General features: G+C 29.1%; 2 protein-coding genes across 2 annotated transcripts; both read right to left on the bottom strand.

The window, feature by feature from the left end:
• Nucleotides 1–8,945: 8,945 nt before the first annotated feature.
• On the bottom strand, nt 8,946–40,719 carry LOC123295844 (fork head domain-containing protein FD2-like). The gene is made up of 4 exons (XM_044877306.1): nt 40,704–40,719; nt 38,423–38,980; nt 37,945–38,106; nt 8,946–8,969 (listed from the first exon to the last, which is right to left on the bottom strand). The coding sequence occupies exons 2-4, from the start codon at nt 38,966–38,968 to the stop codon at nt 8,946–8,948; spliced, it is 732 nt and encodes a 243-aa protein (XP_044733241.1). The 5' UTR covers nt 38,969–38,980; nt 40,704–40,719.
• A 16,083-nt stretch (nt 40,720–56,802) lies between these two features.
• On the bottom strand, nt 56,803–60,609 carry LOC123294677 (GDP-mannose 4,6 dehydratase). Its single transcript, XM_044875782.1, has 5 exons — nt 60,305–60,609; nt 59,797–60,232; nt 59,072–59,304; nt 58,799–59,014; nt 56,803–58,236 (listed from the first exon to the last, which is right to left on the bottom strand). The coding sequence occupies exons 1-5, from the start codon at nt 60,353–60,355 to the stop codon at nt 58,105–58,107; spliced, it is 1,068 nt and encodes a 355-aa protein (XP_044731717.1). The 5' UTR covers nt 60,356–60,609; the 3' UTR covers nt 56,803–58,104.
• Nucleotides 60,610–61,798: the final 1,189 nt, after the last annotated feature.

The following is a 61,798-nucleotide window of genomic DNA, read 5'->3' on the forward strand; positions in this document are numbered from 1 at the left end:
TGAAAGTTTACTTTTTTTTTGTTTAATTTTTAATGGAGTTTATTACTATACACTTGGAGAAGGGAAGCAAATACCATGCAGATGGTATATATTCCAATATTAAATATAATTGAACCGTTCTAATAGAATTTGTGATAAGTCGCCCTTATTTATCTTATATATTATTTCGCTAACCTGTTTTTCACTAGCCACGTGATATCATTCTTATTTCTTTATCAAATTCCATGCTTTATTCTTCATTTGATAGGTTATCGGGCTGGCTAATGAGGACTAATAGACTCAAGGTTAAAAATGTACCGCTGAGGAAAAATAAGGATAGAGAAATAATATTAAGATTTAATTTTGTTCATTATGTAATTTGTATATCACATCTGTAATAAAATGGCCTATGGATAGGTTAGGTAAGGTAATAGTGGCTGTCCTGGGGTGGGACATACTTAGACCATAGGGTTCGTTGTGAAACCGAAAAAGGGTTGACTCATTCCCGGTCACTACTCTATGAACCATTTGGAGAGTTTAAGAACAGCAGGAGAGCTTTGACGACGACGGACTCCAGGTCGGAGAGGTCGAAAAAGAGAGACTGGTCAAGTAAGTCCATTTCCTGCAGCTGGGCAGTGGCAGAAAAGGTGAGACATTGTCTCCTTCCCCTCACCACTGTCACAGTTCCTGCAGTAGTCGTGATACACTGCCAGGCCCAGGCGTTCAGCATGCCTGCCACCCAACCAGTGTCCTGTAATAGCCGGAACAACTTTGCGAAGAGAGGTACTTGGAAGTGATATAAAGTCTTCGGAACGCCTGCGATTGTACTCAGACCATATCGGTCTTGTAGTACCACAAGTACGTTCCTTCCTCTATCTAAGATTGGGCCCTTTTTAAGATATCCTCTTTGAGGAGCAACTTGCAATTGGTAAATGGAACTCCCGGATATTTATTGATACTTGTGTCCGGCAGCATTGTGCCATTTCTGGCAAGCTCGTTGGCTTCGCAATTTTCTGGAATGTCCCTGTGTCCCGGTACCCATACTAGATTTCAATTTTTTGTTCCACCAGCTCATTTAAGAACGTACGGCAGTCCTGTGCTACCTTTGACGTTAGATAGACTGTGCTGAAGAATTTAAGAGCCGCTTGGCTGTCGGTGAAGATTGTAATGTCCCTGCACCTAAGGGTGTTCAGTCTTATAAAAAAATTGCCTATAAATAAATAGAAAATAAATTATCACGTATATATTATGTCTATAGCCTATTTTTGGTCAAGGGTACCGCACAGCGGAATTCTCTCTGTAGTGTAGAATCTTACTAAAAGGTGGGTAGGTTTCATTTGTTAAGACGTATCGAACTTTTATGAAGGAGTGCGTACATGTTGTGCCTGTTGGAATGTTTTGAAAATATTATGATTGCAGAACGACGCTCTTAAGTTTTACATAAAAATTACGAAAAGCACATGTGTATATGAGCACCGCAGCAACAATTTCTTTTAAATACGTTCATATTCTTGTACTAGTTTTTCTTTTTTTTTGGTTTTATATACTTTTTTTATGTGGTAATTTATTTACTTTACAATAATTATCAACAAACCTCATATTTTATTCTCAACTTTTTAATTTGTTGTAGATATTTTTCCTTTATTTTTTTTTTTAATTCATACTTATTTTTTTAATTTAAAGCATCTTATAGTCTAGTTCACAATTTGAAAAGCGTGTTCATTAGAAAAGTTTTTTTCAAAAAAAATAAAAGATTGTCCAGCAAAGCAGGCAATTTTTTTATGGTTACAAATTATTTCAGATGATATATCTGCCCTAAAAGAGACGGATTAACAAATTTTACACCCGTAGGCAGTTTTAAAAATTAGCGCCGCCCATAATGAAAATCTATCCATAAGGATTTTTTTAGTTCGTTACATTCAAGTTGTTTTTTCTTAGAATCTGTAAAATCTCGTTGTGTGTTCGGGGCAATTCTCCGTTGTTAAATAAGAACTTTTCCGCATCATCGAAATACATCGTTACTAACATATTTGCACTTTTTTGGATTTCTTCAGTGTTAAAAATTAATAAAATTACTTAAGAATAAAAAGCCTTTTATATTATAAACTAGCTGTGAACTACCCGCTTTGCTGGGCAACATCCCCACTTGCACAACTCCCTCCACATTTCCTTGCGTGGGATAACAGTTTTGTAATGTACACGTCATGCTCTTTTATTTGATACCCCACTTAGGTATATTTGTAAATATTCGATAATTCCTTCCCACTTTCTCGCTACACCTTTCTACCCTCCAAAGGTTAAAAGTAGATAAAAACAATAGATCTTTGAAGCTGGTTGTATATCGTGTCAATATTTTAGCTTAATCGATGCACAACTTTTTTAGTTTTTTAAGCATATCCCTTTCAACCCCTATTTCAACCCTTTACTCTACTATAATATGGATGTATTATACATAAAAACCTTCCTCTTGAATCACTCTATCTATTAAAAAGAAACCGCATCAATATCCGTTGCGTAGTTTCAAATATTTAAGCGTACATAGGGACATAGGGACAGAAAAAGCGACTTTGTTTTATAATATGTAGTGATGATGTGAAAGTAAGGTTTTTTTAGTTTCTACGCTTTCACGCAAAAACTTCTGATTGGATCTGAATGAAACTCTTCAAGAATATAGGTCATACATCAAAACAACTTACTTAGTTTTAACTTACTTTGTTTTACAAAAGTTTTTAGGACCTCATCCACATTTGGTCATTCTGCCAATCTGCAAACAATTTTTAGCCTCCTTCGAGGCAGAAACAATGTACTCAAAGAAGTCACCACTATCTTATAATTTATGATAAATAATGGATTGTAAAAATATAAAAAAGCTTACTTTATACTTTAGAAACGTATAGGTTTTTTGAACAGATTATTTTCGTTTCTTGACCAAGTTTCTAATAAAATGTAAATTTATAATATATTATATTATATTCACTATCAAAATATATACAAAACACATTCCCTATGCAAACGTCGTACACGTTTTGTAAATGACGTATATATTATAATTAAATAATTAAAATTCAAAAATGACAACCAAATGTATGAATAACTACTTGCTACTAGTGGTTGCTTATGTTATATCCTACGAAAATGATAGATAATATCAAATTTATTTTATACGTTTATATATATTTCCATCCAATTTTCAATCTTGGATATTCAAATAAAGTCTAAACTTTATACAATTACATTCCTCAAATTTACCTACTTAAGATTAGTATTAAACAAGTGAAATTTACAAAATTTAAAAAACCTCCGACAAATGCGATTTATTCCTTGTAAACCGATTTTTAGAAACTTAGCTATAAAATGTTCTCAATCAACTCGGTTCGACCGGTTTAGTGGCTACCATGCCACTGAGAAACACCAGGAGGCACAGATAAACACTTTAAACTTATAACATCTCTTCTTAAATCAATATCAAAGTGATGGTCAATGACACCAAATGAGATAAAAAGGATACTTAGAGAGCTATCATTTTTTGGGACCAATTTTTGGAAATATTTTAATTGAAGTTGAAATATTTGAGTTGACTTTGTTCTTTTGAATTATTGTTTTAAATTACCTAATAATTTTACCATATCACTTTTCGAAATGAATTGAACTAGGTTTATTTGACCATTCATTTCAATAGTAATTATTTATATGTCATGCCTTTTCCAAACTGAATCGATTTTGAAGCTGATCGCCAATTTTTTATTTTTTTCGGATACGGATACCTAAGCTCAAGCTAAGAACACTCCCCGTCAAACACATAGAAACACACACATAGCGGTCTAAACTTATAACACTCCTTTTTTAGTTCGGGGGTTAAAATGAACAAAAATTATGAGCGAATTAGCGACCGTAGGGCAGCACCCTTTTTGTTAAATGATTAATACAAAAAGGCTTTTTTATCGATAAAAGTTATTTTTCGAGTTTTAAGAGTACAAAACCGAAATAGGGCAGACATTTTATAATAAGCCTGATTTTATACTGGTATTCGACACATATATGGATGGATTTATGTATTTCATAAGACGTATTTTATATAAAGTTCAGCTCCTCCACTCACGACAAGGATGAATGAATGAATCATTTAAATATGATATTCAAGAAAATCAAATAATCCTCACTAGACACCATTCACTTACTTTAATATATTATACAGAACAGAACAGAATAGTATCTAATGTACTTACTTAATGTACAAAACTTTAATTTCAATGCTCTCTTAAAATAAATTTTTTATTACGTAAATATTATCAAAGATACTAAATGAAAAATCTAGGATATTTCGTAATGTATTTCGATTTTTGCTCCAATTTCCATGATTAATTTTTGTATCATATAAATACGTATTTTGAATATCATATAGTCATCATCAGTATGAATTAGCTAATCGTAATTACTCATTTTATTATGTGTAACTCGTTGCTAAGTTGGTGACTGTCTGCACCGAGTAAACACAAATTAGCAACAAGTAACACTCAATATAAGAGTAATTACGATTAGCGAATTCATACTGGAGATGAATATATGTTAGTCGAAATACGTATTTATAAAAAATGTATGCAACACCATTGCTATTTTACAGAAAACGCAGCAGAGCATATTTTCGGAAATCTGTGTTATTCAAATAGGGAGACTGTACGATGAGAACCTTAAGCATAAATTTCTGTTTCCGCGACCTGCTTTAACTCTATTGAGGACATATAAAGGATTTTGCTCTGGGTGCCCAAAACAATTAGGCAATATGGATTCCGTGTCTTCGTAAGAAGTCGTTTATCATTACAATTGGGCTAGTTTGAAAGGTTTCAATAAATTAAACTTACATATGTTTGTGAACTTGTTATGCTTTGTATTTTATTTAGTCAGTCTGCAAATCTATTTTTTAGACTAGTATCAGCAATACAAAAATTTATTTTTATTACTCGACTGCATGATGGAAAAGAGTGGTAATGTGTTTATCAATCTCTATATGTATGTATATTAGTTTGTTCCTTTCTGCTAAATTACTGCAAGAAAAAATTCACAATTATCTCTTGCTGTAATGCAACATTAGACGCATTATAACGTCACAAATATTAATTTTAGAAAAAAATGTTTAAAGTAAATGTTTTAGGAAATTTGTATATTTAAAAGTTCAGTTATTTTCATTTTCTTGTTTTAGTGGAGTCAATGAATACATAAAACAGGCTTTCTTAGGAAGTCCTCAGGAACAGCTCCGATTTTGATGATTTTTTTTTCGGAACGATTCTTTTTGTATATTATTTAAAATCAGAAACATTTCAGATGGGGGAAATAATCTGGAGGGAGTAATAGCCAATGTCGTGACTGATATATCGACTCCCAGCCTAAATCGCTTATGATAGAAGTTTGAAATTTCGAGAAGTTATTGATTTTATACTGTAAATGTCACATAAAAAGGATTTTTCGAAATTAATCCCCTAAAAGGGTGAAATAGGGGATGAAAGTTTGTATGAAAATATATAAAAACCGTCATTTTTGAGTTCATTTCTTAACCGATTTTAAAAATTCTTTCACCTATATAATGCTACATTATCAGCAAGTAAAATGTAGCAATTCTATAGGTATAATAGGTTGGCTGATAAGTCCCCGGTCTGACACATAGATGGCGTCGCTAGTATTAAATGCATATTATTTTTATATAGTACCAACCTTCAAATGATTCGTGTCAAAATTTGACGTCTGTAAGTCAATTAGTTTGTGAGATAGAGCGTCTTTTGTGAAGCAACTTTTGTTATTGTGAAAAAAATGGAAAAAATGGAATTTCGTGTTTTGATAAAATACTGTTTTCTGAAGGGAAAAAATACAGTGGAAGCAAAAACTTGGCTTGATAATGAGTTTCCGGACTCTGTATTTTTTCCCTTCAGAAAACAGTATTTTATCAAAACACGAAATTCCTTTTTTTCCATTTTTTTCACAATAACAAAAGTTGCTTCACAAAAGACGCTCTATCTCACAAACTAATTGACTTACAGACGTCAAATTTTGACACGAATCATTTGAAGGTTGGTACTATATAAAAATAATATGCATTTAATACTAGCGACGCCATCTATGTGTCAGACCGGGGACTTATCAGCCAACCTGTTAGAATATAGCTATAGGTATGAATATTTCTATAGGTATAGAAATATAGCATTCTATAGGTGAAAAAATTTTTTAAATCGGTAACGTAGTGAACTCAAAAATGTCGGTTTCAGTACTTAATTGATTTTAACTTTTGCTACGGAACCTTAATTTTTTTGAAAATAAAATATAGCCCATTTTACTTGCTGATAATGTAGCATTATATAGGTGAAAGAATTTTTAAAATCGGTTAAGAAATGAACTCAAAAATGACGGTTTTTATATATTTTCATACAAACTTTCATCCCCTATTTCACACTTTTAGGGTATGAATTTCGAAAAATCCTTTTTTATGTAACATTTACAGATTAAAATCAATAACTTCTCGAAATTTCAAACTTCTATCATTAGCGATTTAGGCTGGGAGTCGATATATCAGTCACGACATTGGCTATTCCCCCTCCAGATTATTTCCCCCATCTGAAATGTTTCTGATTTTAAATAATATACAAAAAGAATCGTTCTGAAAAAAAAATCATCAAAATCGGAGCTGTTCCTGAGGACTTCCAAGTAAAAACACTCATTGACTCCACTATTTAAACAAAAATAAGAAGACATATCGGTCAAATAGTCAATAAGTAAATCATAGTTGTATAAGTCATAAACGTTTAGTGATATAAAAAAAATTAGTTATATAATTATCTACAATAAAGGTTATTACCATTTTTTGTCTTCAAAGTACACGGCTTTGGAGATATAATCTAAAACGGTTTTTCTTAAAATGGTGACACTTCCCCCCCCCCCCGGTTTTTGTAAGGATTTTGTGCATTTCAGTACGTGATACTGAACCTATTTAAATAATAAAATAGCTCGTATACTATAATACCTCTCGCTTAGATGCATTACTAAACGGATGTATTCTGTCATACTACAGATATGTATATGCCTAGATGGTACAAACACACATGGTATAAAACCTGTATTAAATTAATACACTTAGAATAGCCAAAGCCTATTATTTTTATGTATTTTTAATAAATGATAAAAATTTGGCAACATAGCACTTTAGAATCATTTGTAATATATATGTGATGTTTTACATAGAATACGTATGTAATATGGGCCTATATATAATCTATATTTCAACTATTATAGAATTTGCATATTCAAATTTTCTAGTTCCGTATTTCGTAGTAGTCGACTATATATACTATTACTGTATTATATCTGCTGTTTAACTACTACAATAATATAACAACACTATATAGTATAATCTATCATAGAATCTTTGAATTATTATAATGTGTTCTCTAGAGTTTGGTTTGTTTGCGTTTGTTTTCAGTATCTAAGTTTCTAAGTATGTATTTATGCATGGTTCTCATAATAAAAGAGAGTGTAGTACCAAAGATCAAAATTTACATTAATGTATTTTTTTAAATCATTATTTTTAATATTACACCGAAAATAGTCTACGTTTTTTAGTAACTTGTATTTTTTTCGAGAATATAAATATTGAATAACTATCACATCCACTTGCAGAATAAACTGCTGTCTTCAACATGTAATCTTTTCAGTTCAGAGACATTGAAAACCTTATGTTTTTCTTAAAGATATCTTCTGCTTTGAATACGTAGTAATACCTTCAACTTTTGGTTTTATTAGCTCGCAGTGAATGATACCTTTGTCTATGAGACCTATTTTCCGCGCTGTACCAACATTAGTGATGGGGACAATGTTGTATTTTGTACATCCACGTAAATATTCAACAAAATATCCACGTTGGGCCAGCGGGAGTTGAACCACCCCGGGATCAAGGGATCATATCCACATTTTAACTACGGAATAGTGATCAGTGGTCCCAAAAAAACCCTGAGTATACTTTTTTGGTTCATTTTGTTGAATATTTACAGAATATTGGTATTTTGTAGCAGCGGGGCGAATTTCTAAAGGAGGCAGGGAGTATATCGTAATTCTGACTTCATAATAGTGATCAAAGACCTCGAAAATCTTCATGTATACGTTTCTGGCCCATTTTGTTGAATATTTTCATAATATTTTTAAAAATCAATTCAGAAATGGATTCTAATATTTGACCTATTTGGTCCATAGCATTAGATTTTGCTATGGGACCTTCCTGAGTAGATTTAGATGTATGAACCTTCCCGAATATTAAAAAAAAATTGACCCGATAGGTCAAGGTACACAAAAATTCTTCATTTTATACTTTTTTCATCTAAAATGATTCGTCTTTAAAATAATTAATAAATAATAAAAACCACAAAGTTCTATATTTTCATTGTTCGTAAAAATAATTTCCAAAAACTGTTCCTAAAAATACTCACAAGAGTGCCAAATGTATTTTTGTTTCAAAATGACAATTCAACTGGAGTAGGTGCATGGATAGATTTTATTTTATAATAATAAATAGTAAAATACTTTACTAGGTCACCACCCAAACTATCAAACTAACATTTCATTATAGCAATATTCATTCCATTTGCAAAACATATAATAATAAATGTAATATTATTGTTTGTTAGGCAAGTAGTGAGGTAGTAGTGTTATTTTGTCTGTTAAATTTTTTTTTTTTAAATATTAATTATTTTTAACTGTTTATATCATAAATGTTTGCGTGATATCTCACCATCGCATCGTTTTCCAACTTCCATCGTAATATATAAATAAATTTTTTAGTGGTGAGAAAACACTTGTATATAAATGGTGCTATACAAATCATGTTATTTTACGAATATGATTATTTGACCGAAATTTTAAACTGTTAAAAACTTTGTCTATAGATTCTTTAGATTAGGATTCTTAAATTTTTTACTCCAATTTTCACATGGTTAATCGTTATAGCCTTTTGGATTCTGAAACAACATTAAATATAAATTTAGATTCACTCACAAACTCTTATTTTGCTGTTGGACGTTCCTTCCTTTATATATTTTTAGAAGTGTGTTTTTCTATCATTTTCGAGGTTAATTTCTTTCAATAAGCGTTCATTTTAACGTTTCGATATTTGACTTGCCACATACTTTATTTTCGAAATGGTAAAGTTTTCCCCAACCATTTTTCTAATGTCCAATAACCTACTGCTGAGTTCTATGAATAAGAGCTTTAGCCAAAATTTGTTGTAAACGGTTGAATTTTTAGTTTTTTATCGTTTTTAACGTTTACCTGTAATACCCACAGATAGCGCATAGTATCAATATTTTTAAGCATTACAAACTTGAGACTAAACTTAGTATACCTTGGTATATTTCATATAAATGGTATAATATCAGACAAGAAAAACAATGATACAACATCCTAAAAATAATAATTATTATGTCCATACATAAATATTAATTTCATACAACACAAAATGGTGCCATCAAACACAAGTGATGACAACTTAAGATATAAATTACATTTTTATCACTGTTATATATATTTTTTTTTTTTTAATAATCAGGCAAACATTATCAGTTTGTTGAACTATTAATTAAAAATATGTAACAGTTAATGTGTTTTTTTTTTATGTTCACTTTTAAATTTGAATCAGATAAGTATATATTCATCAATGTATCATTCTTCGACATGAAAGTTCTCGACAATATTATTTGCACATAAGCAATCTTACCGATTTTTTTATTTTTTATTATGTTATCGAATAAATATGCCATTGAAAAGCTCCAATGGGAACTAAGTCTATAATCAAAGAAAATAGGGTGAAATATTATAGGAATGTACATCAAAGGTAAATAAGGTTTTATGGGCATATGCAAACAAAAATAATTTTAATTCCATACTATCATATTATTACCTTACTGTGCACCCAAAAACTTTAAATCCATACGTGCGGTCATGCAGTGTGTCACGAATAGAGGTATTATGAATCTTAAGAAAAAAAAGCCTTCTTTGGCTTAATTTAATTTCGCTCATCATGATTAAGCGTGATTGTGATAGAAATATCGAGAAATTAGTAAAAATGAATTTAATTATTTTGATTATTGCTCTGCTCTAATATTTATACTCTCAAACATCATTCAATAATCACGTAATCAGACTATTTTTAATTAGTTAGTGCAGTAAAAATCTTTATCTCTATCTCTATATATTATAAATGCAAAAGTAAGCATGCTTGTTTGTTTGTTTGTTACGCTTTCACGCTTAAACTAGCGTATGGTTTTTAATGAAACTGTACAGCAATATAGCTGATATATCAGAATAACACATGAGATATATAATTTATAAAGATATTAATAAAAAAATTTAAAAATTAATTTAATTTGACATTACCATAAATTACAGGTTTCTGTAAAAGTAGTCATTTGACATTACCATAAACTACAGATTTCTGTAAAAATAGTCAGTATAAAATATTTCACGGCCATCTTTTCGTATATACTCAATGAATAATTACGACTATTATACATTTAAAAAAATGGAAAACCATACATATATTTTACCTGTGTAAAACAATCCTTACCATTATTTCGAGTGTTATAGAAAGGAGATAAGCGAGAGCAATCTTTACATTTAAACCCAGCGAAGCGGGTGAGTATCACTCTAGTTTTATATAAAATTATGTAGAGATTATGATTTACAAAGTTAAAGAATATTAAACTTTTCGAAATATTTGACGCATGAGTAAATCTCCCAACAAAACAGTAATAAAATCATGCAACTAAAGATTATCGAACGGTGGACGCGAGTGTTGACGAGTTAAGATAAAATACTAATAATAAAACAACGCGATAATAATGGAATAAAAAATGTAAATAAGTGTTTTAATTAAACACTAGGGAAAAAAAATGCATTACAACTTATTTATAATACGTAATAAAATAATTAAATTACACCTCTAACTATGCACAAACATACATACATACACGTAATCAAACTACTTTTATAAGTTTTTCGTAGGCATTTACATAATTCGCTTCGTTCTGGAAAGTCTAGTTAGTTTATTCTGCTTAGTTCATTTAATGCTTTATAGTAACATAAGGGCACAAACTGATCATTTGGAATAAATTTATATTATACTAGTAGATACCCACCCGCTTTGCTGTTCAATTTCTTCTTTTAAAAACAAAGACTATCACGCTATATAGACTATCACTTATCCTCTCTTTTGTTCACAATTTTATGGATTTTAATTTTTAGGTGGGGTCTAACTTTTTAGAAAATGAAGGTTTGCCTATGATACTCGCTGACATTGTAGCTTCTATAGTTCAAATCATTATATTAACCTAATTTTTATACTTTTTGGATCAAAATTACCCCATCCACTGTGTCTCATCAAATTCCAAAACAAAAAATTTTTTTTCTGATTTTCAAACTTTTTTCAAAGGGTTAAAAAATTCCAAAAAATCGAAAAAAAAATTTTTACCTCCAATTTCGATAAAACTGAGTATATAAGGTAATTTTGACCCAAAAAGTACAAAAGTCGGGTGTATTTGATGACTGGCCGAATAGTTTTTGAGATACGGACTAAAATCGATCAAAATATTGCGATATCTCAGAAACTCTGCATCCAATGAATAAATTAACCTGATTTTTATACATTTTGTATCAAAATTACCCAATCCACCGAGTTTTATCAAATTCCAAAACAAAATTTTTTTCCCGATTCTCTCGATTTTTTCAAAATTGCAAAAAATCGAAATAATTTTTTTATCTCCAATTTCGATAAAACTTAGTATATAAGGTAATTTTGACCCATTAATTACAAAAATCGAGTGCATTTGTTGACTGGTCGAATAGTTTTTGAGATTCGGACTAAAATCGATCCAAATATAGCGATATCTCAGAAACTCTGCATTCCATTTCCACCTATTTGTGCCATCCTTGATAGATTAGGTTGCCCAAATACAGAGATTAGATTAGATTTATTCAATTGACTAGACTTTACGATGAAAAACAAAGTATAAGAGCTTGTGGCGTACGCTTCGTTTAACTACCGATTCTTATTCGTAGTGATTTTTCCATGTTGAACTTCTATAATACAAATTATTTTATTTATTTACAAGCATATATGTTATATATTTTTTGTTGTTTATATATCATATTAAAATAACATAAATATTAATTACGTTATCTATTAATTAATCATTTTCTCTCACTTATACCTTCTTACTTTCCTACCTGCTTGCTTGTACCTTGTACAATATAATTTCTACATATATGACTTCTATATACACAGTATTATATGTGTTGGCATAATAAACAAGCATGTTTATATTATTAAACATATTATATTAACATATGAGAGTCGTAACGAGGGTATATAGCGCCTGTGGCAAGAATTTAGGTTGTGCCTTATATATATGGGGATTGGCTCTAACGATTTTGATTGGCTCTAACGAAATTTCGTATACTGATCGTATTTAACATCATTTAGGTTTCAAGAATATGGAGTCCTATAGTCCCGGAATTAAGCATATTAGTAATAGCTAGCGAAAAACTGACATAGCTTATAAAAAAATGACCCCAAATAAGTGGATTTCAAAGAAATTCCAATAAGATCGGAGCAAATTGCCTGTGTTATCAAAAAAATCGAATTTGTTAACTTTATGACGTCATCAGAATCCAAAAAATTTAATTTTGCTCTATCACATTCAAATTTTATCTAATTTTGATAAACAAAGCATGTAATCCTACTAAATTTTGGTCATAGTTTTGAAATTTGTGATCAAAATTAACTTTTCTCTGATAGATTCCAAGAATATGGAATCCTGGTCCCGAAATGAAGCACATAAGTGATAACTAGCGAAAAACTCGCACCATAGCTGAAAAGAATGACTCAAAATTAGTGGGATTCAAAAAAAATTCCAATAAAATCGGATCAAATTTGCCAGTTTTATCAAAAATATTTCATCCAGATCTGTTCAGGCGTGATAGAGTAACAAACATCCAACGTACCATCCAGCTAAACTTTTACGAATATAATATATATCAGATTTATAAACTATTTTGTAAGATAATATTTCATTAGTTAATATTTCTGAATAAATTCAAACAAACAGAGCTGCTAATCCTCTTATTGGAATAAATAAATACTTTTTTTTAAATGCAATAAGAGCTCTTCTATCACCCACAACAGTAAAAGTATTTTATCATTAAAAAACAAATGTTATTAAAATTATTCTTTTCAAGCTTTTCAAGTTTTTCATACATTTCTTTCTTCTCTTCAACCATTCCACACAAATGTATGTTCACATGTTATATATATTTGTTTAATGTTATTTCCAAGGTGCGAGCAAATAATTCACATATTCACACTCCATAGGAATTCTTCTTATATACACACACACACACATACCTATAAACAAGTTAAAATAAACAATTGATTGAGTTAATTGTTGAAATACTATGTATATACAGTGTCGAATACAAGACCATGTAAGTTTTAAAAAACAAAAATATATTTATTAAGGTGTTTGGAAGTCGTGATAAATGTTGGTTTTTTAGTCAATAAGTGTATTTAACAATTTTCCTCAAGCTTTAAGCTTTAAAATCATCCAAAATTTAGAGCTGTACATGAAAATAAAAACTTTTTTGGTAAAAACACTGACTTTGATCGTTAATTTCTCCTAAATCATACAGAGAAACGATATGAATTTTTCACAAAAGACGTATAAAAAAAAATATTTCGTTTTTGAGTTATAGTGCTCACGGACAGATGGACAAACGGATATAACGGAAATGGATCAATAAGATGATTTTATGAACACCTTTAATAAACTTTTGTTCGTCAATATTTCTGATCGTTGAACTTGGGACTAAAATTCGAATACCTTGATATATAATGTCTTGTATACAAGGTATAATAAATAAATGTAAAAGTTATATACAAAAACAATATACTCGTATAGATAGGAACGGAAATATGAGGTCTACATATTGAGACATCCTTATAGATGTATACTTACCTTTAAGGATGTTCTTGAACTTGAAGAAAATGTATGGGAGTCTCTTCAAGAACATATATAATCCGTGGAAAAAAATTAATTGAAAAGAGCACAAAATTATGTGGTTTTTGAACGCTATAGGAAAAATTATTCAAGTTTTTATAAGGCAAGTTCTATGCGACTCGTTTTACATTTACAATGCTTGTAAAAAAAATCTTCAAATTTAAGCCAGTATTAAACCCGATAAAATTGAATTTTAAACAAATTTAAATATTGTTTAAACAACCGGTACGGAGTTCAATTTATAGATTTGAGTTGTGAAAGTTTGCGCTTTTAACATGCTCAGTATATAATGAAGTGTTTTATAAAGTTTCCAAAAATCACAAAAAATTCCTAGATCATCGAGCTATTTATTATTATTTTATCCTTCAAAATTCGCTGAAAAAATGATGAATCATATAGGTTATCCTTTTCAATTGGATATTTCTATACTAAAAAATCTAGAGAGTGTGATAAAAAACTATCTAAAATATTTAGACAATCTTGTAGTTTATAAATAATACCATAAAAATATAAGGTTGTCGATGGTATAAAAACAAAATTTTAATCTAATTATGAGTTCATCGAAGATCCATCATTTTATGAGCAGAGACGACTATAGTTAGGGTATTGATGATTGAAGAGCGATATCTATATTATCAAATTTATAAGCAGCACTTGTACACAATATATTATTTATTATTGTAGTTGCGTGGTATTGTAAAACTAAAAATAACATATTATTTGACTACAAAGTATGTATTTGGTTTATATTATATATGTACCGTGAAATAAACCAAGACTTTCTGACAATCATGTAGGGAAAATGAACCAAACACCTGAAATAAGTATTCGAAATAGACCGTAAAATTGTCATTTGTTTATAAATAACATAATTATGGCAATACAATTGGTTTCAGTTAGAAGCCGATTAACAAAATATACAATTTTGTTCCTTAAGATTATAAGAACTTGTATTTTATAAGTCATTGAATAAGCATTATTTTAAAGCAAATAGTTAATACTTCAGATTTCGGTCGTTTCGTACTAGTCACTACCAACCTATGAATATTATATGTGGGACGGTAAAGAACCAAAAAACAACATTCAGAGCTATAATAACATTACATTATTACATGGAAATGATATATAGATATATATATATAACGTGTAAATATATATATATCTGTAGTAGTTACATATAACAGACATACATAGCTCACATATACGGATTACCAACATAATAAATGTGAAATATCTCTTCACACACACTTGTGTGGTTTCTTCGCTTTATCATTTATATTAGTAATACCAACATAACAGTAGAATTTAACTCGTCTTTCACTTTTTTTATTTTATCTTTTTCTATTCTTTTTTGGTTTTTGTGAATTTAGATTATCTACTGTTTATTTATTTTTCAAATAATTTTACGTAATTTTCTAGGGAAATATACAAATAACCTTAATGGTGCGTCCTGTATAAATATGGTGGGAGCGCAAATAACTGTATATTTTTCAGATATGGCAATCTTTATTCCTGAAAATGCCAATCAGGATAATCAAATAAACTTATTAAATTATTATATTATTGTATTTTCATCGGCCCTCGATAAGTATGCCAAATATATAGTTTATCCGACGTTTTGAAGGGGGTCAAAATAATGTTCAAAATTTCCGTTACATAATAACATACTAACATACCAACATACTAACATACGTATGAAGCTAATAAAAGCATGTTAAAAAAACCAAATTTCGTCGACCTGTATAATTATCAACAAGTAATAGATGCAATGCAAATACGTAAATGGAAGGAATTCGACTCATAAGCGACAAATATATATATGTATTTGTTTAATATTTTTGCAAGCTTTAAGAATTAACATAAATATTTAGTTACGAATTCGCTCGAATTACGAATGATCAAAACTTGCGATTCCCTGCAAAGAAAAGTTTTCTATATTTTAGGAGCAATTTTCCTAATAAATTCTGAATCCAACACTGCTTAAAGCATTATACGGTAAAGCATAACTTCCCCATATTTGAAACTTAAGCTTCGACAAGAAACTCCCTTCTCCTTTAGGAATAAAGTTTTGAATGCTAAAAATTATATTGAGAATTTTTAAGAACTGGAACAAGTTAAGGGCCAGAGTTTGCTCCCAATTACACGCCAAAGACATTATAAAAGAATTTATGAAAATAAACAGTGACGATCATGTTTAAATAATAAAAATGTTATACAAATATTATATTATTATAACAACCCAGCTATTTTACTTTAATAAAATGCCATTTATAATATTACCCACAACAGTTCACAAGACGAAAAATATTTTAACAGTGTTTATATAGCATAATAACACACATATGACTTGTAAGAATCTACGTACTTACTATACTACATATGTTACAAAATTTTTTATATATTTGTCACCATTTTATTGTAAGAATCGTTAATTTATAATAAATATAGTCAGATTGTAAACTATCGATAGATTGTTTAAAACAAACAAGATTTGAACTAACACGTTTTATTTTCGTTAGATTATAAACTAACAATGGTAGACTGTTAGTTTAAAATATAACGACCTTAAATCGTCGTCAGTTTATAAAAACATTGCAATCTATCGTTCAATCACTACATAAAGCTTTCACCAGAACTTATTGATATATGCAACATGAATTTGAATCCATAAACCTACACTGAAAACAAAAATTAAAATAATGACAACCTCATCTCGAAGTTGGGTGTTTCATATTGAAATAAAGTAAAAATACTTTCAAACAATTTCCTAATAATTTCCTACAAAATCACTGAAGTTAAATGAACAAAGTCATTACTTCTGTGGATCATCATTGACTACTAAAAGCATTCTTTTATAATCTATAAAGAAAACAGAAAGTTCGTTTGTAAATTTTATTCTACGTTCACAATGTATCGATAGTTAACAATCTGGTTAGATTTATTATAAACTAATGATTCTTACAATAAAACGGTAACATATATAAATGATATAATTCTTAATAAAATGTATCGTCTCATATTCCACACTTAAATATGACAAAACTATTTTATATATAGCTATATATGTTCTACTACCTTAGCAATTTAATAAGCTTTAAATAAATGCTTATTTATTTAAAAATACATATCATATCGTTATGTTTATATTTAAAAAATATTTATTCTAAAAACACATTTTTAAAATATAAAATATATTTGGTTAAAACTTAAAGAAATTTTATCGAATAAAGTTGTATTATAGAAAGCGGAACGGATTTCCAGAAAAATCCAAATCCAGCTAGTTTATTTTCTAGAAAAATTTTCCATACAGTGAGAGACAGTGTGCAGACCTTCACCAAAATATCAAAGAGTAACTAACGCTATAAGAGTAATTACGCTTAGTTCTATTCATACTAATGATGACTACCTGATAGTTGAAATACGTATTTATATTATACTAGGAAATTGACGCAAAATCGAAATTTAATTCTATTCAAATGAGATTGCAAATTGATGTTTTAATTTGGTCATTTAATCGAAATGTATCCTGGGTAATATTTCATGAATAAAGCAATGTAAGATACTTTATATACATAAAAGATATAATGAGTTCACTCTAGTGACACTAGTTGAGACTATACAATTTAAGAAAAACAATGTACCACAACTACCTCTGTTAGGATTGATGTAAACTATATAGAAATGCTGTATACATTTACAAAGATAAAAACAGTCAACTGTTGACTGAAAAGATGGTTTTTACTTATTATTTTAAACGCACTTCAGTTCGTCACCTTTATAAGAAAATGACATGAAATAAAAATGTGCATGGCCGTCACCAACGAGAGAGGGTACGTAAGGGCATCTGCCTCCCTCTAGAGATTCACAAAAGTGGTTAAAAGCATCCACTTGCTTCAAACAAGTAAAATTATACTGAATACAAAATATCAGTTATCGGATGAGTTTATTTTGAAATTAGAACCAATCAAGCTACCTACAAATTTTCAACTAACCATCTTCTTGCACTAATTTAGGCTCTCACGAGAAAAAAAAAGTTATTTACGAAAAAATGTTTCAAATATGAACAATTATACATTACATTTAAACTTTTTTTATCTTAGGGTTTACAAAACCCAATGGACTCATGTTTCCAGTTTTCGAATTCAAACTCACTTAGTGGGTCCGGAGCACGATATTAAAAAAAATTCAGCTCAGACAGACTTAAATAAACTAATTAGTATTACTTATTGTTGTTGTTTACTTATAATTATGCATACGATATTTACATCATGGTCTACTAGATTATTTTTGATGTAATATGCTACATACAGGCGTAAACTAAATATTGACAAATATCTTGTCTAGTAATCTTAATTAAAGAGAATTGAAAAAAATACACTCGAACTAGGACTCGAACCCGGACTTCTTGGATTCATGTCAAGCGACCTACCAATTAGGCTATTCGAGTTCTAGACACGAATGCAATTTTTTCAACCACTTATATACATAATGGATAAACAAATTAAAAAATTCATTGAGTTGAAAAAATTGCATTCGTGTCTAGAACTCGAATAGCCTAATTGGTAGGGCGCTTGACATGAATCCAAGAAGTTCCGGTTCGAGTACTGGTTCGAGTGTATTTTTTTCAATTCTCTATAATTAAACTAATTAGGTTAATTTTATGATTATCTATATCAAAATTTTGTTTGTTGAATCGATATTTCTAACCGTTACAGATAGGGTACAAAAACTAAATAAAAACAATTTCGATAATAAGTTTTTGGGAAAGAGGCGCTTATGCGATGAAAGAAGGGAAGAGGAATAGTAGAAAAACAAATTTTTCGGTAAGGCGCCCACACGAAAACACAAAATCAGTCCACGATTCTCACTAGTATAAGTCCGGATTTTAATGTCTGTGACTCCCCAACCCATTATTTTTCTCCACTGAGTAAAAATTAAGTAATATGAATGCTAAGAACAAAACATTGGTGCTTCTTTTATTATTTTTTTTTTTTTTTTTGCTGATTTAAATTATATCAAACCTTGGCTACACAGTATTTTCATGTACGTTATACCGATACCAATAACAATAAAATACACGTGTGCTTTATACCATTAACCAATGATTATATTATTAATATGCATCTTACATCCCGAACAGATCACACACCGAGATACCATCCTTATATTCAAGGAAGTATTACTACATCTAACTATGTTGCTTTCGGAAGCAAGCAAAACCTAAAATTATAATAGAGATTTTGGGTTCCATGTTATGTTATGGTATGTTGTAATCGAGTGTCGACCATCGTAGTAACTATACTTCTAGCACTAAAGATGCCACTATAACGAACGCTACGCTAGTTGATTGTTTAGTATGATATACTCATAATATGTGCGGGGATTTTAGCAAAACATTAGATATTAATTAACATTTTGTATCTCATAATGAATAGGAAAGAATTGTATGATTTTAAAAACGCTTGTAAAAACGAAAATTCAATGAATTGAAGCTATAAGATATTTCGATACCCAAAAAAATTAAAATTAACCAAAAAATTGGAAATTTTATTTATCAACTACCAGATACCCGCCCGCTTTGCTGGGTTATTTCTCCTTTTTAAAACAAAGACTATCCGTTATACCCTTATAGACCGTTATACCCTTAAAGACATTATAACCCTTACTTATCCTCCCTTTTGTTCACAATTTTATGGATTTTAATTTTTCGGTGGGGAACTCTAACTTTTTTGAAAATGAAGTTTTGTCCTTGATATTGGTTGACATAACTTTCTACAGGTCCAATCATTGAATTATACTTTTTAAACCTGATTTTTATACTTTATGGATCAAAACTACTCCATCCACTGAGTTTCATCGAACTCCAAAATAAAGATTTTTTCCCGATTTTCTCGATTTTTTTAAAGAGGCTAGAAAAATTGCAAAAAATTGAAAATTTTTTGTGATTTCCAATTTCGATAAAACTCAGTATATAAGGTAATTTTGACCCAAAAAGTACAAAAATCGTGTGCATTTATTAACTGGTCGAATAGTTTTTAAGATACGGACTAAAATCGATCCAAACATTGCGATATCTCAGAAACGAAAAGCGGTTTCAGCTGTGCGTTAATCGAACTGTCAGCATCCATTCTTATATATATGATCAATCATCCTTTTATACATCTTTTGTGAATAATGCATATAAATTCTCTGAACGGTTTATAGGAAATTAACTATCAAAGTCGGTGTTTTTACCAAACGGAGAAGAATTTTTATGCGCAGTTCTTAATTTTGATATGAGTTTAAAGCTTACAATTTTCTTAAAAACACAATTTATAATTCATTTAAAAATATAATTTTTTGTTCTTAATAGCTTTATATAATTTTATTTTTGTTTTTTACATCATTTTAAAATCGCGCAGTTCTCTGCCCCATATAACTGTTACGTAATGAAAATGAAATATTTAATCCACATAAAGTACCTCCACTCTAATAAATGCCACAAATGGTATTAATATTCATTCTAACAGAAACATTATATTAAATTCATTTATGGTTTACGAAAATGTTAAATTATGGAATCAACAAGGAACAACTCAAATATTTGGTATCAACAGATGTCTGAGCTACTTGTCAGATATATAAGAATTGAGTTTTGTTCCAAATCTTAGCAAAAGATGATAAAAATACTTAGGTAGCATGAAACGAAAATTTCAGCATTAATCGATTCTTTTAATCTGTACTTTTTTTACTTTTATCATGACTTAAGGTCGTTCAAAAGAAAATGATGACACTACGTTTCAAATTTTGAGAATGGATTCTGTTAAAAGCTAGTAAACTTGGATCAAAATTAAGAGTTTTTAAAATAATGATGCCTAAGGATTGAGAGAAAATCACTTATACAAGAAATTATAAAACAAATGCCATTCATGTAGCTAAGGAAGCTCAGGTTTATGATATTGATTTGATTTTCTGTATTATTATTTTTTTTAAATCAGTATGTTATAAAATGATCATTTATAATTGTAGTTCAAGGACATTATTTATGATTACAACTTTTCAGTCTCTTTTTATTATCATTTTAACTTTACTGGGAATATAATATAATAACATCAGTTTTCATTTAATGGTTGAAATAAATGTGAAATTTAATTTGAAGTACTCTCTAATATTCGCGACGTACACATTAAAATTTAATTGTTTTTTAAATTTTACATATTGTATATACCGTGTGTTTGGCTTGATATAGTTAACGTGGAAATATAAAATTTGTCTGTAACAGTTTTAGCCATGTTTCCATGGCTTCTAATTGTCTTTTTCATTTTAAATATCATTTATTTTTCTGCCTTGAAAACGTGTATTTCTCAGAAAAAAGATATATAAGATTAATGCAATTTTCTTATTTGTTAATCTATTAAATTTTTTTGTAAATAATTGATGACTTTTAAACAGTCCGCCCTCGTAATTAAATCGAATCAAAATACTAAAGAAACACTATCATTCTTCTGGATGACCAAATAAGAATCAAGTTCCACCGGAATGTCTTACAAGAAGATAAAATTCATTAAAAAGTTAGGTGACATATCTTGTTATGTCTACCACCTTTTCAATTTACATAAACATATTCCCTATTCAACTATACTAATTATATGTAGGCTTCTTTCATTGTCTTTAAACTTAAACATAATTATTTCATTCTTATCACTATCAAAAATAAATAAATTTTTACAAAATATATATATTTTGCATTATTTTAATTTAAGCCTCTATAAAATAAGCCTCTAACTCACAGAGAAATACATACACCCACGTTTAAAAATTAACGATCGATTATATTACAATTATTTTGAAATTTATACATTTTATATAAATTTTTAGCAAACATAATACAAATTATGTTGAAAATTGACAGTCGTTAATATATTTAAGCAAGTCATGTTCATCAACATACTTATTAAAATTAAATAAATATAATACTTCCTACTTCGAAAACTTAATTTATCATTATTAGAATTCGAGTAATTTATCGAATTATATGATTTACAAAGAATCAAATATAATACTAATCTCCTTACAGTTTAATCATTAAAAAATGACCTTATCTTAAATGACCTAAACGATAAGAGATAGGATAACACTTTAAGTTAGAAAGTTGATAAAAAAAACTAACATTTTCATCCAAAACATTTTTTCAAAAATTGTCAGTTTTCGCAGGAAATGTGACTTCAAAACTTTGTCTGTATTGTATTTAATTGAACATACTAGCCACGGAAAAATGCTCTAGCCAAAAGTTGTGAAGGCAATCGAGGGCATTCGCCTGTTTCCATGACTTTGACCTACAATTATCGAACTTTAAGCATATTTTCTTTAGATTAAATGCAAAATAGACATTTTTTTAAGTTGCATGTTTTTTTTTAAATTAATTATAGTATGTATGTGTAATTTAAATTTCATAATTTTATATTGAAATTATTAAAGTGTGTATAAAAAAATGCCATCTATGAACAGTAATCAGAAGGTACCAAAGATCAGAACCACTTATTTAATAGTTTATTGTACAACTTTAACTATTATTACATAGGTGACGTTTTTTTCGAAAAAAGTTTAGGTTCCTAGATTACGGTGTTGTATCCGAAGCTATATTCATAGCATGTTGATGATGCATACATACATACATACATATCATATAACGCGTCTATAGAAGTTTTGGTTTCAGTGTAAATTTGACATTTGTTTTAAGTTCCTCAGAATACGTTATTTCGCTAAATCGATGGCAGTGTTTCTTCATTAGTGTATAACAAAACAAAAATCGAACAAATATTTTCAAATAATACACGTGTTTCAAAACTTGTTTTATGGAAAATACTTTAAATATGATATTATTTATTATGAATTATAATAACAAGCAAGCTGTATAGCATTGGTCATTTGGTAGCACACGATTTTCGACCACAACAATATGTCCATATAAACATACATACAACATATAATACATATATAAACAAAACCGCCAAGTTGTTATTTACGACCCTCCTATACTAACAACACCATCTTACAATGTTAAATACAAATACTAGTAGTTAGTATATGTAAACATATTTACTTACGTGAATAAAGGGTGTAAAGATTAGAGAAAAAGCTTGGACCTAGCATAGACTTCTGATTTGTGTCCTAATTACGGTTAGCTTCAGTTTATTAAGTTCAGTTTTCTATTTGATATGAGCTTCCTAAAACAACTTTCTGACAAAACCGTTGCTGTAGTTGTACCCTGCTGGCGTTACTTGTCATAACTTCAAAGCGTATTATTTTCATTGTCCTTGGAGCAAATTTCATATTTAATATAATGTTCCCTGGCAAGATATTTCGAGTATGAAAGCACTTGTCGATAGATTTGGCCATTTTTCTTCACAGATTCAGAATAATGTTAACTGTGAGATCTCGAAGTTTCAAAAGTTTTGGACGTTTACATGGGCCTCTCAATTATTTTCTACGATATTAAAAAATTAATTTAACCGATTGGAGAAAATAGGAGAGTTGAAACGAATGCTACTAGAATAAAACGAAAGTAAATAAACAATCAATTGACTGAGTTAATTGTTGAAATACCAAGAATAGACAGTTTGTGAAACATAAAATTCTATCGAAAAATATTTTTTCCATAGTCTTAGCATAGAAACTAAGTATTATGTATTATGTTGGAAATATCTCAATCAATTTTTGTTTAATTTAATTTTTCAACGTCTAGAATTAAGCCTAACAAAATATAATATTTTTAAAAACTAAAAAACACGCTTTTGTAAGTAACTGAACTCAAAATTTATTTATTCTACTTATCTATTCTATTCATTTTATCATACAAAAACGAGGAGTGTTAGATTTCAATTATTGTAAATATTTTTGAACAGATATTGGTAAAGTTATTTTCTACTTTCTATTTCACCTAACTACAAAAGCCTGTTTCTTTAATTTTTCTACTTTTTAGTTCAACTATAGCAACAAAAGCAAGTTTTTTAATTTTTTTAAACGTTTATTTATTAATATTATGGTATGTTCCTTGCGCTTCCACCATCAAAAATTTTTCTTAGTTTACCGTTAATCCTGAAGATTCTGACCAAAATAATCGGACAATCTTATTAAATTATTGTATTTTCATCGAGACTTGATAAGTCTGCGAAGTTTCAATATTATCCGACGTTTAAAAGTAAGTGAAAATCAAGTTTTAAAAATACATATAATTCCACCCTTAGTGATATTTCAAAATGGCCAATTAAAATCGCAAATTCTAATCAAGACAATTGGAATTTTAAAATTTTGATTTTGTATTCGCTCCGTGCGTGAGTTTCGTTTCCATGGTAACGATACACTACTTTAATTATAGAATTGTATGGATGCATATATAATTGTATGGATTGCATTTAAGACTTACATTGAAAATTTAATATTATTGTCTCACAAATTTAAATAAATAATTATGATAATTTACATTTGAAAAATAATAATTGTGCAATTTGATTTCATATTTTCACAATTTTTAATGCATTAAGTTTAATTAATTCGTGTTTTACAATAATTTTAATTTGACATTTCTATAACATTAACATTTAAAGAACTGCAAATTAGTAATAACAGCCTCATATAACGCCAAAATTTTTCACTGGAAGCGCTGGCATCGATTTTATTGTCCCTACCATGACTACGCACACAACGAATTGTAACATCCAATAAATACATTTGAACTTTACTTTTCTATCTAGGAAATATTTTTGTATTAATTATAAAAGGAGCAATACAAATCCATAAAATATAATTAAAGCTATAAATCATACACAATTATTCATCCTGTATATCTTAAGTTTTCTCGTAACAGGACTTTATACCAAAGACTTACTGACCAGGGTTAATAAAGCTATCATAGTTAGGAATTACAACTGTGGTTATTGCTTTACATGACGTTATAATATTGGAGATACTAACTATTACTATCCTCTATCTATGTATAGAATGGATATTTATTTTACCTCAATAGACAAATTGTGTGTAATGTAAGACCGCCCGCATCGGCATCGGATTGGTATACTTAACAAATATGTTCTAACTATAAACATCTTACTACTCTACCCACTTACCCACTTGTACACGAATTAGTTATGATTTTCAATCTATAATAATATGAGTAAGTAATAGAGAAGCACATAAGTTCCCACTTATCAGGAAAAATTCTGGATTTCAGTTCTTAAACAGCTGAAATATTAACTTTTGATACCATACATGTATGTAATATGCAAGGTATACTAAGTTGAATCCCAAGTTTGATGATAATGATGCTATGAACAAAATTTTGGTATAGGTGTTTATAAAATCACCTAATTAGTCCATTTTCGGTTGTCTGTCCGTCTGTCCTTTGAGGTTTCCCAAAATTTAAAAAAGCCGTATCGCAATAACAGCGTTAGCTAAGCGAATTTCCACTTCGGAGGAGGTTATCAATTCGACTGTATTTTTTTTTAATGTTTGTTACCTCAGAACTTTTGACTGGGTGAACCGATTTTGATGATTCTTTATCTGTTTGAAAGCTGGTGTTTCCCGTTTGGTCCCATTTCATTTTGGTCCAGTTCTGACAACGGCATCCATAAGAAAACCATAAAAGTCTTAAATTTGCATTCATTATGCACGACAAGAGGACGAATAACTCAATATCACTTCGATGATCCTTATTTTAGTGACAAATTAGGTGTAATTCAGATTGACTAAAATTCACAAAATAAAAAAAAACTTTTAACAAAAAGAAAACCGACTTCAAAAGAAATACTTTTCCAAAATAAATTAAAACGCACTAAAAATTAAAAAAAAAAAAGATAATATAATGTAGTTAAAATTATTGTTATTTTTGGAGTCGGTGTCAGCCAAGCTAATGTAGAAAACTGTTCTGTCAGAGTTGTTTCCTTGGCTGACACCGACTCCAAAAATAACAATAATTTTAACTACATTATATTATCGTTATCTCATTAACGAATTTGACTTTTCAAATACAAAAAACCCTTCTTGATACCTTTTTTTCAAATCGGACTTCAATTGCAATTTCTAGAGAGTTTACGGACACATAAACGTATGCATCGTTATATATGTATTTATTAGGTAAGATCGATGAATATTTGAACAAATTTTTCTAAATTCCATCATCAATACAAAAGCAACAGCTACAATTCCGTCGGAAATTCTTTCTATTCTACATAAAATTTTCCTTTCGAATTCAAACGATTTGTACTTCTCTAAAGAGAAAGGGATAGGAATTATTTTAAATTCTGTTTAGGATCCATATGTTTCGAGTATTAAGATTTAATACAAATATTATATCCGAACATTTATAGGATGCGGTTTAATATTTTAATGTATTATAAACCTTTGATGTTAAATATAAACTGTCATGTTGTTATCAATGAAAAATAAATCATGAAAATATATCTTTCTTTACGCTCACACGTAAATTATAACGAAAACAAATCAACATGTCAGAACAAATATGAAATTTTTCACGTACTTATTACAAATTTTATGAATTTTTGCTGTAAAACAATGTCATTACGTTTCACTCTTTACTCAACGGGCTTTGTACACCGTCGCTCGAGCCGCCATCAAGTCAGTGATATAATATGCAAAATATGAGATTTTCTTGATATTTTGAGGTTATTTTGCTATGTTCAGGATTCGATAACAAGCTAGGTCGATGGCCGATTTTATTCGTCTCAACCCGCTCAATAGATTCAAAGATATTCAAAAAAACGTCACCAAAAAAATAATGTAGTGATAATTTGCTCCAAAACCGTGCAGAAAGTCGTGCGGTCGATTCGGAATTTTTCGAATTGATAATCAATATTCGATATATTTACTCAACTAGAAAGGCTTTTTAAAAATACATATATTTGTAAAGGTTTGACTTTTGAAGCCTTTTATTGTCTTTGCATTACAACATGTACAAACTATGCGGGAAAGTATTTTTTGTTGTTGCGAATTTAATGTATTGTATAGAAGTATCATCTCATGTACTGCGTTTATATAAAATAAATGTATGGTCACAAATTTTAGCAGAATTATTCATATCATTTTAAATAATTAATAGATTTTACATGTCACTTGATTCTCCATTATATATACAATATAGGTCTATTCCATTACCAATCCATTGGGTGTTTATCTATCTCTATCTGACACAAAACAGCTACTATTATAGATACAGATTATAATAGAACAGATATATTTGTCGAAGCCAGCTATACTAAACGATGCCGTTCAACTAGTGACCTGGAAGATACCCACCCATTCAATCAAACAGCTAGGCTAATTACTTGAATCGACTGTCTAGCCATGTCATTTTAATTTAGTTCTACTTTCTTCCACCTGGCACTAAAGCCCACTCACTGACAATATGGTAACCACAAGCAACAATTTGGTGTTTTTTACACCAACCAGTTGTCAGATATTTCTTCTTTTTTTTTTTTGTCAAATGGTCACACTTTCGTATGAATAGCCTAGAAGTACTAGCCAGCCAGTTCATTAAATTTTGTATTAGTCGCTACAGCAGCTATTAATTGGTTTGTTGACTAAATTCTTTTATCATTTCTAGTAAAGAATTCACACTGTACGGGCAGAAAAGTGAACGTATAAAATTTCTATTTAAAAAAAGACGAAAATATAAATATAAAACTTTGTTTTGTGAAAAGAAGATGGACAACAATCTTCGAACGCTTATAATTTCTTCGTTTTTTCATCAATTTTATTTTCACTTTCAAATTTTGTCATGGTATCAAGTCTAGTTTTACATTTTTATGTGTAATATGGCAAATTCGACATCAGGTAACTACCATATTAAACGGCTAATTAAGCTAATTAGCTGTGACAACTACATTCTATTATAGAGTTCATATATTATTCAGATATTAACTCATTACATAAAAGATTTTAAATAAATTATCAATTACATTACATTAGTTTTCAAACAAATTTCTATTATACATCACAGTGTCATCAGTATACTAGATGATCAGCAATACATGCATAAATAATAATTACTTCCTTAATGTATTCCTTATTTTAAGAATTTCCCTAAAATCTCACTAAAAATTCATTCTTAAAGGTGGCTACACAATTTCTTCTAAGCTTGGCAAGTTTGCATGATCAATCTTTTTATACAAACAATCTTGAATGTCAGTGGGAATATTATGCGCAAGCAACTGTTTAAGTTGCATGAGAATGGCTAACACACTTGGCATGAATCTAAGTTTTCGACTCTTGGCGCGGGTTCACCAAGGTTTCGACTTTTAGTGCGAATGTATATTTTTTTTTAATTTACTTTAATAGACGAATCTTTTTAGACGAAAAAAGAGTAAAATGAGGAATTTTTTTGTACTCAACCCATTAAGCCAACTTTAAACTAATTTTGGAAGGTGCAGAGATCATAATCTACATCTAATAAGGTGCCGCTAAAAAGTTTAACCAATTATTAAAATCCAGATCTAGTTTGACTTTTGGAAAGTTAAATTGGACTTTTGGTCCGCGAGTTTGGTCACTAGTGTGCCACATAGGAACACACATTTTCACAATATTGAGTCTGGTAATCGACATATTGAATTTTCATTTCAGTAGCACTCGCAAAGTAACGACAAATCGACTGTCGTTAGAATAATGAAAATCGGCCGGCATGTTTGGACTCTAATGTGCCATATAGGAACACACATATATATGTAGGCTGATAAACACATTACCACTCCTTTGCATTGCTAAGTCGGGTAAAAAAAAAACTAAATACCTTCATTCAACTATCGATTTACATTTATTATCTTATAATAGGAACTCCAAAAAAAATTTCTCATTGATAATAAAGCTACGCTAGAAACCTTTAAAGTAACTATTAGCAATCAATTAGTGGAAATTTGATAATAAACTATAAAATATTACAATGATTTAATTTATTTGGTATAATATATTTATTATTGAACAAATCACTGTGTAGAATAGATAATAAATGATAAATAGTAATGTATAAAATGTAATACCTATAAACGATAAAATCGATTTTGTATATTATATTCACGTTATATACATATTATAGATAGGTATTATATATATAAAATCAAAACTATTTTAAAACATAATGTAACCATTCACCCGACCACTTATCTATTTATTTTTGTTATAAATATTATAACAATATAATGTATGATAGGTAGGTAGTAGGTATTATTACGATTACTAAAAATGTATCTACACATTATGTTTTGTAATTTATTCTCTAAAATTGATAACACAAAAAAAAATATTTTAATCATGTTTTATTTTAAATTATAATCTGTTTAATTTTTTTTTTTTATATTTGTAAAAACTCGTTTATTTTAATAATACTGAAACTTAATCATTATTATTTTGATGCCATGTATATATGAAATATATCAAGGTATACTAAATTTAGTCCCAAATTTATAACGCATCAATACTTTTGATGATATAAATAAAATTTTGGTATAGGTGTTCACAAAATCCATTGTCGATGGTCCTATCGTCTGTCTGTGGATACAATTACTCAAAAACGAAAAGAGATATCAGGCTGAAATTATTAGTAAGTAAAAGGTGAGGCTAAGTTCGTAAATGAGCAACATGTTTCAATTGGGTCTTATAAACCGTTACAGATAAAGCAAAAGCTTAAATGTAAAATACTCCTTCTAAAAAAAAAAAAAAAAACTTTTGTTTGAATCATTTTTATTAAACATCACTGTGTATCCGTGAGGGCGGAAAATAGGTTCAAATTAAATAGTATGCATTAAATGAGAACATCAGTTATGTGTGTATGTGACATGTATCTAAGAGTGGCAATCTTTCTTTACTTGCATGACCTAAACAGAAAAAACTCTTACGTAATCAATCACTGTCTATATACATGGTATTTCAACAATTAATTCAAGTGAATTGTTTGTTTTCACTATTTTGTTAGTAGAATCAGTTCGTACAAGCATGTGTAGGCAAGTATGCATTTCTTACGCGTTTACTGAGCAAGATTTTATCCTTACATGTCTGAGTGCATGAAAACGCTTTTTTATTGACAGTTTTCACATACATATAATGTTTTATTCTGAATCACTCTAGATTTTTTTGTTGTTGAACATATAGAAATTATTTTCTACTTTTTAGTTCAGCTAGTTACAAAAGTATGTTTTTTTTTTAGTTTTTAAACTATTATTTATTTTATTTTTTTTTCAGTTTTTTAAACTATTACCTTTTTTCAAAATTAAGTATAAATATATGGTGGGAGCGCAAATAAATGTACATAAATTCCTATATAGAAATCCATTTGTCTGATTACCCTGACCAGAAGATACTGATCAGGGTAATCAGCCAAATTTATTAAATTATTATATTATCCTTGATTTTAGGGAACAAGATATTACCTGGATCCCCGGACACTCTGGTTGGAACGGTAATGAGCGAGCAGACAAACTGGCCAAACTGCGAACCACCATGGCTCCCACTCAAGAAAAGCTTGCGAGGATGCCATACCAAGAAGGTCTTAACAGATTAGGAGATAATCTGAAAAACCACCAATTAAAGGCAAGGACCAGCTACGAGGGAGGGCGAATCGCCAAAAGCCTGTTGGGAGAAGGAAACTCGCTCGGTAACAGAGCCGAGGAGATCTTGAAACTAAACAGAACTGATATTAGAGTCATCGTAGAGTTACTCACAGGGCATGATAACCTGAACAAGTTCCAACATCAGATTGGAAAAAGACAATCTCCTGCGTGTGACAGATGCGGAGAAAATTCAGAAGAAACATCGATCCACTTTCTCTGTTACTGCCCGGCAGGAAACTCAGCGCTAGGCAGATTCTGGGTTTCAGTACATCAGTTGGTTATAACAACCACTGAAAAGCGTAGCGGGGATAGAGTACAAGGAGATAATAGGAGATAATCTGATAATCTAGTCTATTTGGCTAGGTGCTCTGAACCATTGCTTCGAAGCCCGATGCTCGAGCATGGCCCGCTAACCTTCATACCCATACCCCATGCTCATACCCATATTATCCTTGGTGAATGTGCTAAGTTTTAATTCAATCCAGAAGTGGGTGAAAATCACGTTCAAAGATTCCCTTACATAGGTACATAGATAAAAAAAACACAATACTTCAACTAAATAAATTTTTTGATAAATGACACTAAATAATTTCGTAGAAAAGTACAAAATATTATAAACGAACTATCAAATAAGAAAATTTATTACAAATATGTGCATTTAATTTCCCGTAAAATGTATTCATTATAATTTCCATTTTAAGTAGAATTACAATTTACCTTCCTCATAAACTGTTAAAAAGAAAAACCAACACCCAAATACACAAACAAACATTTACATTTATTTTATTTCTTATCAGTTTGAAATAAATCCATATAGCAGCAGCGGCAATACAGATATGAACTTTTTAAAGTTATTCATAGTGCATTCATCGTGGTTGTCACTTCCTTATAAACTGTTCAGAAAGTAGTAATAGTATCATTGTGTGACATCACCCCCATTCACTTCACGAAGTGAAAACAATTTCTATAAGTCAAGAACAATTGCATAAAAAGCCTCACCTAGTTTAATTGTCTTTTTTTGTGTTACCGTTTGTCACTCAACAATTTTCAACACCGATGTCTCTAAAATTGTTAATGCATTTGAAAATAATTACTGTTTGCAAAGATTAACATTAAGCTTAGCGCAATATTGTCAATAGTTGCTCATTGCACGGGCAGAAAACTAAAGGACGCAAAATATGAACGTTTAAACTTCTTAATTAAACAAAGATGAAGATATAGATTAGTGACGTCGTTGTCACTAACTTTGTTTTGTTAAAAGAAGATGGGCAACAATCTTTGAATGCTTATACTTTCTACGTTTTTTAATCAATTTTAATTTCATCTTCAAATTTGTCATGGAATCAAGTCTAGTTTTTCATTTGAATGCGTAATATGGCAAATTCGACATCAGACAACTATCGTATTGGCAAGCTTAAATATGGCCAATGAAATTTAAACTACCCTCATTAGAATATATCCATAGGAATCGTGAAAAGTGAACTGAAATTGTTGGTAATATAGGTACCAAATATCATATTTGATATAAAGTATTATTATATAATATGCCATTAAAGTTTTTGAAGCGCTATAGAAAAAAATACCACTACTACGCTATAGAAAAAAAATACAATACTAAAATTTTGAGAAGTTGTTCTTAAACATGTTAAGAACTTTTTTAAAGTATGTCTGAAAATTGTGTAAGTTTTTCAGAAAATAAGTTACCGAAAATTAACATTAGATCCTATGGAAATTAATAAAATCACGATTATTTCTTGCAGTTTTTTCTAAATATTAATTGTAATTTTCTTTTTTTAAAGTTTAGAGTATTTTTTATATTAAATTTAAAAAAATATAATAATAATTATGTTATCAAGTGATCATAATGTCCAACAAATTCCCTGCTACGTTTTTTCAGACCATTAGCTTGAATATGACGTTTTCATAATCATTAGAAAATTCATCTTTTTCGAAAAAAGCCTTAGAGAGAAATATTAACATCATAAATTTTCAGGCTTGTTCGTAAACTTTCGTTAGTTTACTATAAATCGTACTCAGTAAATTAAAAACAACTTGTGATAGAAAAGTCTTAAAATCGGATAAAATGAATATAATTTTAAAGATGGCTTTTCTGCTCGCATATCGCTGAAGTTATGATTTACAAAGTTAAAAAATGTTTAACACGCGAATTTGTTGACGCGTGAGCAAGTTTCTCATCACATGACTTAAGATTACCGTATGGTTTATACGAATGGTGATGGGTTTCTGTACTAATTCTCAGCAATTAAGGATAGACAAAAGTCACCCTATAATATATATTTAAAGATATAAAAGCTAGCGTGACATTTTTCTCAAAGCGTACATACATATGGTCACAAATAAAGTCATTATTGACTTGATATTTTATTACAATTTTTCACAATCTCATATAGATAACCACGAATTAAGTTATTGACTATATAAAATTTAATGGGTATAAATATTCTAAAAAGTTTTCTAATAATAATTATTGAATGATAATATTGTTTCTGGTATGTGCATTTTCTAAGTAATCATAATACTTTATATAGATAAGATTATTAGAAAGTTATTTTGTAGTATTTAAATTTCTAAAATAGAGTAAAGTGTTTTATTTTGGTGACAATGCTCATTCGATTACCATTCAGTTTCTAGGTATTAAACACTGCCACGTATAAGACACCAACTATACGAAGACACCAACTACAGGAAGTTATTGTAATGGGTCCGATTTTCGAAATCGAAATTTTCAAGATATCTTTTCGTTTCATGGTTAGGACAAAGCATTAATACTTATTTGGAGAAGAAGTATGTGTGTGTATGTGTTTGTACTTATGTACGTCCGCCCGAAGATATTTTTTTCGTTATCGATACCGCGCGAACAAAAAATGATATCGACTTCGTTGAGGTGTTGATCGAAGCATATTAACAGAAATATGATCTGAAAGGAATTTATAGGGTTTTTCCCAACTATAATTTAAAATATGTCCAGGGAAACTTGCAGAAATCAACCAGTTTTTCCTACATTAAACGTAATATATATATTTGTATAATAATAGGTATTATAAATTATATCGTTGTTATTTCCATGACAACAAATAATTATACGAAATAAGTTGTAACCATAACACAGTAAAGTTAGTTATGTATGAACAAGTGATTTACTGGATATAAATTTGATCGTAACATACATAATTTATCAATAATAGAAATTATATTATATCGATCAATAATAATATAATCAAGCAGAATATTGTCACTAATAAAACAAACACTATTGCTTACTCAGGAGCGTTGAATTCAGTTTTTTAAGGAGTCATGGTCAATCGAAAGAATGGACAACTGATATTTGTTTCAGGTCAAATTTGTAATACATCAAATTTTAAATTCATACAAAACTATTAACTTTATATTTATTTATATGAAAGTTCGTTATTTTTATACAAAATAAAATTTTTGATTGTATAGCGAATAATACGAAATAGAGATTAATGCTTTAGTCCATCTACTGAAGAAAAAAAAACTATTAAATAGTGAATTAATAAATCCAATTTCGATAAACCATTAATCCTACTAAATTCAGGTCATACTATTCAAATTTATGGTCAAAATTATCCTATCTAAAATAGGTATCAAGAATGTGGGATTCTGGTCCCAGTATATAGATGAATGGAAGCGAAAAATTAACATCAAAGATGAAAACTTTGGTCCAAAATTAGTGGGTATCAAAAAAAATTAAAAAAAGATCAAATCACATTTGCCTATTGCAAAATTAATCTATAATAGGTTTCAAGAACGTGGAGTCCTGGAGTACCGTTATATCACCGCTGAAAAATTTGACCCATAATTCAAAATCAAGACCATAGTATTTGCCATGGAATGTTAAATAAGAGGTGATAAAAATGTTTATAAAAAGTTTAAAACTAGAAATGAGAATTTTTCAAATGGGCTATTGTGGTTTCCAAATTGAAATGATTTTATGCAAAGACACCTAGAACAGTATTTCCAGTAATTACGCACCTGATACTATACCATTTAGAACAGAAAGAGGTACTACCTAAACTATAGTACACTATAGTACCGTCTAGACATGGTACATCGAATTGAATGCATGCAATATTCAAATGTACTTGAATATATTACATAAACTAGATATATATGTACACAAGATTTTAAAATTACAAATATTATAACATTGTCCTAAATTATCACTTTAGGTATGAGCGACCAGAGAAGCGTGCAAAAGGTTGTAATGACATCTCCTTGTCATGAACGAAAAAATATAAAAAAAAAAAAAACAGATTAAGAAATCAAAATTATTAAAATTACTGTTTGAATTAAAAATTGAATTGGCTTAAGGTCAATTAGTTAGAAGACCAGAATTTAACGCCTTGTTTTTACTCGAATGGTTGTGTTAAACAAAATGACAATTCCTTCAGATTTTATCTCTAGAATGATGATGATAATCTTAACTTGCTCACATACCGTCGGGAAACACAGATGGCCTTACGCAATGGAATCTGTTAATCCATTAAGACAGCATCACTCGCCTAATATTTCTTAAACATTACAAACTTGATCGTACTCTCGGCAATAAAATTGCATTGAAGATCTTCGTAAAGATTCTGTTTGTAAAAAAAATCGATCAGTGATAAGAATTTTTTTTTCATTTTCTAACTACTTTACTTTTGAAAAATTAGTATTTTTTTTCAAAGGCTTATATATATCGAAAACGGTGAGATAAGGTAAAAAATGTCAAGAGTCAAAAAGTTTAGAATGGTTCAAAATTTAATATCATTAGTGTCCGACCGAAGCTTCGGCTTCGGCTTCGGCCACCTTCGGCCAAAAAAACCACCTTCGGTCAAACATTCGGCTTCGGCCTGAATTCAGGCCGAAGCCAAAGCTTTGGCCGAAGGTTCTTAGCAAACGTCGTAATTGAACGAATTGTTCTAAATGTTATTATTTTGAAATAAATTTCAAGGTATTTTTTTAATCATCTTTAGATTGACTTCTAGATCAACTTCTCAAGATCATAACCTCTAAATCAACTTCTAGAGATCAACTTTAATATTAAAGTTTTAAAATCATGTTTTTAAACCTTCGGCTTCGGCTTCGGCCGAAGGTTGTGGCGATAGCCGATTAATCGGTTTCGACTTCGGCCAAAAATCGACCTTCGGTCGGACACTAAATATCATACAGTTTTTAAATCAACTTTTTTAACAGAACCACAAAATAGTCTTTATTTTCGATAATAACGAATTTTTGGTATAAATTGCCATAAGTCATATGTTGCATGGAATCGTCCAAAATATAAAATCTGATGGCTTTTTAATTAAATTTTCGACTGGAAACATAAAATAAAGATTATTTTTTGGTAAAAAATGTCGAAGATTAAAACTCGTACAAAGTCATATATTCTTAGAGAAAATTTTTATGGATTATTTTTTACTCAGAAACTTGCTGTTTTAGTCAGAAAGACCGCTAAACGGAGATTTAAGTGATAAAATTTTTCATGATGTTATAATGTTCAGATTTTTGAAATCTGCTGTGAAAATATTTATAGACAGAAACAAACATCATTGTAACCGACCGACTAAAGTGAAGAGAGCTTTACATTACTAGTTCAAGCCAGAAATATTTTAAACTAAACCCAACCTTCTACATCCTAGTGTACCTGATGTTTTATGATAGTTACTCCAAAAAGCAACAATTTTCTAAAGGCACTATACTTTTGACTCTAATTAACAGAAGGAATTATTGTATACAATAATGAAATAATTTGTTTAACACCATATCCTCAGGTAATAAAAACGGAATATTTTTTTCTCTATTTCAAGAAATTTTTCAAAATTATTAAAGTTTTCATAAACATGTTTCCTTTTTTTTTAGCTCGATAATTCCATGTTTTTTGGCAGGCTGGCATTTACATTTATTTTATCAACGCACTAATTATATAAAGAGAAAAGTGATTCTTTGTTTTTTTTATGTAATGGATAAACTCAAAAACTACTGCACGAATTTTAAAAATTGTTTCACATATAGAAAGCTACATTATTATTCAGCAAAAAAACATGAGTCGTATTTTTTTTTTTTTTAAATAGGGTCCTGCATCAAAAATTAATACGCCAAAAGTTGTGAACAAAAGTGGGAATAAGAGGAGTAAGGTCTATAAAGCAGAAATCCAAAGTTGAAATTATCTATCGAAACGGGTGGGAAATTACTAGTAGAATAATTCTACTAGCTAGTATAATAGAAATTCTGAGAAGTTCCTACTAATTTCTGATGGGAATAGTTTTAACCGAATATATTATTCCATTTAAAAATAAACACGCTAAGGTTATACGCGATACGCTAAGTTTATCGAATCGCGAACAATCTGTATAAATGAAATATTGATAAAGAGACCAGTGAATTCAGTTGAAAATATAGCTTTAAACGGACTGTTCTATATAAAAATATAGCTGCAACATGTGTCAGAAGTATGGTTTATTTATTATTTGAAAATTTGAAAATAAATCCATTTAAACTACTAATACAGAGATCATTTGCAAAACTATTCCCAAAAAATGTTTGCTCTATTGTTTTCCACCTTGTAAGGGATGTTAGTGGAAGTTCTATGATTATGTTATTATCTTAAAATTTTGGCTGGTTTTTTTTATAAAAATATTGTTTAAAATGAAAAAATAAATTTTACTAACAATAAATTTATATTATTTATCAAATTCTTTGAAATTATTTCTCCTAGTTCTCTTAAAAAATGTTAGTTTTTTTTAATGAGAAGCAACTTTCTAATGAAAAGTGTTATTCTATTCTCTCTTACCTTTTAAGATCTAAATTGACCATTGAAGCAGTTTGGAGAACTAAGATCTGAATGTCAAAACATAATGTCTTCCATCAAACTCTACAATTATTGTTATTTTTTTATTAGCTAACTACAAAAAGAGATATTACCCATAATAGATATTCCATCCTGAACACCCGTTGCTATGAATCCGCCCTCTTCTTGCATGTCCTCGAACAGGAGTAGTATTAGTAAACATTCAGAAAAGGAAACGTTGAAATAAAACCAACTCGATATTATTTAAAACAACAAATAATCTGATTATTTAATAATATAAAAATTAATACACACAAAAACAATATCATATATTTACACAATTCTCTTTAAATAATTATTTTATTAAGCTTGGCGCTAACAGTTCCGGTTCCGGTGATTTCCGTATTAAATTTTCAATAGAAAATTTTGTTGAATTTGCTATTTTTTTTCCAATTAACGTTACTGATTTGTCACTAACTTTATTTAAATTGATTAATTGTTCATTATTGTATTTGTTGGTATTAACTGTAGAGGGAGTAGTTTCTGATGGTAAATCTTCTGATTTTCGTACTAATGATTGTGTTCTAGATGATTGTGTTCTATTTGAGGTATCACAAGTTGACGAGGAACCAATTTTATCCTGAAATTAAACAGAAGCAAAAATAATTAAAAAATTCAAAATATAAAATTAATATTAAAATAATTAAAGACGGAATATTTGAAAATTCCCATATTCAATTCTTCTGGAGGAAAACTTGAAAGCTCATGGGTAGTTGCAAGCTCAAATTCTGAGACTATAGTTTATTGGAGACTCAAAATCGGAAACTTTGAAAAAAATTTATAGTATCTAGACTTTAGTTTGAAATTTTTTCGTACAATCAATAGTTTGATAGAAATATTCGACTCAACGGAAGCAATAACTGAAAAATAAAATAATTATAAAAACAATCACTTACTATTGAAGGTTTCGAACATTTCACACCATTATGTAATTGTTTTCGTGTTCTTCGTCGTCGATAATTGCCTTTTTCGAACATATTAATCGCCGTTGGATCCATCATCCAATAACTACCTTTACCACAACTCCCCGGTTCAATATTAGCAGTTTTATCACGTGGTACTTTAACAAAACAATCATTTAAACTTAAATTATGTCTTATAGAGTTTTGCCATCCTTGCTTATTATCGCGATAATATGGAAAGCGATCCATAATAAATTTATAAATACCACTTAATGTTAATCGTCGTTTAGGTGCGGAATTAATTGCCATTGCAATTAATGCGATATATGAATACGGTGGTTTTTCTAAACGAGGTTGCATTGGTCGATATGTTAATGGTAACCATAATGGTGAATGACCGTATAATTCAGTAAAGCGTCGATATAATGGTGCTGATTGTTGTTGATGTATTCCTAAGAGCTCCATTTGTAATTCCATTTGTTCCAAATTGTAGTATGTATCCCATTGGTGTTGGAGAATAGAGTAGTTTGATGGTAACATGGTTTATATAATCTGAAATTAACAAAATTTATAAATTGGATTATAATATGGCCTTTCTTGGATCTATTATAGATTCTGTACCGTTTTAATTAAATAAGTCAAAAGATAGTTAAGATAGCAATTTTCACTAATTAAAAAATTCCTGAATTCCTGTTAGTAGTGATATAATTGAACTCTCCACTAAAGCATTGCTTTTTAAAGTTATGGATATAAATAGTTAATTTACTTTCCGATTTTTTCCATTTTTTTCTGATTTTTTCAAAGATCAAAGATTTTTTACCCCTTAAAAAATTGCAAAAAATCTAAAAAAATTTTTTAACTCCAATTTCGATAAAACTCAGTATATAAGGTAATTTTGACCCAAAAAATACAAAAATCGGGTTCATTTGTTCACTGGTCTAATAGATTTTGAGATACCGACTAAAATCGATCTAAATATTGCGATAACTCAGAAACCCTGCATCCAATCATTAAACTAACCTGATTTTTATACTTTTTGGATCAAAATTACCCCATCCACTGAGTTTCATCGAATTTCAAAACAAAATTTTTTTTCGACTTCTTGATTTTTTTCAAAGGCGTACGTACCCCTTAAAAAAATTGCAAAAAATCGAAAAAAAAATGTAACCTCCAATTTCGATAAAATTCAGTATATAAGATAATTTTGACCCAAAAAGTACAAAAATCAAGTGAATTTGTTGGCTGGTCGAATAGTTTTTGAGATACAGACTAAAATCGATCCAAATATTGCGATATTTCAGAAACTCTGCATCCAATCAATAAATTAACCTGATTTTAAATTATATCATGCGTAGTTTTGTTACTAGCGTCGGCCGGCGCTAAGATGTAAAATTCGTATATTAGTAAAATGCCAAAATAAAGGTTTTCTTATTATAATCATACATATAATTACATATTTTGTCGATTTGCACCAGGAAATGCTTGAATTTATCTGAAGCTCCAACAGATACTAATTCAACAAAATAGTTTTCGCCAAAACATTTTATGGCACTAAAAAATAGTTTAACTAACATGGATAAAACAAATATGTCATTATACAAAAAGTTTTTCCTAAAGACCTCAAAGAATTTACCCAGGGGTGAATCTACTGCAGGGATTTTTGGGCTGCTGCCTAGATCCCAGTGAACACAAAAGACCCCAATATAATTTATTGTCCTATTCCTTTCCTATACCGTATACTTGTATCACTATAGAAAACAGTTTTTTGACAAAATGGCAATCAGTTGAGTAATTAAGATGATCCCTAAGCAGTATTAGCCCAGGCTCCAAAAATGTACGATCCGCTCCTGAATTTACTAAAAATAAGTTATTTAATTTTTTTCGAACTCTTCTTTACAATAATATCGAAAACCATCAAACCAGAAGTATATTGTGGTAATTTATTTTCCGATCATTGTTATTTCGAAACTTTTTGAACGCATTTTTTTACTATAATTCAAAGGTTTTAGAAACTAGTTTGGTTATTAGAATCGAAATATATTTACCCTTAAACCAAGATATTATAATATAATAAACTATTAAGATTATATAATCTAAAATTATATACTACATCGATTTCTTCTGGATATATACTCGACCACAAACTTTAAAAACTAATCTTTAAAATTAATTTCACTTTAAAACACAAATCCAATAATGATCTGTATGAATAAGTGATCACTGTGACAATAAATTTTCAAATAGAATAAAAATATTAAGTTTATAATGGATTTACCTTTTAAAAAATTAATCGAAAAAGTATTTGATAAAACGTTAAAAATTTATACACACAATAACAATAACAATAAAAACCAAAAACTATATAAAAATATTAGAAAATCATCTCAAAATGTGTAACTTATATGAATTGCATATAAAACCTTTAAAATAATTGAAAATTGAATGCACAAAATGTTTAAATAAAGAATTTCAATTTTAAACTAATCAACTAACAGTAATTTCATAGTGTTTTTAAAAATTATAAAAGAAATTTTATTTGATATATAATAATATATTCCTCTCATTTTTACTCTTATTTTTCGAATTATTATTTTTGTTACCCCCACCACTCACTCATTCATCACACTCAGTCACATATAACACATATATATAATTAAAACAATTATATGAATTCACTAATAAGATTAGTGTTTGTTTAATTTAGGGATGTTACTTTTTACTTACACACAACACAACACAACTCAATATTTTTATTATTATTTGTTCATCTTCTTCATCTTGAAAATCTCTTGAAAACCAAACAATATTATATTATGTTGTTTGTGGTAGTGTTTTTAAATGGTTTTTAAATTCTATATAGCAGGGCTTCTTAAACTATGGGTCGCGACCCCATTTGGGGTCGCGTAGCAAAATTCTGGGGTCGCGAGAGGTAAAAATACAATTTAAAGATAAAATTTTAAGATAAATACAATTTATAGATAAAATAACAATTATCGTAGATAAATATATCATAAAATCTTCTAGTTCGGAAAGATTATTTGTACCTGCATTTCTATTAAGAGTATTATAATAACTTGAATAACATTTACTATGAATTATGAAATGTTATTGGAATTAATAAAAAATATAAATTTATTTTTGTCAATCTCTAAAAGCCGAAATAATCCCTAGAAATAATTATGAACAAAATTTCTAGGTTTTATTGCTGAAGAAACAGCTTTAACACATATTAAATCCCAATTTGATTTGTTATGCAATAAAAAACAGGCACATCCATCTCATTAAATTTTTAACTTATACTTTAATTTAAAACGTACCACGCAACTACTTGAATATATTCGAGAGAATTAAGACGGTCAGAATCCAAAAGTGGTAATAAATACAATTTTATAATTTTTTGTGCAATTTTTAATTTTAGATTTTTGTATGTTTCAAAACGAATTCTAAACTTATATATTTTCATATGTATATGTATATTGTTACCTAATAAATAAATCATCAAAAAATATTAATTTATTTTTCTTTTATATTTGTATGGGGATGGGGTCGTGAAGAAACTCGCAATCATAAATGGGGTCGTGAATTACAAAAGTTTAAGAAGCCCTGCTATATAGTAAAATAATAATAATAATATATAATATATTATATTTATCTGTTATGTGGCTTCACATATCTTCTGCTTCAGCTTCAGCTTCTTTCGTTAGTTTTATGATTGTTTTAACACATGGTGTATGTTTAACTTATACACTAATTAAAGGAATATACATACGATATATATTTTATTCATATTTGTTAAAAATTCTACAATCATTGATGGAATTATATTAACACACTTTTAATCATTATGTAACGGAATCTTTGAACGTGATTTTTATCCACTTCAAAAGGTCGGATTGGATTGAAACTTCGCATACTTATTAAGGACAGATTAAAATAAAATAATTTAATAAGTTTGTCCGATTATCCTGTTCAGAATCTTCACGATTAACGATTAAGTACAAAAAAAACTTTGATGGTGGGAACGCATATAACATTTAATAATATTATTAATGAATATTAGTTTACAAAATTAAAAAACTCGCTTTTGTAGTTAAACTAAAAAATAGAAAATAAATAATAGTTTAAAAAAACCCAAAAACACACTCTTATCAAAGACACACTCAAATTCAAAATAATGGAGTGACTAAAAAAATCATTTTATCGTAAATATTTTATTGATAGATTTAAGTAAAAGTAAAATCCTTATAAAATATCCTAGGAATCACCTCACGCTTTTTCAAATGGTTTTTTTTCCTATTCTGCACTTTTTTTACTTAAAGAAACATACCCAAAACGATTCTTATGGTTTTCTCGAAGACGCAAACACAAGTTGCCCTCCGTATATATAACAAAATCGTTGGACAGATATCACCCTTCAAATATCTAGGGGCACTAGTGTGTAATAGTTGCGATTCGGCGAAAGAAGTGCTATCAAGGATTTAATAATCCAGCGGGAAATTTATCAACATGAAGAAGTTCTTAATTAGACGTAACCTAGACTTAGGTCTTAGAATCCGAATGGTACCCTCAACCCCAGTCGATTCGTCTTAACGTTGAGAACTATCTTAAGTGGGATATCGTTCCATTACATAAATACATACCAATCTAATAAAAGCGTGTTAAAAATGTTAGTGTTGTTATAAATATATTTTATAGTGTAGATAAACCTTTATGAAAAATATTATTTTATAGAACATTAATGCAATGAATGCATTTTATACAACAACACACCTCATTGAATGTAATAACCATGACAATTTATAAACAACAGTATCGCAGTTAAATGCAACTTCAAAAAACCCCAAAACTATAAAATGATACTAAATAAACAATTAATATGTCAACTTAACGATATTCACTACTACACTTTATTATTATTATTAATATTATTATATTACTTATATTAGTTTTAGAATTTCATTTACGTTTATGATATTATATGGACATTTATAATTTAGCTACTATTTAAATTACCTTACAACGAAAATGTGATAGTTATCGCATAGGTAAGTAAGTGGGATAAAACAAATGCTATGAGTAAATACTGAAACTGTTACTTCCGGCAGTAATTGATTTAGCTAAATCTTTTATTTAAGGCAGTAATCGGTCTAGAAATTTAAAGAAATCGATGTTTTTGCATATTATAGGTTTGACTCTTAAAAAAAATTTTCGGAGATATAGCGGATTTTCTAGTAACGAAGTTTGAATTGATCGCTCTGCACTGCGAGCTTCTGCTGCTTCAAAAGAAGACAAAGTTCGGTTAGTTGCAGGATGGATCAGGGATCGCTGATGAGTCCAAAGTAAATATTATTTTCCGAGTTACTCTGCCGGAGTTGTCTCTAAAACTTAAAACCCGTTTTTCTTGAAACTACATTTTTGGAGGTGGTTGACTTGATATCTCAAGTTCTACTTAAGCGATTTCTTTAAAAATTGGTGGGAATAACAAAGGCCATCTACATCATTATTTGTTAATCTTTATTTTATTTAATTACAAACATATTTACAATTACATTTTGATGTGGGTGGATTCGGTTACTTCGTTCTTATTCAAGCGACGACAATGTGATCAATTCTGCACTCCCATTAATTATAAATTGTTCACACTGCCGCTGCCTGGATTCGAACCCGCAACCTCAGGCTAAATGGACAAACAGTCAAAAGCAAACGCCTTAGACCGCTCGGCCATTTCGACATTTTGGAATTTAAAAAATGGCCATTTGAGAAGATCAAAAAAGGGGCCAAATGAATTTTTTTGTCATTTCGACATTTTATGCTTTTTTGCTCGAGGTTCAGACGATAACGACAGTTTTACTAGTTAAGCATTGTTCAAAGAAAGTTTCTCAATTTTTGACGCATTATAATGAGTATATGATTGAATCATGATATATAAAAACAGGTATGCATATAATTAATTATAAACGAATTCCGTTAATATAATTATATACTATTTATATATATATATGTATAACCATAATTCTATATAACAAAATTAGAATTAAGGTTATTTATCTTAACAGTGTATAAATGTATTTGAATTACAATAAATATATTTTATTATTAATCTATTAAAAGATATAAATCCCAAGATATAACAAGTGAAAACAAACAATTGACTGAGTTAATTGTTGAAATACCATGCATAGTCAGTGTTGATTTCTTTATCACATTACACATACAAACATGTGACACATACATAACTGATAAACAAGTATAGTACATATTATAATTTCCGCCTAATTGGCGCCCTCACGGGTAAACAGTGATGTTTACGAAAAAATGTTTCAAACAAAAGTTGTTCAATTTTTGATAAGAAACATTTTTTACATTTAAACTTTTAAACTTTTGTTCTATCTCTTACGGTTTACAAGATGGGTCCTACGGACCCAAGACCCAATTGACCTATGATGCTCAATTACGAACTTGACCTCAATTTTGACGTCCTGAGTACGCTGTAAAAATTTCAGCCCGATATCTTTTTTCGTTTTTGAGTTATCGTGTCCACAGACGGACGGACAACCGGAAATGGACCAATTAGGTGATTTAGTGAACACCTATGACAAAATTCTTGTCCTGGCATCATTATTTTTAAGCGTTACAAACTTGAGACTAAACTTAATATACTATGTATATTTCATATATACATGGTATAAAAATAATAAGTTATACTATAAAATTGAATTCATTCTATGAATACAATTTTGAAATGTTAAAAAGAAACAATAGAAAACAATTAAAATGTATATTTCATATAATATTTAATATTTCATATAATATTTAATATTAATGAATATTTTGGTCAAAGATTTAATAATGTTTAATTTTGTTTGAATGTGTAACATGAAACACTTTTAATAAAATGTCGTTTATATGTCATGTAATTGTATGCGTTATTGTAAATATTACCTAATATAAAAAAAATGATATTTTATTATTTTATATGATTCTTATTTCCTTAAAAATAATAAAAATTTATATAATTGTGAGTTATTTTTTAACAATATATTATTACAGGTAATATAAAAAGTGTGTTTATTTGTTTCTGAAGTCAAAAAATTTTAAAGTTTTTGATTTCCTATAATACACTTTTGTAGAATATATATTTTTATTATTCATTTTTAATTTTTAATTGCAATTAATATTTATTTATATCACCTGTCATCATAATTATATTGTAAAATTTTTGAAAAAATTATTTTATATTAAGTCGAGTGGTACCTACTCAAATTCAAATAATTTAAACAAATTCTAAGGCATCTTTTTTATTCTAATTAATATGGTAATTAATATAATACTTATAAAATAATTAGCAGATACCCGCCCGCTTTGCAGGGCGATTTCTCCTCTTTCAAACAAAGACTTATAGCCCACACTTATCCTCCCTTTGGCTCACAATTTTATGAATTTTAATTTTTCGTTGTGGAACTCAAACTTTTTTGAAAATGGAGTTTTGCCCATGATACTCACTGACATTGTAACTTTCTGTAGGTCCAATCATTAAAGTAACCTTATTTCTAAACTTTTTGGATCAAAATTACCCCATCCACTGAGTCTCATCAAATTCCAAAACAAAATTTTTTTTCCGATTTTCTCAATTTTATCAAAGGGGTCAAAAAATTGCAAAAAATCGAAAAAATTTTTTAACCTCCAATTTCGATGAAACTCAGTTTACAAGGTAATTTTGACCCAAAAAGTACAAAAATCGGGTTCATTTGTTGACTGGTCGAATAGTTTTTGAGATACGGACTAAAATTGACCCAAATATTGCGATATCTCGGAAACTCTGCACCCAATCATTAAATTAACCCGATTTTTATACTTTTTGGTTCAAAATTACTCCATCCATCGAGTTTCATCAAATTCCTAAACAAAAATATTTTTTGCGTTTTTCTCGATTTTTCAAAGGGTGGTCGAATAGTTTTTGAGATACGAACGAAAATCGATCCAAATATTGGGTTATCTCAGAAACTCTGCATCCAATCATTAAATTAACCTGACTAACAATTCAAACTCAAATTACTTCTAATACAAATTTTTAAAATAAAGTAAAAATAAATTAAATATAAATAATAATCTCCTTAATGTCGTTAGAGCTATTGTGTTATCGATAAAGATGATAACTAGACGTGTGTTTAGGCTATCGATTCCATATTGAGGTCGATTTAATATTTATTATTGTTATAAAAATATTCAATTTTGAAAAATTTATATAAAAATAGTGTACATGAGCATCTAGAATTACTGTCAGTCAGGTTGACGCCACAAATACTATATACCACTTTAATAAATTCATGCAAAAACAATATAATAATCTATCAATGTTTTGTGTTAACCATTAAATTTTTTAAATTAATTCAGAAGAATTAAACCATTTTCAAATTTCTGTTATATTAATATATTAATGTGAAAGTAAGGATGTTTGTTTGTTTCTTACGTTTTCACGGAAAAACTACTGAATGGATTTGATTGAAAACTACAATAAGATAGCCCATACATTAGACTAACACAGGAGTTTATAATTTATAAAGATATATTTTTTTTAAATGCAGTGCACCATCTGTGATCATAAATTTAAACCATAAATTAAAGATTTCTGTAAAAATAGTAAACGCAAAAATGTAAAAGTGGTAAAAATACAATTAATGGCCATCTGTTCTGATATACTCAATGAACTATGGCTTTTTTTATACCATACATATGAAATATATCCAGATATACTAAGTTTAGTCCCAAGTGTCTAACGCTTAAAAATATTGATGCTATGAACAAAATTTTGGTATAGGTGTTCATAAAATCACCTAATTAGTCCATTTCCGTTTGTCTGTCTGTCTGTCTGTCATCGCGATTACTCTAAAATGAAAAGAGATATCAAGCTGAGATTTTTATATCTGAGGACGTAAAAAGTGAGATCGGGTTCATAAATGAGCAACATATAGGTCAATTGGGTCTTGGGTCCGTAAGACCCATCTTGTAAACCGTTAGAGATAGAACAAAAGTTTAAATGTAAAAAATGTGCCCCATCAAAAAATTAAACAACTTTTATTTGAATAATTTGTTCGTAAACATCACTGTATAGTATGTATTATATGGTTATATCAGTTATATGTGTGTGACATGTAAGTATATGTAATGTGACAGAGTAATAAGCACTGTCTATACATGGTATTTCAACAATTAACTCAGTCAATTGTTTGTTTTCACTTTTTACATTTAATTTTAAAATATTGAAAACTGCATATATTTTACCTGTGTAAAACAATCCCTATCCCTATTTCGAGTGTTATGGAAGCGAGATAAGTGAGACCAAGAAAGGTGAAAGCTATAACACCTACGGTGGTCTTAATTCCAACGAAGTGGGCGGATTCAAGCTAGTTTTTTATTTATATATATTATTTTTTTCCAAATTTATAGTTAAAAAAAGCAAGTTATTGGGAGAGTAAATGAACTGAAGACAGTCATTGGATTTTACGAAGTTCTCTGTAAGTGAAATGGCAGAAAAAAAGAAATACATTTTTATTTTATTGTTTAGTGTAAAATGTCAACAGTACACAAATAATAAATATAATAGTTTTCACGCTTGTAATACCAAATAAACAAATTTTTATTTTCTAAAATGAAAACTAAATATTTAAATGTGAAATGTTATTCATATCAGATGTGATTTTACATTCTAGATGAGATGGTAAGCCAACAACAGATACTGTGACTTGGTTTGTTAGTTTGTATAATATACTTAAACAGTTTCTTAATTTATCAACAAGTACACTAAACTAGATGACAAATTTAATAGCGTCTAACACGTCTTTGATCACACCTAATAAAAAAAAATACATTTTAAACAAGTGTAGTTATTATTCTGTGTGTTGACCACACACCGATCTTTTATATTTATTTTATTTTTAAAATTTATTTCTTATTTTTTGAAATTCTAAAACACACAAAATAAACATACAAAATGCTACGTCTATCGTAATAATATACAATAAAACTCCGATTTCACCAATCATTTCATTTCGATTGTAGACACATACAATACGCATAACGATATATACATAATAAAGTTTTCCGCTTTGAATTCCAAAATTGTAACAGGCGCCAGAAATATAATGAGATCATGTGAGTGCACAAATTGGTTTTTATATAGGTATGATTATACCCTGTATATTTGAAATATGTATCAAAGTATATGAATTTTGGTCCCAAGTTTGTAACACTTATTGGTGATACGAACAAAATTTTGGTATAGATGTTCATAAAATCCGCCTATCTTTCAACACCATAACTCAAAAACGAAAATGTTAGTTTGAAGTTACTGATATCACATTACACATGTAATATGGATTAGTATGGTAATATGTGATAGACAAAAATTAATTTTTTTGGATTCTGATGACGTCATAAAGTTAAAAAATTCGATTTTTTTGATGGCACAGGCAAATTAGATCCGATCTGATTGGAATTTTTTTTGAAACCCACTATTTTTGGGTCATTCTTTTCAGCAGTGATGTCAGTTTTTCGCTAGCTATCACTTATATGCTTAATTCCGGGACCAAGACTCCACATTCTTGAAACCTATTAGAGCAAGGTTAATTTTGATCATAAATTTGAAAAGTATGGCCCAAATTTAGTAGGATTACATACTTGATTTATCAAAATTGGATGAAATTTGGATGTGATAGGGCAATATTTAATATAAATATTATCGAAGATAATAAATGAGAACTCTAGGATATGTCGAAATAAATTTCGATTTTTGCCCCAATTCCTAGATCAGTTTTTTGTATTTTTAAAATACGTATTTTCGACTACCAAGTAGTCATCATCAGTAAGAATTAGCTAGTGAATGTTACTCTTTGCTAATTTGGTGGCGGACTGCACACTGTTACATTCGTGTTTTTACAATTTATACTGTTCACAGTATCTGTCAAATTGTAGTGTCAGTGGCGCTAGCCAATCAACTGCCATCAGTTGACTAGTCTGGCCAATGAGCATGATACTTGTGCGCAGGCCCATTCGAGTATTTTTTGACGTTTAAAATAATAAATTACAAATCTAACCTAAATTAAAAAACTATAAATAAATCATAAAAATAAATAATCCTTTATTTTTATAACGTATTGACAATTTTTAGAAATTCAACCTTGATTTTGCAATTTTTATTAAATCCGAATTTGGAATAGGTCCTTTGTCCAAGTTCATTGCTTCATTACCCATCTTTTGAATGAAGATGCTTTCATAAGCGTCTAATTCGCAAGGATTGGGTACTGATTTTAAGAGCTTAAGGTTTGATTTGTCGATTTTGTGGTCGTTTTCGATAACGTGAGCGGCTACACATGATTTTTCAATTCTTCCATATTTTAAATGGCCCATATGTTCTTTGAATCTTGTGATAATTTGTCTTCTACTTTGACCTACATACTTTTTCGAACAATTTTGACATCCAATGCAATATATTCCCGATTGTTGTTCCATGTTGATTTTATCTTTGGGATTTCCAAAGATAAAATCAACATGGAACAACAATCGGGAATATATTGCATTGGATGTCAAAATTGTTCGAAAAAGTATGTAGGTCAAAGTAGAAGACAAATTATCACAAGATTCAAAGAACATATGGGCCATTTAAAATATGGAAGAATTGAAAAATCATGTGTAGCCGCTCACGTTATCGAAAACGACCACAAAATCGACAAATCAAACCTTAAGCTCTTAAAATCAGTACCCAATCCTTGCGAATTAGACGCTTATGAAAGCATCTTCATTCAAAAGATGGGTAATGAAGCAATGAACTTGGACAAAGGACCTATTCCAAATTCGGATTTAATAAAAATTGCAAAATCAAGGTTGAATTTCTAAAAATTGTCAATACGTTATAAAAATAAAGGATTATTTATTTTTATGATTTATTTATAGTTTTTTAATTTAGGTTAGATTTGTAATTTATTATTTTAAACGTCAAAAAATACTCGAATGGGCCTGCGCACAAGTATCATGCTCATTGGCCAGACTAGTCAACTGATGGCAGTTGATTGGCTAGCGCCACTGACACTACAATTTGACAGATACTGTGAACAGTATAAATTGTAAAAACACGAATGTAACAGTGTGCAGTCCGCCACCAAATTAGCAAAGAGTAACATTCACTAGCTAATTCTTACTGATGATGACTACTTGGTAGTCGAAAATACGTATTTTAAAAATACAAAAAACTGATCTAGGAATTGGGGCAAAAATCGAAATTTATTAGGGCAATATTTATTTTCTTGGATTTTGATGACGTCACAAAGTTAAAAAATTTGATTTTTTTGATTACATAGCCAAATTTGATCCGATCTTAGTGGAATTTTTTTTAAAACCCACTATTTTTGGATCATTCTTTTCAGCTGTTATGTCAGTTTTTCGCTAGCTATCACTTATATGCTTAATTCCGGAACCAGGACTCCACATTCTTGAAACCTATTAGAGCTAGGTTAATTTTGATCATAAATTTGAAAAGTATGGCCCAAATTTAGTAGGATTGCGTACTTGATTTATCAAAATTGGATAAAATTTGGATGTGATAGGGCAAAATTAATTTTTGTGGATTTTGATGACGTCATAAATTTAAAAAATTCGATTTTTTTGATGACACAGGCAAATTTGATCAGATCTGATTGGAATTTTTTTAAAACCTACTATTTTTGGGTCATTCTTTTCAGCTGTTATGTCAGTTTTTCGCTAGCTATCACATATTTCCACCGTCAAAATTAGAAACGTAAGTTTCAAATATTTTCATACAATCACTTTTTGCACAAATCTTTCAATATAACATACTATTATTATATTTTCATAGCAAAAACCATTTACAATCAAAATATAGAAATTGGTTTTAAATAAGCGAAAAAGTAATTGCGCAAAAATTTTATATATGTACAAATAATATTATTATATTCAAAAATTTCTTATCCTTTAAAATATTAAATTACTACATACAAACACAACAAATTTTTATTTTCCATGGTTCCGGTTATTTTAATTTATAAATTTGAGTGATATTATTATTTATGAAGTAAAACACATAGTGTATACAGGGTGTCTCGGGATTCGAAGTACAAAGCTTAACAGTGTATCCTTAGTCAAATGTCACCATAACAAGAATATGGCAAAAAAATTACATGATCTACCAGATTAACTGACATAACTCGGTCTTACCTATTAAGTTTTGGACAAAAGTATATAAATGGCACTTTCGACTTAAAATAGTCCAAAGAATACGCTCTTAAGACAGCCTGTATATAGTATTTTAATACATTTATGCATTTTGATAAAATTTTTAATTGCCTTTACAATAAACAAATAAAATTACAATAATTATATTAGTCAACGATATTTGACACTTGTCGGATTTAAATTTAAAAATATTTATTATTTTTTTATTGTTAATACACCTTGTAATTAAATATTTCGGTAATATTGTATTTATTTTACAACATTTATTATGTAAATGTGTAGTGTAGCAAATACCATCGATAATACTTACATATTTTCAATTATTTTATAGGGCAGGAGATCGATTGTTGGTCAAATACTCAATTCTAATTGGTTTTTCCATGAGTGTGATGTGTGTTATGTGTTCAAGTCACTTTGATAAGCGAGCATTCAGTTTTATTACAATTTTTTGTAACGGCTCTTTTTATTTTTATTAATAATAATATTTTAATATTTAATTATTATATAATAATATTTTTATTAATAATAGTATAGTCAAAAATGTAATAAACTGTTCAGGTTTTACTAGAACCTGGTGCGAAACGTTTCTAAGATGTCAAATATCATTTTCTATTTGTTGTAAAAGTTGACGTAAGAAATTAATAAATAGGCAACTTTTATTACATATATGCTATAAATGTATAATAACGTAATACAAGTTGCCTATTTATTAATTTTTTAGTCAACTTTTACATTGACCGATTCATTTAATAAACAATTTATTGTTTACTAACTAATAGAAATGTAAGCGGTTTATTTCATTTTTCTTAACTATTCAATTTTTGTAACAGCTTTACTGTCTGTACTATAAATAAATATATTTATTTAATTAATATTCATAAATAATTAATATTAAAGGTAGAGAACTGTTATAATCTTTCACATGACCACCGATTGTTTCTTAACAACAATTTAGGTTCAAATTTTTATTTATTTATTTTATTATATTTTTTATTTTTATTTGTAAAATGATAAATTGAAATTATAGACGAAGAACTATTAAAAATTAATTTGTGTATCATATATGTAATAAAATTGCCTGTATATAAAAAGACAGTAAATTACTCACTTAAATATTATTTCTCTAGCTTGTTTTTAGCCACGGGTGACAACCCGCGGAATTCCGCTCGGGTCGGGATAGGTAGGTAGTTTTATTTAACTACTTAATACGAAAATATTAAAAATATAGTGATGTCATCATCAAATTGATATGATAAATAAATTTATTCATTAATTTTAATTCGATAATTTGCAATTAATGATGGGTAGGTACTATTTAAAATTAAGTCCCGCCTTTATAACATATATTTTTTTTGTTATTGTATAAAATTTGTGAAGAAAGTACATATCATTCATTACCACAAGTAGACCACCCACCATAAACGATCATCGGTTTGTACGACAATAATAATAATGTTTCCTGTAATGATGATATTTAAAACATAGCTGACAGTTAAAACATTTGTAGCAATAAAAAAGCTTGTTTCTTCTCTGATATTCTTAAATAAACAAATAATATATTTATTATCCAGATTGGATTAATTTACTTTAAATATTAGGCAATATATATCTATAAAATTATTGAATTTTTACTGATATTAGGTATCTAAAATACAAGATTAATTAGAAATTGTCCGATGAGGGTATTACAAATCCCGAAAGCACAATAATCAAAATATTCGAGATGGATTATCCATAAGGCAAAGTGGTACAAAGAAATTAAACAGTTGATATTGAAATTTGTATCAAGTTATTCAAATTTAAGATGATCTAATTCATAAAATTTCTATAAATTCTGCAAAAATTTTAATAAACAAGTGAAAACAAACAATTAGTTGAGTTAATTGTTGAAATACCATGTATAGACAGTGTTGATTACTCTGTCATATTACAAATACATACATGCCACACACATATAACTGATATACCCATATAATACTACAATTTGCTCATAATATGCGCTCTCATGGGTAAACAGTGATGTTTCCCAAAAAATGTTTCAAACAAAAGTTGGTTATTTTTTTATAAGGAATATTTTTTACATTTAAACTTTTGTTCTATCTCTATCGGTTTACAAGATGGGTCCTACGGACCCAAGACCCAATTGACCTATGTTGCTCATTTACGAACTCGACCTCACTTTTTAGGTCCTCAGCACGCTATAAAAATTTCAGCTTGATATCTCCTTTCGTTTTTGAGTAATCGTGATGACAGACGGACAGACGACAGATGACAGTCAGAGAACCGGAAATGGATTAATTAGGTGATTTCATGAACACTCTCACCAAAATTTTGTTCATAGCATCAATATTTTTAAACGTTACAACCTTGGGACTAAACTTAGTATACCTTGGTATATTTCACATACATGGTATAAAATGAACAGAAAACAGCTCAAATCTATACTGTATTCTTAAAAAGGGCGTTAAGGGCGTTAATACACGATGACTAGAAGAATTACTAGAAAGCATATACACGATTTTAAGATAATCCTAAAAAAAAACATGATTTTTTGGGAACGCTCTTGTATAGTCTGTCCACAAAACTTGAGTCTTCTAACGCAGTTTTCATATGGATATGATTTCCTGGATTAAGAACACTCTGTAATTATATTTATATAGGAATATGAAAGAAAATAATAAATTTTATTAAAACTTCAATTTGTAACAAATATGTGATTTACACAAAAATAATGTTGAAAAAACAAAAATGTTTGATTCTCAATGTTTTTATAATATATCCTTCCTATTCATTTAAAATTTAAAATACAGTTGTAAAGATATGTTTTGAAATTACTATTTACATTTACATTATATTAATTATTTTTATTCATACAGTATACGTAAGTCTACAGCTTTAAATTATAATAGTATTAATGTTAAATACTACACAAATTATGTTGGATATGTTTGTTATTTCTTAACTAATACATGAACTTATAATAATAATAATAACATGTTAAAAAAGAAAAAATAACATGATTTCTACGAAATGTAATAATTTTTTGGTGTTATGTTATAGAAACAGTCGTAGATCAAATAGAAGACCGCCTGTGAAAACATCATGAATGTCACTTCAATCCAACAGTTTGAATGATGAATCTATAGTTATAGTGTTTATAAAATACATAAAAGTATCGTATATACACATTTTTCGTTACACATTATTATAAGGTAAGTAGCGTATTTTAAAAATATTACTCATATACTAGCATGATACCCGCCCGCTTCACTGGGCTTAAAAGTAAAAAAACACCGCTTTATAGCCTTCATCTCTCTTGATCTCACTTATTCCCCTTCCATAACACTCGAAGGGATTGTTTTACACTGCTAAAATATATGCTCAGTATATCAGAAAAGATGGGCATGACTTATTTGATATTTACTATTTTAAATTTTTACAGAAATCTTTAATTTATTGTTCAAAATGATGATTATAGATGGAGCATTAAAACGTCAGATTAAATTTAATTTTTTTAAATATATTTAAGTTATAGCACATGTGTTATTTTGATGTATGAGAATAATTCTTTTAAATTACCTACCTTATTAGTATATGCTGAGTTTTCCAAAATCACTGTTTACAAATTGGAGGGTACATTCCTTGCAAAATTTAAAGACATTTTTCCTTTGCCGTTAACAGCTCTTTAGCGTTATTAATTACGATTGAAGGTAGGTTTTCTTTCCCTATCACCGCGCCTTGTTTATGAACAGCCTGGCCATGTGACAAGGGAACCCTCTCCTCTCTTCATTTCAATGGACAGTATCTTCTTGCATTACTAGCAAAAATTACGTGAAAAATAAATATTCTGAATAATCCCAATAAAAATGGAACGATTTTAATAATTATTATAATTTTAATTTGGATTTTGGCCCGTCGCGTCGCATTGATACCTATAAGTAACTATCGCATTGATACTTATATGTAACATAATAGTAACTTTTGTTTGAGATAGGCAACTTGTCTGTCGGAAAGGCAGTTCAATGGTGTAAACTTAATGAAGTATAACCGTCACCAAAGAAGGGAGTATCGCATTGATACTTATATGTAACATAATAGTAACTTTTGTTCGAGATAGGCAACTTGTCTTTCGGAAAGGCAGTTCAATGGTGTAAACCTAATGAAGTATAACCGTCACCAAAGAAGGGAGTATCGCATTGATACTTATATGTAACATAATAGTAACTTTTGTTCGAGATAGGCAACTTGTCTGTCGGAAAGGCAGTTCAATGGTGTATACTTAATGAAGTATAACCGTCACCAAAGAAGGGAGTATCGCATTGATACTTATATGTAACATAATAGTAACTTTTATTTGCGATAGGCAACTTGTCTGTCGGAAAGGCAGTTAAATGGTGTAAACTTAATGAAGTATAACCGTCACCAAAGAAGGGATTAATGATGAACAATTTTAAATAAATAGACTTATGAACAATATAATCTAGAAACTATCGCCTGAAAGTACGAGGTAGTTTTCGTCAAATCCGGTAGTTCTAACTTTTTGTAGACTTGTTTATGATTTTGGAACAATGAATAATTCAAGTTTTTTACCTCGAGTACGGAATCCAACGTCAAAAATAAAAAGAAAAAAACCGTGAAAATATTGGCTTTTTCAGATTTTGGCGATTACAACCTTAAAGGACTAGATTTTAATTGTACCTTACCTAAGACTTTTGCTACAATACGAGACTAAAATTGTCTCTGTAGACCCAATAGTTGCCGAGATCAAGCCTTTCAAATTTTAGGATAAAGCCTTGAAAAGAGCTACCGGATTTGACACAAGCTCTGATGTATAAAGTTACTGGACTAATATGCGGAAACAATGAAATTTAGTATACGTAAGCGTATTGGGTTTTTTGACATCATTTTACCAAATAAAGCAGGAAAGTGAAAATTAAAATTTCTCTTATTTCGATTACAAAGATTTTTTATTTAGACTAAAATAGTAAAAACAAGGATTGTGTTGGATAGTTAATAATTCTTTTATTGTCATAATAACTTAAAAAATTTAAAAGTAAAATAATCACAAACTAAAAAAATAGTTTATACACAGAAATTATCAACAAATAACTTACTTAATAGAAAAAAAGTCATGAAAAATTGTTTAAATTTATTTTTAACTTATTTTACACATAATACAAGTTATTACACACATCCCCTTACATAAAAGATAAATTGGCTGCATTTAGCTGAACTGATCAGTTTTCTCAAAGAAAAAATAGATTTTCCGCAGATAGAGTGCCGCTGTTAAGTAAGCGCTCACCAGCAGTCAATTGGGCTGGACGCCGAATAATAAAATAACATGCAAGATGATAAACGGTTTATATATCAACTTGTTTTCCTTATATTATAACATAATTTTACATGAAAACAAGCCGAAAAATGTGAATATAGCGTGATTTCGATTGACTCCCAACCTCAACGGATATTAAGACGTCACAACCAATCACAAGCCGTTTTTTTTATTAAATGGGATACCTATTTTTTATTAATAGTTAATAAAAAAAATTAAATTATTAATTTAAAAAAAATTACTTTAATATACTTTAGATGAATTATTCTTTCATTTGTGGCCAAAAAAAAATTGATGCAACTTCTTTATTTAAGTATGCAACATACATGAAATCTTATTTACGAATTAGTATGGCGTAATGTATCAAAAACTTCATGAGCGGAGAGAATAATTAAGCCTTTCCTCAACACCATTACAATACATTACAATTGGCTGTCAGATAGTGGCAGAAAAAAAAGGAATCAATTTTTTACTGTCTGCTAATAATTACTGGACATACATTCAGCCACAAGCAACAAAAAAATGTATAAAATAACATGCATAACTTATTAATGCATACTTAAAAATTAACTTTTATTTGTAAAACAAAGAGAACAACTTTTTACAGTCTGCCATTCATCTGAATAAAAGGCAAGAGGTTTTCTCACAATGTTTTCTTGTGGTACAGACTTCAACATAAAATTTCATGGATGTTACAAAATTAAATTAAAAATTTGACTATTCACTGATTATTATATTTGTTTCACATTTTCTTAACACGAATATATTATTGCACATTCCAGCAACATAAAGTAATTCAGTTGCGTTCATTTCAGTTGTGTATTTTTCAAATGATTTTTTTCCATTGTGGCATGATTTCAATACATAATAAGAAAAATAAAATAAATTTCTAGCCAATTTAACAGTCTCGATCCTACTCATTTATTTATAAAAAATCAAAATAAATGTAATGATAAAAAAATAAAATTTGAACCATAATACTTTCCATAAAACAGTATAGTTTAAAAACAACAATACATAAACACATACTTTGCTCCTCAGATATTGATCCTGAAACACACACTACCTTGAGCATTCTTACTTAAGGAAATCAAAATTTTTAGGCTAATGGATCTTTTTTCATTAATTCAATATCGGCTTTCACCATATCTTCCACCAATTCAGTAAACGTTACTTTCGGAGACCAGCCTAGTTTCTGTTTAGCTTTGCTCGCATCTCCTAGTAATGCATCCTTTAAAAAAAAGTTAATATTATTGTTTCAACTTTTTATTGTTTCGAAAGAACAATATACAGGGATAACCACTTTAATACATTATGGCTAATAGCTCGTTTTGTGGTTAACCAATCAAAAAATAACTTGAACAAACCGGGTTGCTTTAACAGTCAATTTAGATCCTAAATGGTAAGAGATAGAATAACACTTTGAATTAGGGAATCTGGATATGGGCGCAAGTTAATGTCCTCTATTACCCTTGACAACTTTTGGTAAAAGCATTTTTTATAGTTAGCGAGTTTTCTTTTGATTACTTGCAATAATGGAATATTTTTAAATCGAATTTCCTCTGAAAGATGACGATTTTATAAAAACTGGTTTTGATGAAAAATGTTAGTTTGATTTAACCGATTCTATCTCTTATCATTTAAGATCAAAATTGACTATTAGATCAACCCTTAGAACTAGGTTCAACCTGATGTCAGAACATGATGTTCCCCATCAAACTCATCAAACTAATTTATTGATTGGTTTACCACAAATATATTAAAATGGTTCACCCTATATATTCCATACTTACAACTTCAGTTGGACGGAAATATTTTGGATTGACTCGAATACGAATTATATTTGTATCCTTTTCTTTCCCAACTTCATTTATACCCTCACCTTCCCAAACAATTTCTTTTGATATAAATTTAAAAGCTAATTCTACAAATTCTCGTACACTGTGATATTCTCCGGTAGCAATAACAAAATCCTCTGGTTTATCTAGTTGAAGCATCATCCACATGGCCTAGACAGAAATACTAAATGTAAATCTTGCAAGTAAATTTTTCAATTTGTAACTTACTTCAATATAATCTTTGGCATGACCCCAATCACGCTTTGAATCTAAGTTACCTAATTCCATACAATCTAATAGTCCCAATGATATCTTAGCGACGGAACGTGTTATTTTACGTGTTACAAAATTTTCACCACGGCGAGGACTTTCGTGATTGAATAAAATACCATTGCATGCAAACATATTATATGCCTCTCGATAATTCACTACGATCCAAAAACCATACATTTTTGCACATGCTGCAATAAATAAATAACGTATGTCGTAAATTTTTATTAAATATCATGGTCAGACAAGCTATCACAGGACACTGGCTGGGCGGCAAGCATGCTGAACGCTTAGACCTGGCAGTGTATCACGACTACTGCAGGAGCTGTCACAGTGGTGACGAGGAGGAGACAATGTCTCATCTTCTCTGTCATTGCCCAGCTCTTGTCATGAGGAGATGGACTTACTTGAGCCAGCCTCTCTATGACGATCTCTCCGATCTAAAGTCAGTCGACGTCAAAGCCCTCCTGCTGTTCTTAAACAGCTCCAAATGGTTCATGGAGTAGTGGCCGGGGATGGGCCAACCTCTTTACGGTATCACAACGGACCCTATGGTCTAAGTGTGTCCCACACCAGGACAGCCACTCTAACCTAACCATGGTCAGACAAATTTGGATTAATTTAAGGACGCGCAAGTAAACAAGTACTACTTCAAAGGGCAATAAACATATTCTAAATCTTACCATACGGAGAACGAGGATAAAAAGGTGTATTTTCATTTTGTGGCGTTTCAAAAACTTTTCCATATAACTCGGACGTAGATGCTTGATAAAATTTCACTTTACTATCTAAACCACAAGTTCGTATTGCATCAAGTAAACGTAAAGTACCAAGTGCATCAACTTCAGCCGTATATTCACTTAAATCAAACGAAACTTTCACATGACTTTGTGCAGCTAAATTATAAATTTCCGCCGGTTGAACTTTGCTAATAATTTTTATAAGGCAACTAGAATCAGTCATATCACCATAATGTAAGATCATTTTTTCTTGTCGATGTGATTTTGGATCAGCGTATAAATGTTGTATTCTAGATGTATTAAAAGTACTAGATCTACGAATAATTCCATGTACTTCGTATCCTTTCTTCAATAAAAATTCAACCAAATAAGATCCATCCTAAGAAAAATAATCAATCGCTAAGAATCCAAATTCTATACGACAAAAGTACTTTTAAAATTTCGTAATTACCTGACCGGTAATTCCTGTAATCAAAGCTTTTTTTATTCCTGAATCTCCCATTATTAAAATATTTGTAAACGTAGTGCGAGTAAATAGTAATTAACAAACACTGCCACGAATTAAATAGTATTTGAAATTATAATCATTAACAAATAGTTTTTAATCACTGTTTTTTGTCCTTATCAGTTATGGTAAGCTAGGTATAGCCACGATTACCAAAATAAATTTTAGAAACTTTGTTATTTGAAAATATAATAATTATATATAATTTATTCTCCAATTTCACATAAAAACTTATCCAAAACTGATAAAACAATATTTATATTTCGCTGTTTTATCAATGTTGGCAAAAAAAAAATTCTAATGCAAAACTAAACTACTCATTAACATTTTTTTATCAAATATTATTTCTATAAAAAAAATGTACATAAACTTGTATCATTTATTATTAAACTTAATTTTGAAGTTTAAATACAGCGGTTTACGTCATGGTTTATATGCTTTATTTTGACAATTATCATACTCGCGTTTTTTTATTAATGTCAGCATACTGCCCAGCGAGAATTGTCGTCATTATACTGAGCAGTACACAGGTTAAATCGATGTATGAGCAATTTACATAGTTTCATTTCAGAGCTCCTATAAAGAAGAAAATGGACTATTTTGTTTTCGAAAAAGCTTTTCAGATAAAATTAATTTATCGTATGAGCCAAGTCTAGACGTTTTCATTTAAAAAAATATGTCAAAAAAATATTCAAGTACGGAAATGCCATGTATCTACTATTTTTGTCAAACAGAGCAGTTTGACAAAGAAAGGGTAGTTACTGTTTACTGTCAAATTTGCTTAATTAATTTGAACTACAAAAAATAGTACTTATTACTCTTTAATATTTTATTTCTATGGCTTAAAAACAAACGCCATGTTTAGTTCAATCGAAAACCACTCTCCATGTTTGGTCCAAACATAACAATCTGTTGGAAAATCTTACAATATTGGGGTTTCCAGCTAAGATTTTAGCATAACAACGTCACAAATAACTATCTTTATCGTCTTTAAAACAACTATATTTTATTTACATAATTTTGAGCGAATTTTCGATAGTTCAAAACGTCACTTATTTATTTTAGAATTTTTTTGCCATATATAGAAGATTTATATTCTAGAATTACGAATAACTTAAGCTTATCTAAATGAGCTAATATAGAGAGCTAAATATCTTGATGATGCCGCCATAGGTGCTGCATGCTGCTACAAATCTAGTGGAGGATTTCAGATCTAAGGCTTGCCTAAGCGTGGCGCAGCTCAGTTTGAACAAATTCGTTAAACAATTACGGTAATTTTGATATTAACTGAGTTAGTTAGAATATTTATTAAAATTTAAATATTTCATAATTTTCGAACAGTGAGATTTTGAAAAACGCGGAGAGTACGATAACTATGGCGCCACGATTTGACGATGGAATATGTTTTTAAAATAGTAAAATAAATCGAAACCGAAGTGA

Source organism: Chrysoperla carnea, chromosome 3 (assembly GCF_905475395.1).
Source record: "Chrysoperla carnea chromosome 3, inChrCarn1.1, whole genome shotgun sequence".
NCBI lineage: Eukaryota > Metazoa > Arthropoda > Insecta > Neuroptera > Chrysopidae > Chrysoperla > Chrysoperla carnea.

Coding starts and splice junctions, on each gene's coding strand:
- LOC123295844 (XM_044877306.1), bottom strand. CDS start 38,968: ATGTTACCATCAAACTACTCTATTCTCCAACACCAATGGGATACATAC. Junction 38,107..38,422: donor AATGTTCGAAACCTTCAATA/GTAAGTGATTGT, acceptor GTTTAATTTCAG/GATAAAATTGGTTCCTCGTC. Junction 8,970..37,944: donor AATTAATCAATTTAAATAAA/GTTAGTGACAAA, acceptor ATGTTGTTTCAG/AATCCAAAAGGCTATAACGA.
- LOC123294677 (XM_044875782.1), bottom strand. CDS start 60,355: ATGGGAGATTCAGGAATAAAAAAAGCTTTGATTACAGGAATTACCGGT. Junction 59,305..59,796: donor TTATCCTCGTTCTCCGTATG/GTAAGATTTAGA, acceptor TATTTATTGCAG/CATGTGCAAAAATGTATGGT. Junction 59,015..59,071: donor ATGCCAAAGATTATATTGAA/GTAAGTTACAAA, acceptor ATTTCTGTCTAG/GCCATGTGGATGATGCTTCA.